A 72,089-nucleotide genomic window follows, 5' to 3' on the forward strand; every position below is an offset into this window, starting at 1 on the left:
CCGCCCAGATACCCAAGTAAGTAACCCAGAAACCAAAAACTTTGTTTATATTTATCATAATATTATTTTGAAAACTGTCCGCGGCCAGGAATGGCTCAGCAAGGCGGAGAGAATCAGGTGTCCGGCACCACTTCCCGAAGGCTCACCTAGTCCTGCCATAGCCAGGATGCTTAGTCGTGTGCTAAGTCAAGTGCCCTCAGGGAAAGACGAAGGGAAGAACAGAGAAGCAGAGCTTCATACATTGCACATCCAAACCAGGGGAATTACTACCTCCGCAAAGGTGGATAGTCGGGGAGGGGAATCTGCGGTCTCCTCCCCCCGCGGGAAGAAGAGGGCCGCCTCCGAAGACTTGGAGACGGAGGTGCCTAGACAAGGGAAGAAAACTTCACCAGGGGGCCCTGCCCCGAAGGGCGTCCTCACCGTGCCATGCCCGCAAACGGGCCATCCCTCAGCTGAGCTGTAAGTTAATCGTAAATACAAAGCTACGGCTTCCTCCTCTGAGAACAATAACCAGGATCCATTCTTTGCAGTTCGGCTAGCAGCTCTTCTCGACAGAGTTCGTCTTCGGGGGATCTTCTTCCGGAGATGATGGAGAGTGAAACCCCACCTGCCTCTCCGCCTCATGGGGCGGGCGACCCCGAGGTGTCGTCATGGAGGAATCCAGATTTGCCGAGGCCAGAAGCTAATACTTCAGCCGCCCTGAGCCCGGAGCGTTCGGCTCCCACGGGGAGCGATAAGAATGGTCCAGCACAGTTTTGCGACCGGCCGGACACGCTGACGGGCCTTCTGGAGCAAGCTGCTCTCTCGGAGGATCACCGTTCATTAATGAGCATGGTGCTTGAGAAGATTTCATCCGCCACAAGCGGGTTGAACGAAGCTTTTACGAGCCTGCTCAAAGGCTTTGAGGTATGTAATAAAATTCATAATTTTTGGTTGTGGCGCATGCTCTAGGTGTGCTCCGTATAGATAGTAGCCCCTGAGACTCTGGTTGCCAGCCCTAGGCAGCAAACGGAGGATCACATTGTTAAGTAATGATCACACTAAATTCATGCGCAGGTGGCTAAGGGTCCGGTAGCCGACCGAACCGTTGAAGTCGCCGAACTGAGGTGAAAGATTGAAGTTGTAGATGTCGACATCACCCTTGTGAACGAGCGGCTTAACGAGTCACAGAGTATGTGCTCTGTTTTCCTTGTTTTTATCGGAAATATTAAGAGGAGCATAATGTTAATATGATATGCTTTGACTGCAGGCGGAGCTGCTGTCGTGGAGGCCCTGAGGGCGGAGCTTGCCCTAGCCAAGGAACAAGCCCGGGCTAGCAATGTGGCTGCCCTAAAGGCAGCCAAAGAGTTGAGAGCCGAACAGGCTGCTCATCGTCGAAGTGAAGATAAAATAGCCGAGATGGCTGTGGAGCTGAAAAACACCGCCAGCCGGTATGAGATCCTTGAGAAAGAGAATCAGGGGAAGTCTGTTGACCTGAAGAAGGCCCTTGATGCGGCCAAGGAGACGCGTTTCGAAATTAGGGATGCGCGGGAGGAGCTTCGACAGGCCGGAGAAATCACGGCTGGAAACCTCTATTTGTGGCGGATAAAGTTTTTAGATCCAAAGTACGCTCCTATGGATCCGCGCTGGAGCCCTGCAGACGCGTAGGCGGATCTGACGAAGAGTACGGCTGATGCAGCCAAGTTTTTCGAGGATCAAAAAGATAATGAAGTGGAAAGGCTGTTCTGGTCGCAATTCAGTGCTTCGACGCGCCCGCTGCCATTGAGTGAAAGGATGGCTGCTATGGCCGAGCTCCATAGGTTGTCCGGTCTTGCAATGAGGTCTGTAATAGACCATCTATGGCCGAAGGGGCCGAAGCCGGACAGTTATTTTGGTTTAGTGCAACAATTCCTTGGTGTCGTATCATGAATCGATGCCATGAAGAGGTCGGCGTGCATAGAGGGTGCACGGATGTCTCTTGCCCGTGTTAAAGCATATTGGACAGATATGGAGGCCACCATCATTGCAACCCAGAATCCGACGGGAAGCTAGGATCCAGCTGAGCACTACTTGGAGCAGGTAACAGAAGGTGCTTGTTTAATAGAGGCTCAATGCTCGAAGAGTGTCATGTTTGAGTGACAAATCGTTCCATTGTAAAAACAATTGTCTTTTAATTATAGATTCTATGTTTATACTTTCGCCCGAAAGTGTTATTTTGCCTCCTGTGCGGCCGTATGATGTATATATATATCCTGAAAGTTAGCAGTCGTTGGCTTCAGCCCCCCCGCATACAATGCGGTGGTGTTCGCAAAAGGATGCATAATCACACTTGATCCAACGTCTTGGTCCGTTAAGGAGGCCATCGAGCCTTGCAGCGACGACACAGAGGAACTCTCAATGAAAGCACCAATGTCGGTGTTAAAACCAGCGGATCTCGGGTAGGGGGTCAAGATCTGTGCGTCTAAGGCTAATGGTAACAGGAGGCAGGGGACACGATGTTTTACCCAGGTTTGGGCCCTCTCGATGGAGGTAAAACGCTACTTCCTGCTTGATTGATCTTGATGATATGAGTATTACAAGAGTTGATCTACCACGAGATCGTAGAGGCTAAACCCTAGAAGCTAGCCTATGATGCTTATGATTGATTTTCTACGGACTAAATCCTCCAGTTTATATAGACAACGGAGGAGGCTAGGGTTACACAGAGTTGGTTACAAAGAAGGAGATCTAATATCCGAAACGCCAAGCTTGTCTTCCACGCAAAGGAAAGTCTCATCCAGACACGGGACGAAGTCTTGAGTCTTGTATTTTCACGGTCCAACAGTCCGGCCAATGCATATAGTCCGGCTGTCCGGATACCCCCTTATCCATGACTCTCTCAGTAGCGTCGCCGTGCTGATGTAATTCCTGGTTATATCGGAACCCTTGTATCCCCGAGTATTTGTGATAAAGAAAAGAGCTGATTTGTTCTATGCCAGCAGTGCCGTATACCAGAAGACTTGTCTCTGGTCTGGAATACGGGGCGTTTCGGTTTCCTTTGAGCCGGGGTGCCACAGTAGCGATCAAACTCAAACCGTTGATGCATCTTCATGTTATTCCTGGGCGATCGTAGGGTGCCTTTTTTTGTTTTCTACTTTGTTTCCCAATAGTTACCGCTGCCATATGGAAACAGGGTGGCGGCAGCAAAACAGTCAAGGACAAGGGGGAGTGCGGCGCGGCTCACAGAGGAAGATGGACATCAAATACATCAGTAGTTCAGTACACGTAGTCTAGAACTTTCTTTTAACACAAAAAGAATATAAGTTAGGATGGACATGAGAGGGAAAAAAGTAGTGTACAATGTCTTCTAAAGTACTTCCTCCATCCCAAAATAAGTGACTCAACTTTACACTAACTTTGTACTAAAGTTAGTACAAAGTTGACTCACTTATTCTGAGACGGAGGGAGTATTAATCTATTCAATAATAATATTGCTACATGTGGTTTTGATGAAGTATCACAGTAGAGTCAGACGAGTAGCGTTAGCAGGTTGCTAGCATCATCAGGTTCATGTAGCCCCTGCACTGTCCTAGTCAGATCACTGTGCTAGCTTTATGTGTGTGAGTAAGTGAAGAATGGTAATGCTAAGCACTGTGTGGGTGACAGTCCAAGAAGAATGGTACCGGCTGCCTCCATTTAAAAGTACAATTGCTAACTACTCCCTCCGTATCAAAATATAAGATGTTTACTAAAATCTTCAAAGTGCACCGTTCGATCGCGCCCCTGATCGTCCCAAAAGTCACATGCGCTACCCAAAAAACACCTGATGGGGGTCCACCCTGGCAAATCCCAACACAACCATCACTCCAACCCACCCGCCAGCCATACACACACCGGAGGCGCGGACGCGCGTGTCCACTACTTCCTCGGGTCCGGCGACCACTGTTAACCGGCCACCGGAGTGCACCGCCGAGCACGCACGCGAGCACAGTCTCAGCAGGATACGGCTGGGAGAGCAGTGGCGTGCCCAATCCGAACATTGACGAGCAGCGCCGCGCCGTCACGCACCCAGGCCTCCATGCAGGCCGACGAGCAGTGCCTTGACCCTGCCGAAGGCGATGAGTAGCTGCCCTGGGCGGGATCTGTGTCTGCGAGTTGAAATGGCCGTCGCGTCACCGCGCGCCCAGACCAAGCTACTACTGCTGCGGGCGGGATCGAGCTACGAGTTGAAGTCGCCGTGCACGGCTGCTGCTACTTCTTCGCATGATTCGGCTGGATCTGGCTGCTGCTGCCGCCGCTCTTGATTTGGTTCTTCCGTTGATTTTCATTTCAGGTCTGCAGCTGATTTGCTGCATCTCGCTTTGCAGCCGATTTGATGCTCTACAGTTACTGTACTAGTGGATTCAACACGATTTGGTGCTCTGTAATTTCTGAGCATGTGCAGTACAAGTGCATGGTTCCAATTTAAGTGCTCAGAACATGCTAGCCCCCCTTTTGTAATTCATCTACAAGTTTTCAGAAAATTCAGACTTTTATTGTTCTATCTTATGAAGAAACTACGTAGTCGCATATACGTGACCGTGGAGTTGCACATTCTCATCAACATAGTCGCACATGCATGGTCGCGGGGTTACACACTCTCGCTCGCATAGTCACACATGTATGGCCGCGGGGTTGCACACTCTCGCCCACATAGTCGCACACACACGTCTGTGGGATGTGCTCACGTATAACCGCGGAGTTGCACACTCTTGTCGGCATTGTGAAGATAGTGTGTAATTCACCAACCGTAACAAGTCAATTGAAGCCTATTCACTCTAAAACATGTTAGGTTGCTTAGAGAATTGGGATCTGGGTGTAAGTTAATCTATTGTTTACTATTTTTTGTTTACATCGATAGTAGTTGTAGTTACACACATAGTAGTCCTAGTTGGCACATGCATGATCACAAAGTTGCACAATCTGGTCCGCATAGTCGCATATGAATTGTCGTGGGAGGTGCTCACGCCCCGTCACGAAGTTGCACACTTTCATCGGCGCAGTCGCACATGCATGGCAACAGAGTTGCACAATCTGGTCCACATAGTCGCACATGAATTATTGTGGGAGGTTCTCACGCTGGCCGCGGAGTTGCACACTCTCACCGGCATAGCCGCATACACATGGACACAGAGTTGCACAATCTCGTTCGCATGGTTGCACATGAATTATCGTGGGAGGTGCTCACGCATGGTCGTGAAGTTGCACACTTTTGTCGGCATAGTCACATATGCATGGCCATAGAGTTCCACGATCTCATCTGCATAGTCGCACATGAATTGTCGTGGGAGGTGCTCACGCCCGGCCACGGAGTTGCACACTCTCGTCGGTATAGTTGCACATGCATGGCCACAGAGTTGCACAATCTCGTTCGCATAATCGCACATAAATTGTCGTGGGAGGTGATCACGCATAGTCATGGAGTTGCACACTCTCATCGGCGCAGTCGCACATGTATTTTAATTTTTGAAGTTTTTATCATTTTCTTTTGGTTTCTTTTAAAACAGAAAAGGCGATATGCGGGGGGTAGAGTTTGAAAATTGCCCTATAGTGCCGTTTGTGTCTCCAACCGGGACTAAACGTTATTAGACCCCTTTTGTCCCGGTTTGTGGCACAAACCGGCACCATAGATTAGACCTTTAGTCCCAGTTCGTGTCACAAACCGGGACTAAAGGAGCTCGTGGAGCCCCAGCCTGACCCCAGGCTGCCACCATCCCTTTAGTACCGGTTCGTGCCATGCACCGGTACTAAAGGTTCAATACGAACCGGGACTAATGCATAGCCGTTCGAACCGGGACTAATGGTGCCATTAATGCCAATTCATTTACAAACCGGGACTAAAGAGCTAAACATTAGGTTGTTTTTCTACTAGTGCTTGTGTGCATAGTCGCTCATGCGTGGCCGTGGAGTTGGGACATTCTTATAGGATAGTCCCTTCAATGCGGTTGTGGGGCTGCACACGCGCGGCGACTACCAGGCAGTTGGACAGGGCACCGGGACAGCAGATGAAATTGCAATTTTTCACTGTTAGAGAGTAGGGTGGTGCCACTATTGAAAACTGCATGGCTTGGGCAACAAACGAAGTTGCACATTCCTATCAGGTAGTTGCACATCGACTAGTCAGTTGCACAAAGGCGGGACAAAATTGCAAAAAAAAGTTTGTCAAAACATATCCATGCGGGATCTAGTTTCGAAGAGCACATCGCGATGATTTCAGCAGTGAAAGTGGATCTTAATTTCGATGTTTGGTTCAAAAAATATGGCTTTTTTAAGAAACAAAAATTGAAAAGCAAACAAGGTTGTCAACTTCCTTTTGTGTACTTTCCTTTTCCACCGGCCGCTCCGAAGCTCTACTTGGCGTTTGAGCGCCCACTGGACGGGTCCAAGATGTTTTTACATGATAGTTTAGCCAACAAAACATCATATATTTTGATACGAAAGTAGTAGTATAGCACAGAGATCATTTCAAGCATAAACATAAGGATAAATGGTTCTCAAATACAGGGCAGTAGCACCCTGATCACGTGATGATTCAGTTGTCCCTACTATTAAAATCTACTATTAAAGGCGAATGGGTGCATCATTGTATATATCTAGATCTGAAAACACGCATAATCATATGCCTGCCAACGTCACATGTAAAATGCATAATCTTAAACCTGTATAAGCGATGGCATGCTCCAGCAAATTCTATTATACAACATCCTGAAAGCACAATATAGAAAATCTGATAGAGTATGCCTCGACCCATCCACAAGAACACAAAGTCAGCACTGTTCCCCACCAGGCTCATCTGCAACCGAGCAATCTGACACCCTCAACTCAGCAAACATCTCACTTGCTAAACAATCTGGACTGCCGATCACTAATTACATAACATTCTCACTAATCCACAATGAGATATGACAAAAACAGTTAGAACTACTACTCAGGAAATGCATGCAGCTCCCTGTTCTTCTTGATGACGCCCTTGTCGCTGGCCATCCAAAAGCTTCCTCATACCCTCCTTCACATGGCCCTGGTTCAAGGAAACATAGGAAGGATTCAGCATCAGAATATTTTATTATCATTGGTCACTCAAATGTTATGTGTGTAAATCAAAAGAATCAACTTTGATCCATCAATATAGTTTCTTTTATCGAAAGCTCCAGCTAGTACAGCTTAAATGTCCTCATATTGGAGACTAGCATGTCTTCATTTCATAGTTGCATTCCATTATAAAAACTGATCATACAAGAAGAAATGCGTGCCTGATGAAAACTTCCATGGTTCATGCACAAGCTCAGTCATGTAAAATGGACAATCCACTTGTGTTCAAGAAAAAATCTGATCCACTAAGCAACATTCTTTTTAAAAAACAAGTATTAACAAACTCAAGCATAAGTTTAAGAAAACAAATGATATTGTGCATAAGTATATGAAAAGAAAATTGCATATACATAACTTCAGCAAAAGCAATCTCATAAGCTTGGGGTTCACAGCTCAAAGGTAGGCAGTGAAAAATTACCCAAATTTAAGAAACAGTAAGCTAAAAATCCAGGTTTTGTAATAATATTAAAGGACAATGAAGTGGTCAACATGGTAACAAGGCTAGACACTTTCAGCTCTTATACACGTTTTATAGTTTTGTAGGTATTAAACACCATGTAATATTAGTCCACTAAATTGGTTACACAAGTGATTGCAAGACATCTTAAGGAAAGTAGTATTATCTAGTCACTTAACAAGTACTCCTTCCGTAAAGAAATATAAGAGCGTTTAGATCACTGATCTAAACACTCTTATATTTCTTTAGGAGGGAGTAATATACTATACTGTTAAAAAGCCTAAAGAATCAATCTTATTATACTAATTAACACAATCCCATGGTTATACAAAACAGTGCAATGAATCATGCATATAGCGAAACTATGTAACCTCAACAAAAGCAATATACAAATCATCTAAAGGACAAAAGGCAAACCTTGCAAGGTTGTTAGTGAGATCAGGGAATATGGGCGGCCAAATCATTGTAAGAGGATGGATATCACCCAAATCCAGTTCTTCTTCTGCCATATCATACACTTTACGCAACTGCCTACACTTGACATCTAAGTGAAGTGCGCATCGGCCCATCTCCAAGAACACAAACTCAGCATAGGACCCCACATGGTTTATCCAGAGAGGAGCAGTGGGCTCATCCTCAACCTCGCAACCTGGAATCCTCAAATTAGCAACCATGTCACGCAAAGAAATGGTTTCCACCAGCAACCAGTTGTCCCCCTTGTGGAGCCAGATGTCAAGCTGAAGATTCTTAGCATGGATGAGATACACATCAGAAGCATCATCAGACGGTGCTAACATGGTATCTCTATCGCCATACTCCACCCCATGTGGGAGCTGAACCGTGGAGATGCTTGAGGTAGTCAAATCAAAGAAATCAATGCTGTTATGTGTGCTCGCTATGTAGATTTTATTGTTGGCGAGCACAGCTTTTGGTTCCCATTCCGGATCAAGAAGTTGGTCTCTGTCGAAGGTAAGACACGTGCGCCACACACCATCACCATGTCGCAACATATTTACGTGCACCGTATATTTTGTTCTCTGCATGTTAACCACAAGCAACACATGAAAGTAGGACACATCGTCGGCTTCTTCCACCAAGAGGAGATCATTCATACTATAGTAATAGTCGTCCTGGATTTGGATGTGTGGTAATGGTGGGATGACAGTCAGGCCTCTCTTAGGACATAATGGACTGTGCACCCGACTTGTGAAGTTGTTGTCGTTGACCAGGTTGTACAAGCTGACGAGGAATCTGCCTTTCCGGGAGCAGCGGAAGTTGGCCGGGGCGCCATGGTAGAAGCCCCAACCGTAGCTCTGCATAGTGCGGATGACGGTGGAAAGCTCTGGGGGCTGAGGTAGCATCGGGATGAAGCGAATAGAAGCCATGTTATAATCCTTCCTGTTCTCGATGTAGAAGCCGAGGAGGCGGGGCGGGTGGCGCTCGTGGAAAAGGCGGAGGAAGGCGGGTTCAGAGGCATGCTGGTACCAGCGCTTGCAAACGAGGGCGGCATGGACGAGGGTGGTGGGGAAGCCGACGCGGATGATGATCTCCCTGAGGAGGTTGTCGTCGTCGAGCACCTTGGATACCTTTTCAGCACATGCAGACATCACATAAGAATCATTCTTGGAGACCAACAAATGTTGATAACCTTCTCCAAACGTCCATGATGAGAAGTACTAACAAACAATCAAGAATAATGGCACGAACCTTGCTGGCGTGGTCAGTTTCTAGCATTGTATCAACACGAAATTGCTGAACCTCCTTCAGCTCCCAAGGTTTCGCTTTATCAGACTTTTCTTCTGAAATTCTTTGCTTTTTATCTACGCTTACAAATGCTGGATCACTGCCATTCTATCATCATCATGATAAAGTTAGATGATGCTTATATTGTTGTTGATAAGGTAAGCATGGAGGCATTAGAACATATGAAACTTGTCAAAGTATTTTTTTTCTTCTGGATCAGCATACCACTTGAGATGGCTTTGCAGGATATTTTGTGTGTAAGTGATCAGTTTGGCCAATGTTAGGAGAGATGCCCGCGACAATAGGAGGACCTGAGACCTATTAATTTAAATTATTCAGTGTTAGAAACTTTCTCAAAACTATACCCGCAACCTGTCCTGACAATAGAAGGCCAAAAAATATGTGCTTGCCTTCATCTCAGAAGCTTCATATGGCGATCTGAATACTTCGGAAGGCACATTACCAAAAGCCGGTAAAGATCTGAGCCCATCAGTATTTGCAAGTATCTTAAAACCACAATCTACTGTATTAACAGCAGGAAGATTGCCTTCTTTATTAAACCTTAACCGTGGAAAGCTCTGTTAAAATGTACAGGAGGTTAGATTACCAAACGGAGAAAAAAGGTTGAAAAATAAAATAGGGAACATAAACTCACTGGCAAGCCTCCACCAGCTTCAATGCAGGTAAGCATGTTGGTGTTGTCGGCATCCCAAAACATAATTTTGTTATCTTCGCCAGCAGCTAAAATGTGATTCCGAGCTGTATCAAACTGCACGACACCCTGCACTACACCAGATGGTTTTTTACGGAATCCAGAATATGACCTCTCGACAGATCCTTCAATTTGGTTCCACTCAACCAAATGTGTGTCACCCTCTTTGCTTGTTCCGCAAGAGAACAACCTTCAAATCGACAACAAGTAAATATTACATCAATGATAACTCGAAACACTTCTAGCGAGCAAAATAACACATCTATGTTTACCTAGTTCCATCGGTACTATTGAGAATTGCACCACACCATTTTCCTGGAACATCAAAGTCCAGCTTAGTTCCCAGATACTCATAAAGCCAGGTCTTCATTTTCCCATCAAGGGAAATTGAGAAAATAAACTGCAGGGTACACAATAAAATTATGTATCAGTACACCAGATAAAGGCTGATGTGCTTGAAAAAACTATGCATTCATAAATCTCTCTCAGAGCACAAAATACAAGCATCGTCCTCATGATGGCTCATACTGCCTCACTCCGATTATAATTGAGTAAACTTTTGAAGCATGCACTAAGGAGCAACCATCTATATCCGTTGCATTCTGAGATCTTAATGCGTAAATATTGTGTTCAGACGACACACACCTTAACCTGGTCTATGTGATGGGGGCAAATAGAATATACAGGTGCCTCATGCCCTTCAAACGAATATATTTTCTGCCCATGCATGTCCCAGACCTATAAAATGGGAAGGAAGTTACAGCAGACCAGGCTGGGCGAAAAGGAAATAGATGATAACCATTTAAGTCATGTCAGATACCTTTATCAGCTTGTCATCTCCGCAAGTGACAACATAAAGTTGCTTACGTGACCGAGAGAAAACTATGTCATTAACTCTTCCAGAATGAGCCTCAATCTGACATGGAGAACGAATGGGTTAGTAACAACAGTCATTTTATCCTTTTCTAAAAAACAACAGTCATTTTATATAATGACATGTAACATCTATATAATTGAAGTTCAAAGGCAATTAGAAGAACAAACCTCTACAAATTGATATGTTTCATTTGGATGCCGGTATGCATGCAGATGGATCAAATGCTTTGTAAACGCAACACCTAAAAGCCAAAAAAAACTATGCTTAAACAACAATGGAGCACAATATGAACAACTTATGAATGCAATATAGAGTTGCTGGGTGAAGACTGAAATATTAACACTAACCAATCAATTCTCCATCAGGGCTCCATGTAACTTGATTAACGGCCATGGAAGAGTCTTTAGCCATGACACCCTTCTCTCAGAACATGTAGGTTTGCAAACAAAGTACATGACTACAAGTAAAAGAAAAGAGGAGCAGATTACATACAGAAGTTTAACTTGTGCTCAGTTACCTGAAATTGTGTTGAACATGCTTGCATGTCCCAAATTTCGAAGGGCTTTGTGACCAGCCTCTCATGCATACTGATCTCCCATAGTGTAAATTCACCATTAGCAGATCCAACTATTTGAGCAGTAAACATGACAAGAAAATCAATAAGGTGTTGAATCCGAACATTCACCCAAATCACATGAAATACCTTTTGTACTTGCAAAGTTGCAGCTGCATTTATTTTTTCTGATATAGTAAATTAGCAACCTTGATCATACCTAGTAGTAGCGTATGACGAGAAGGATGAAAGTCCATGCTAGTTACATTAGATCCCTGTGATAGCGTGCAAGCTACTTTCATAGGAAGGTCATCCAATGACCGTGAAGGTTGAGGAATATGTCCGGTGGGACTCAGTTTCTCCATCAGATGATCCGATTCTGCAATTTGATAGTCTATTATAGTTGGGCATTTTCATCAGCGAAACCGATTGATAAATAATGCAATATAACTATATGAGTATAGAACTGAGGTCACAAATCACATTGACACATATTAGGCTCCCTTTGGTTCATAGGATAGAAAAAATGCAGGAATAGGAAAACACAGGAATAAAATAGGAATCCAGTGGAGAACAGAGGAGTGAAAAACACATGAATTATTCCAAGTTGGTCATTAGGTTTGCAGTAAAGGTAAAAAATTAACGAGTCTAACTAAAGTGAATAAATTGGCTTAACAAATTTGTGTATCGATAGACAAACTTGCCTAACAACATAATAAGAACACGTCTTATTTGCTCAATAAATGGACCCATCTAATTCATGTTAACCATAAATGGAAGTGGATTGAACCGAAAGAACCAACTCATGAACCCTTTGACAAAAAAAGAAAAATAACATAAAATAAAATAAAGAACTCGTTTAGGCACCCAGACAAACAGTCAAACTAGTGCACAAGCTGGTTGTCCAAATGAGCCTCCTGTAATCGCGGTGTGGAGAAGCCTTTGTATTTGTAACCATCTGTTGGTGTTTGGAATGGCTTCTAGCAACTGAGATATTGTAATTGGTACATGGTGTATATAAAGTCTCAAAAACGCCCATAACATCAACAAAGCGAAGGCATAATGCTCTTGCATATATCCACACAACGATACATCAGCGAAGAGATAGCCAAAATTCATTTTGGCACTGCAGTCTAAAGAAAATTTTGTAACCACGGCTCTTGCATATGACTCAACCTGGGATTGGGGCGGGTTCGCGTGGGTCCAAATGGTTGTTTTTTCGTGTGGTTCTCTAATGGCAAGGGTTCAAACGGGTTCAGCTAGAAAGTCATCTGGACTGGAGAGGGTTCAGTAGATTACTGACTACGTTGCGTAGATACTTTAGGAAGCACACATATCCAGCCAGATACTGCCCCGATACGTGTCCTGTAAGTATCCTTCAATTTATTGATTTGAAAAAAAGAAACAAATGTTTGATATGTGTGGGCATACTGGTGCCATACATTTTGGATACTGATATGCGTGTGAGTGCGATGTGAGAATTATGAATGTGATTACCTTGTTTGTTAAGCAATTTTATTGATACATCATCCATCGAAGGAAAATGAATGAATCATTGAATGAAGAACTACAATATTTTTTGAACACACCATTGGTTACATTGTAAGCATGATGTATCTAACCATTTCATTTGTTATTAGTATTTACTGCTGTACTAAATTACTACGTTTTGAAATCATGTTTCCATTTGGAAGGTCAGATGATCTAAAGGAAACCTGGAATATTTGCTGGAAGACTTCATCAATTCAACAAAAAGGTACACTTCCTATCAAAACTCCTTATTGTTATAATTTTTAATAATTAAAATCTATATACAAACTTATCCCTGTATCCTAGTTTTTTTTAAAAAAAATTGATGTATCGGGTGTGTCCGTTTATCACATATCCGATACGTATCCAAGTATCCAGGCAACATAGATTAACGATCTGGTGTGCTGCGGCCTGATCCCAAACCACACATGTGGAGATACTAAAGCTCATTTTGAGGTCATCTTGTATCAGCCTGCCGATACTATGCTAAAATGACAAGTAGTGTGATGTTGCTACCATGCTGAAATGCATTCTTTCACTTTGTATGGTGCTGCTATCTTGTACGGGTAACTAGTGATTCTGTTGTACCTAGGAAAATAATGAAATTGCTGCTGGATTAAATTCTGATGCGCCCCATCATGTGCTATTAGTTTCATGAGTTTTTAACCATGTTTTTTTTCTTCTAACCACCTTAAGAGACTTCCTTCCTTGCTGGCACATGTTGGAATGCTGATATGTGTAGGAATAAAAGATAATTCTGTTTTCCATGTCAAGAAATAATTGTTCTTCTATGCTGAACATTTATTTTCAGCAGGTTTGTTGATTGTCAACAGTTCTATGCTTACCATCATGTAGTACTATTTGATTGTGGGCATGGCTAATTTGAAGATACCTTTCGCCGTCACCGTCACTCTCTACTGCAGTGCCTTAAATCAGATTTTTATTATCGCTATATTTTGTATTATTAATGCATGGAGATACTCCAGAACACTTTCATTATATTTTTCCTTTTGTTGTGAAAATATTGTGCTGCATTGGGAAATACCATGTGTCCATGTGAGGAAAATTTAGTATATTGCACCTTATTTTAGATTCTTTTTTTATGCGCCGTACTGTACTCACTGAAAGGTATCTTCTATGCCGAACATTTATTTTCGGCAGGTTTGTCGATTGTTAACAGATCTATGCTTACCATCATGTACTACTATTGGTTGTGGGCATGGCTAATTTGAAGATACCTTTCGCCGTCGCCGTCACTCTCTATTGCAGTGCCTTAAATCAGATTTTTATTATCACCATATTTTGTATTATTAACACATGGAGATGCTCCAGAACACTTTCATTATATTATATTTTTCCTTTTGTCGTGAAAATATTGTGCTGCATCGGGAAATACCATGTGAGGAAAATTTAGTATATTGCACCTTATTTTAGATTCTTTTTTTATCCGCCGTACTGCACTCAGTGAAGGTTTCATGTAGAATTATATGGAAGGGAAATGTCCATTGTATGGACACCCATACTCATGACTCAGTTATGGAAATTATCATATGAGTCAGTTAGCTGACCAGTGTCAGTCTGAGCTCTACTGTTTGGCGGGAGTCGTGTATACAGCTTTGCTGGGCATCCAAGGTTTCTAAATGGAGAATAGATTGAGTTGAAATCACAAATGTGAAATGGATTAGGCGGCTTGGAGCCTAGACGCTTATCAGTGGATTGAGTTGGTATAGTATGGGAGTGAGATGATTTTACATGGGTGTGGTTTGGCTTCGGTGCAGTGCAGGCTTGTCCCCATTCCCAGGCTGACATACAATGAAATTTAGATGATATATTTTTCTAAAAGAAGCACAAGCATGCCGATCATATGTACATAGGAGAAAGGGTGAAGAGACCCATACACAGCAGACTTGATGTATAAATTGATGATCCCATTGCAGCTATGGAAGCTTCAGGGAAGGTGGGACAACGACGGCTAGGGAGCCCCTCGTCTTGCTGCCCATGTATCTCCAGAGGTGGTAGTCGTCCAGCGCGATGTGTCACGGCTTTGGGTCATGCTTGACCTTGTATCAAACCCATCCTAGCCTTTTATTCGTGTTTGCTCGCTTTAGTACCTTTTCAGACTTTGCCGGACCTGTAAGGGCCTCAGTTTAAGACCGGACATGTGCCTCCGCTCTAAAAGAAAACCATCCACCTTCTACAATGGTGGCATGAAGCCAAAAAGAAAACGACTACTCCCGGTAAGCCCACCTGAACAACCTATATAGGGAAGAACAGCTAGAATGGTGACAAGTCGGCCCTAAACAACCTGTTAGCTACTCCCTCCGTCCGAAAATACTTGTCATCAAATGGATAAAAAGGGATGTATCTAGAACTAAAATACGTCTAGATACATCTCCTTTTATTCGTTTTGATGACAAGTATTTCCGGATGGAGGGAGTAGTTGCCAGTTGCCACACCCTCCCCTCGTGCTCGTGGTAGACTCTCCTCAAGACAGCAGCAATGGACGAAGATGCATTGTCGAAGACGATATCATTTCTATGCTTCCATACTTACTAACAGAGATGGTGTGAAGATCCTTCCTCTCTCCTGGAACGACGAAGCGGACCAAGGAAGCAGGCAATCCATCCCCAGCGCGCGGAGCCCAATCCTCGCGGCCCCAAGCGGTCAAAACCGGATGCCGATTGCCGAATTGCGCGCGTGAAAACGAAAGCCACCGGCCGATGATCGATGGTCTCCGGGGCCTGAGAAGTGAGAACAGAGTGGAACCTGCGCCGCAGCGGCGCTCGACTGTCCCACACAATCTTCGCTGCCAGATCGTGATCTCTTCGGAAGAATCGGCTCGCGTACGCAGAACGGAGATGAGAAATTATGAGGCGGGAAACTGAGAAGGGAATCGTGAAAAGAAAATAAAATAAAAGAAAAAGGCGACCGGTTGCTGGAGGAGAGACCTTGGTCGGCGACCAGCGCCTGGGCGGGAGTGAGGAGGGCCGGTGACCCGGTGTAGAGTAGAGGGATCGGAGGTGGGGTCAAGAGATGGCCAGAAAAGAGAAGAAATCAGTAGGTAGGAGATGGGGAGATGGAGAGGAAGGGGTGGACTCACCTCGAATCATGCGTGGCCGCCAGGTCGGAGACGGGGCGGGTCGAAGTCGCCGGCGGCGCCTCTCCTCGTTTCTGTCGCTGGCTCGGCTCCGACCGCCGCCGTTATTTGCGGTGGAGACAGACTGCGGGATGACCTTTTTTTGAGCGAAAAACTGCGGGAGCTTACATTTTATAGAGAGAAAAGTTCACGGGTGCAGCGGCCTACTAACCCAGCCCAGCCCACCACCTATCGGCTTTCCCGAGTCCCGAATTCAAAGCCCATTTATGCGGAAATAAAAACTTACTGCGTGTGACTTTTATTCTCAAAGAGGAAAAAATACATACATTTCGAAAAAGAACGAAAAAGGAAATTGTACTGTACCTGTTAAAGCCAAATGGATGGAATACAATCGCTTAGTTGACAAGGACGGCAAAGTAGTCAACGAATTTATTCGTCCACTCAGTTGATGCAATATCATTTAGCCGATTGTGAAAACCCTAGCGACTTCCCGCCGTCTTCCCATCTTACCGCCGTCAGGGTGCGTCGTCGGGCAAAGCCCTCACGGTGCCGGCAGCGAAGAGGTCCGGTTCGGGGGCAGCTTGTTGGGGGAGTCTTCAAGGTCTTGGAGAGCTACTACGGTTGGAGAAGGACACGAGAGCCTCCATGTCATACTAGGAGTAGGGGTGCAGGTCCACTGGCCTAGCGACAACGTCGATGGCAACGAACAGGTCCATGGACGGGAACTGCTGCCACAACCGCCGCCGGAGTGCTGGTTGTAGAGGCTCCTCCCCACCCGGAATGCTACTGGATGTACATTCAGGTCGAGTTGGTGAGGTTATTCATAAGCACATTGGCTACATGGTGACGCCCTTGAATTCGTCGGCCACCTCCTGGCCATCATGGTGGCCGATCGAGCAAAAAGTTGTGGCCTTCCGGCGAGCTCGCAACACTTAGGTACGTTAGCACCTCCACGTAGTAGGCGTCGCTCGAGTGGCGTGGCCTGCCTCCACTTCACAGTAGAAGTAGGGGTGCAGGTCCGCAATATATATGGCGACGAACGGGTTGATGAATGGGACGTGCCGTTCCAGCCACCGCCAGAGGTGCTGGTTGTAGAGGCTCTTCCCCACCCAGAAGGCCAGAATGCCACTGGAGGTATAGAAGGGTGGTCCTGGTATTTGAAAGGCCCCAGGAAAAAAAATCAAATTAGGGGCCATGAAGTCTAGGCTTGTGTCTCGCTTATTGTTGTGAGAATGAATCTGACGGTAGTAAGTAGGGGTACGAATCGAGGCTAGACCTAGCTACGGCACAAGTATGAAAAAAGTTTTACAAGTTTGGGTCCCTCGAGGTGGAGGTAAAACCCTACGTCTCAAGCTCTGGAATTCTTCTTCTTCTTCTTCTGTTTGAGGATTAGAAGTTATTGTGAACCCTAGTCCTAGAGTTAGGGGGTGACTTATATAGAGAGCGCCTGATCCTTGGGTTCCTCTATTAAGGGGGGGGGGGGGTACTTCTGAATGAATACATTGATGATAATCACTACAATTGGTAACTGACGGATGTTATGATGGTAATGCTCGAGGTTGCACGTCTTCTATCACTCTGGATTCTGTCGACGACCGTCTGTCTTCCCTCATCCGAGCTAAGTGCATACATGTCCAAATGATCATGGAGCGTTCGAGTGACCGAGGGTCTGAATGTCGTCCAAGTGACCGAAGCCTTGAAGGTTTGTCCGAGTAGATCGAACGTTCCGAGGTTTTTGTTCCTGCTTTCTGGGCCCTGCTCTCTTGTATAGTGAGCTCGTTTCGTGGGCCTACCTATTATGGTTGTCCCCAACATTAGCCCCCAAATCGGTTAGGATTTCGTAGAACGAGGTTGTGAAAGACTCGATTTGGTCCGAGTGATTACAGTACCCAACAACCGTCATCAAGCTCCCGAACAACCAAGATACGGAATATCAATGGATTCCGGTACTGGTGCTTCCCGAAAGACCAGGGATCGTCGACTGTAAAGAGAAATTTGGTGGCACTCGACCATCTCCCCGAGGAGGCTGACTAGAGATCCGAGTATGGATGTGCCAATAAAACTGAGCGGCAAGATAAGCGCATGGACTAACTCTCCGGAAAGATGCCATTCTTTACCCGGGGGAACGCCGATACAAGCCGTCTTCAGGTCCAAGTTTATGAGTTTTACGTTTTGGGTCCTAGACAAAGGACCAAATAGACCTGCAGAGGAACGTTAAACTCACCCTTACGCAATTTGGAAAGAAGTGACTTTCCACTAGTAGATGGTTGGTCGTCCGAGTGGATGTCTTTGTGCTCTCACGTTTTGACTTGCCAGTACGTCATGTCTGACAGTTGCCTTAGCGGCATCAATGGATGATTTGAGTTTTAACTCAAACGGCAAAATTTCGCGCGCACGTCCTCGCCTAATAACGGTGGGGGTTGTGGGCGCCTCGATTCCTGGCCCAGAAGCTGCCACATGTCCCACTTTCCTTGTGTCGCGAAGCTGACAGGAACCGTCGGATTGAAAGATCAACGGTTGAAGATAGGTTCCGCGGATTCACCCGCGGTTATAAACTGGAAAAGATGGGGTTAAAATCCGGATCCCCTTTCACTTTGCTCTCGAGCTCGTCGACATCTTCTTCCTCTCGTTCGATCGCCTTTGCCCGCCCGCTCACTGTCAGTGACAGAACCGGCAGACCTCAGGGTAGGGGGTCCCGAACTGTGGATCTAGAATCGATGGGGAACAAAGGACGACGAACACAGTGTTTACCCAGGTTCGGGCCCTCTCCAAGAGGTAATACCCTACGTCCTGCTTGATTATATTAGATGTATAGTATGGTTTAAAGAGTAAATCTACCTCGAGATCAGCATGAGCTAAACCCTATGGCGATGATGTGGTGAATATAGCCCTACCTCTAAAGACTACAACCCTCGGCTTATATAGACACCGATAGGGTTAGGGTTACCGGAAATAGATTACAATAAGGGGGAAAAGATATTATGTCTATTCTTGACTTGGAGGACACACCACGGCTTCATAGATCTTCCGTTGCTACGCGGCTTCATCAGTTCGGCCCATATTGATGGGCCAGCACCTTGAGGGCCCCTTAATCCGTAACTCCCTCAGTAGCCCCCGAACTTGACTCCAACGCTGGGGATTGTCTTCTAGAATCTTCATATCATCGGTTTGCGAGACGAGTTCTCCCATTCCTCCATTAAGTTTGAAGCTGTATTAATCTCACTGGACCCTATCCGGAACCCGAACCATTGTGTTCGGACCCGGGCAGTTTCAAGATTCTGTGCTCCGAAGACGTCTCGAGATCGTGGTGGGACCATCAGAGTTTAATGCCATTCGGGGCAAGAGCGTCGCGCATCTTTTTAGAAGGCGGGCGGCCCAACGCTGACTTTCCATGAGCCCATCCTTCCAGATTCAGGGCAAGACGCCCATTTTTAGATCCAAAGGCGTAGGGGACAATTTACTTCCCCCCTCTTACAAGGAACAACACCGAAGAAATTTCCCAGCACCATGGCTGACCTCCCAGGTTCATCCTCGCGTCCGCACGGACCACTCCCAAGCGATTGGTCGAGCTGTTCAATTTCACATCTCCATCTGAGGCGCTTGCAGACGCAATGTTTACTCCCTCCAACAGATTTGGTTCCCGTCCGTGCCGGTCTCATCTCCATCGATGGTTGTGCCCTTGCCAAGAACTCCCCCGCTCCGAGTAAGGAGGAGAGGGTATGTCTCGTGCCCTTCCTTCTAAGAGGTCTGGGTTTTCCTATTCATCCATTTTTACGGGGTCTGTTGGAGTTTTACGGGATCTAGCTCCACAACCCCACCCTGGGGTCCATATTGCACATCTTTGGCTTTGTAGCCCTGTGCAAGATATTTTTGAGGTGCGAGGCCCACTTTGACTTGTGGAGGAAGTATTTATGTCTTGTCCCTCGCCCCGAGAGGGATCCATATTCGAGGTGGGCGGCGCCGAAGTATGGCGGATAGCTGGGACCGGACCCCAAAGAAAGATCCCGAAGGATGGACCTCGGAATGGTTTTATATTGAAGATGTTAACCTCACCGATCCAATCCGGCAAGGGTTGTCCGAGTACTCGAACGACCCGCCTATAAAGTGGTTCAATTGGTAGCCCAGAGGCCCTTCCCAACAGGACAGTGAAAAGGTGCGTGCGTTGGCAGCCAAGATCAGGCTGTTAACTAGCAGGAAACTGACCATGATTGAATTAATGGCCATCGCCATCACCCGCTGCATGCAACCCCTGCAGCAAAGGGGCCATCATTTATGGTGCTACAACGGGACCAACGACGTAACCCGCTACCAGCGACAAGGGCCAGACAATAAGGCGGCTCTGGACAAGATACTGGCCGATCTCTTCAAGGGCGAGGAGGCGGACTTTGCTCGAATGAGTATCCGGGAAGGTTGCGCCAGATACAATCCGGCAGACTGGGTAAGCTATGATCTATTGTCTTGAGCTCACGGATTGTCCCATACTTTGACTAGTTGTATTTGAACAGGGTTGGAGGCGTCAAGTTGCATCCGTTAATGGCCCTCCTCAACCAGAGAATTATTCCCGTGACGATGATCCGGGGTTTCATGACGACCTAGAGACGTCGATTGATTTTGAAGATGGTATGATTTATCAAGAGAGCCTTGACAGCATCAAGGTCGCTGTGACAGCCGATCACCCCGGGGCACTTCCCTCTTCCACAGTAAGTGAAAAGAATACCTTCTCCCGAACAGGGCGCTCGTCTCGCACTATTCCCCACGTGCTGACTTCTGCTCCCAAGGGTTGCCGCACCACGCGTCAGACCATCTTGGGAGGAATGCGGACCACGCCAGCCTCGGCCCCCAACAGGAGATCAAAGCGGAAGGCCTCCACCGAAGCGGAAGCACCTGCCTCCTTGGTGACGTATTTTGGAATTTTGGTGAGGGTTGTTTTTAGCACCCTTTTACTAAAGTTTGCTCAATTTTGTAGGAGTATGCCTCTTCACCAATTGGAAGGTTCCCCGGGTGCGTCGAATCGCAGCTCCGTCCCAAGTCTTTGGCACAAGCCAGAGCTTCCTCCGAACACACAGCGGCCGGTGCGCCTCCAGTGGACTCCGACGATGTTTCGGTCACCAACTCCGAAGTCGAGAGCGTAATGAATCACCGCTGCCGGAGGAAGACTTTACATCATACTGCCTTTGCCGAACAGGAATTTAGCATAGATTAAAATCGCGGGAGAAACGATTTTGCGGCGGCCTCTCCCAGTAGCTCTAGCGGCCGCCATAGCGGGTAATCGTGGCAAATAGCAAAAAAAAAATCTGGTGGAAGAGATGATTTCTAGAGGGTTTCGCTCATTGTTGAGCCATTTAGAGGGATTTGTGGAGGATTTAGCGGCAGCAGCCATAGCGTAGCGGCGAGGCTCCCGGACGGCTATAGTGCAGCTATTGCGGCTATTTCGCAGGCTATTTTAATCTATGGAATTTAGTGCTTTTAATTTGGTGGATGCGTACCTTGGAGCGGCCCGGACAGGTCTTGAAGGGATCGCCGGTCTTTTTGCCTCCAAAGCGCGGGTATATAACCAGAATTGCTTGAAAGCAGATCATGTTTCCTAACCAACTACGGCTGAGTTAAGGGTGTCTAATGATATTATTTTTGTAGGACACAAGAGAACAGAGCAAAAAGTTGTCCGAGGACCTTGAGGTCAGCAGGACACAGTTGGTCGAAACCAAGGCTAAACTGGATGCAGCTCGAAAAGCCAGCAGCGGGTTGTTCGGTAAGTAGAAAAAACTGTTTCACGGGTATACGGTGTATTCTATGCATTAACACGATTTTCACCATATAGCCGGGGCGGCTGTAAGCGAGTTGCGTAGGGAGCTAGAAGCTGGAAAACGAGTGCTGACGCGAAGTCAGGAGGAGAAGAATGAGCTCAAGGCAGAGAATCAGCGAAAGGTCGAGGAAATTAAGAGTTTGAAAACTCAGCTCGCACAAGCTTTGGAGGAAAACCAGTTGCTGAAAGGTGGCATATTTTGGCGAGTACTAATCTTATAGTTTCGTTCGCAAGTATCATTGATGTGTTAATGATGATGTGCGACACCTGCTTGTTAGGTCTTCTAACTGGGCGGCCCGTGGAAGAAGCAAGTACTTATGACATGAACCCTTTAAAGGAGCTGTCGAAGACTTACGAGAGGGCCCGGAAAGCCATGAAGAGCATGGCGAAGGCATTATGGCCATTAGATGTGCTGCCAGAAGGTATGGCAGAACTGGCTAGTCGCTTTAAGGGAGCTCGGCGAAGGTTGGAATTATGGAAGATTTCGTCCTATCGAGAAGGAGCACGTGAGGCACGGGCTATGGTAAAGACCCGCTTCACCAAGCTAGACTAGGAGCATATAGCCCGGGTTGGTCCTGTGGATGACCCGGTCTTAATAATCACAGAGGTGCTCCCTTTACTCCCTAGACGAACAATCAGGAATGTAGGGCTAAACACAGGAGCCAGACAACCCAGCTTGGCAAAGATTTTAAGTCAAATAAGTGCACGTGTTGGCTTAACATGTTTGAGAAGGATGCAATCGGTATGAATGCGGTTTATACGTTATTCGGCTCTTCTGAGCGAGCCCCTAGGAGAAGCTGGGTGTTACATTTAATGATGTATACAATACGAGCTTGGTATGGTTCGGTTTAACCGAACTCTCACCATGTTGAAAAGAAAGAAAGGAAAATAAAAAGAGGAAAAAGGTAGGGATGTATGTCGAACTCAGGCGTAAAAACGCCACGGCCGGACTGCGTTCCACGGGTTCGGCTCGAGGCAGTCATCGGACGGACGGCGAAGGCGGTATGCTCCTCCTATGAGTACTTCATCGATGATGTACTGTCCCTCCCATTTGGGTGATAGTTTGTTCTTCTGTTTTTTGGGGAGTCAGAGGACCAGGTCTCCCATGTTGTATGTCTTTGCCCTGACTTCACGGTTGTGGTAACGTCGTGCTTGCTGTTGATAGAACGCGGATCGAGCTCGAGCTATATATATCCCGTTCTTCTTCCAGAGCATCCAGATTATCCTGCCAATCCAACTCGGCTTCCTTTTCTTCGTACATGCGCACTCTAGGCGCGTCATGGATAAGGTCGCATGGGAGGATAGCTTTCACACTGTACACCATAAAAATGGTGTGTATCCGGTTAGGAGTAGTGCGCATCCCCCATAGTACAGAATCGAGTTCCTCGACCCAGTGGCAATATGATTGTTTATGGGATCATACTAGGCGGGGCTTAATGCCGCTCATAATGAGCATGTTGGCCCGTTCGACCTGTCTATTGGTTCGTGGGTGGTACACTGAGGCGTAATCGAGCTTAATGCCCATTCTACCGCACCAGTCTTTAACTTCCTGGGTGGTAAAGTTGGTACCATTATCGTGGGGGACACCATAACGGTGTATGACCTCGGATAAGAAGTCAACGACCGGTCGAGATTCTACCGAGGTGATGGGCCTTGCCTCGATCCACTTGGTGAATTTATCGACCATGACCAATAGGTACTTCTTTTTGTTCATCCCCCCTTTGATTTGCCCGACTATGCCGAGACCCCAGAACGCGAAGGGCCAAGTTATCGGTATCGTCCGAAGAGCTGTGGTGGGCATGTGGCTTTGATTTGCAAACGGCTGGCATCCGACGCAATGTTGGACTAATGTCCGGGCATCTTCGTGGGCGGTAGGCCAGAAGAAACCTTCTCGGAAAGACTTGTTGACCAAGGCCCGAGCTGCTGCGTGGTGTCCGCCAATGCCGGCGTGTACCTCTACCAAGAGCTGCCGCCCCTCTTCTTCAGAGATGCACCTTTGCAAGACCCCTATGGTACTCTTCTTATAGAGTTCACCCTCATGGACCTTGTATGCCTTAGAGCGCGGAACTATACGTCGTGCTTCGGTTTGATCCTCCGGAAGCTGATGTTGTGTGAGGTACGCTAGCAGGGGCTTTGTCTAGGGTGGGATTACTTCCATGACTTCATGAGCGAAAGGCGTTTCCTCGAGTGCGGAGCCGCCGATGACATGATCGTCCTTTTCATTTTTGGGTGAGACATTGTGAGCGGGCTCATTGGATGGTGCACCGGTGATGTCGTCCTGCCACACCATGGAGGGTTTAAAGAGCCACTCGAGGAAGATGTTTTAGGGAACCAAGTCGCGCTTGGTGCCCATGCGGGCGAGGACGTCTGCTACTTGATTGTTGTCTCTAGCGACATGGTGAAATTCTAGGCCCTTGAATCAGGCCGATATCAGGAGGACCACATTTATGTATGCCGCCATCTTGGGGTCCTTGGCCCCGAATTTGCCGTTGACTTGAGAGATCGCTAGGTTGGAATCTCCTCTTACTTCAAGGTGCTGCACACCCATTGATGTGGCGATACAAAGACCATGTAGCAGTGCTTCGTACTCGGCTGCATTGTTGGAGTCCGTGTACATTATTTGGAGGACATACCAAACAGTGTTACCTGTTGGGGAGATTAGGATGACCCCAGCCCCCAGTCCGTCTAACATTTCTGAACCGTCGAAATACATTGTCCAATGTGAATATGTATTGTACTCCTAGGGTAGTTCGGCCTCGGTACATTCGACTATGAAGTCGGCCAGCACTTGAGATTTAATGGCTCGGCATCGATTGTATGTTATCTCGAAGGGGAGGAGCTCGATGGCCCATTTGGTGATGCAACCCATGGCATCCCTATTATTGATTATATCATTCGGGGGGACCTCTTATGCCACTGTGACCCATCATTCTTGAAAGTAGTGTCGTAGCTTTCGAGATGCCATAAAAATCATGTAGGTTATCTTTTGATAGTGCGGGTATTGTGATTTGCATGGCGTAAGTACCTCAGACACATAATAGACCAGCTTCTGGAATTGGAACTTGTGGCCCTCAGACTCCCGCTCAACGACGAGCACCGCGCTGACCACCTGATTGGTGGTTGAGATGTATAGTAGCATGGGCTCGCCAACATTGGGTGCGGCCAGGATAGGGTTGCCAGCGAGAAGTGTTTTAATCTCCTCGAGAGCCGCAGTTGCTTCATCTGTCCACTGGAAGTTCTTGGTCTTTTTGAGCAGCTTGTAGAGTAGCAATGCCTTTTCTCCGAGGTGGGATATGAAGCGGCTCAAGGCTGCCATGCATCCTGCTAGCTTCTGGACATGTTTGAGTTCTGTTGGTATTGCAAGCTGAGACAACACTCTAGTTTTAGCCAGATTGGCCTCGATTCTTCTATGGGAAATGATGAATCCGAGTAGCTTTCCGGTAGGGACCCTGAAGACGCATTTCTCTGGGTTGAGCCGTATGTCGTAAGCCCACGGGTTGTCAAAAGTTTGGCGTAGATCATCTACCAGTTGGTCTATGTGCTTGGTTTTGACAATCACGCCATCCACGTATGCATGCCTCGACCGTTCTGCCAATTTGGTTTTCGAGGCATGTTTGAATCATGCGCTGCTGGTATGTGGCTCCTGCGTTTTTAGCATGAACGGCATGGTGTTGAAGCCGGAAGGCCCATAAGGGGTGATGAATGTGGTTGCTGCGTGGTCGGACTTCTTTATCTTAATCTGGTGGTATCCAGAGTATGCGTCAAGGAATCATAACGAGTCGTGTTCGGCGGTGGTGTCGATGATCTGGTCTATTCTTGGTAGAGGGAAAGGATCCTTAGGGAAGGCCATGTTAAGGTCTTTAAAGTCGACACAGAGCCACCAGGACTTATTCTTCTTGGGTACCATAACCAAATTTGCTAACCATTCGGGGTGCTTGATCCCGCGGATGAATCTGGCCTCTAGTAGTTTCGCGAGCTCTTCGCCCATGGCTTTCTCGTTTGGGTTCGGAAAATCGGCGTAGAGTATGTTTCACTAGCTTGAAGCCTTTTAAAATGTTGAGATTGTGCTCTGCTAGCCTGCGTGGGATTCCTGGCATATCTGAGGGGTGCCAGGTGAATATTTCCCAGTTTTCATGCAGGAATGTCGTTAGCGCCTCGTCGACTGCGGGGTCCAGCTATGCACCTGTGGATGCCGTTTTATTAGGGTCTGTTGGGTGCACTTGAATTTTTACTATTTCATCTGCTGGCTTAAATGATGTGGATTTTGGTCTTTTACTGAGGACCACATCATCCCTGTCGACTGTAGTGCGTAGCACTGTCAACTCTTCGGTTGCGAGGGCTTCCGATAGTGCCTCTAGGGCGAGGGATGCCATCTTGTTTTCGGCTCGCAAGGCTTTGCTCAGGTCGCTTTTAAGTGATATTACCCTGTTGGGCCCTGGCATCTTGAGTTTCATATACCCGTAATGTGGTATGGCCTGAAATCTTGAGAATGCCTCACGTCCTAGAAGGTTGTGGTATCCACTACGGAAGGGAACAATGTGAAATAGCAAGGGTTCGGATCTGTAGTTATCGGGTGTGCCGAACACAACGTCTATGGTTACGTGTCCCGAGCAGTGTGCCTCCCTACCGGATATAATACCTCGGAATGTGGTATGACTGCGTCCGATGCGAGACCTGTTGAACTGCTTCTTGTCGAGAGTATCCACATAAATGAGGTTGAGGCCACTGCCCCCGTCCATCAGCACTTTGGTCAACCGGAAACCGTCGACAATGGGGTCGAGGACCAATGCAGCTGGTGTGTGGTTGTTACGGGGGATTGGCTCGTCCTTGTCGTCGAAGGTGATAAGCGTGGCTGCCCATGGCTGTGCGGCCGTCACTTGATATATCTGGTTGAGCTCTCGAACAGCCTTTGTCCTTTTATTGTTTGAGGCGAATGTCTTGTATACCGTAAGGACGTTGTGGTCCTGTAGTGAAGCCACAGACTGCTTATCTGGGGGGTGTAAGGCCCAAGATTGGCTCGCCATATTTGGCCACTTGTCTTACCACCCAACAGGCTCGAAGTCTGTGGTTTGGGTTCGCGTCTAGCAAGACCGAGTGTATTGGGCATGGTTTATCTAGCAACTCGTCTAGCACTGATCTAGGCCTAGTTTTCTTTTCGTTAGGATCACGCTCCGGTGACCGATTTGTGTAAGCCCGTTCAAAGCGAGACTTTTCGTGATGCGCAGCAGGCGGTGGCCCCATGTTCATCTGTTGCGCCCTCCATGTGTTCTCCATGGCGCAATACTTGCGCACCATGTACGGTAGTTTGGTGAAGTTATGAATTCGGCGACGAGCGAGGGCATTCACGAGGCCCTCGTCCTTGAAGTTGAACTGGAAGGCTTTAATTATCTATTTGTCACAACAAGGCACCATCATGTTCTTCACAAGGAGAAACCTAGCCCAATAACGATGGACTATCTTGTTTGGTAGCTGTGTGACATACATGAGATCCCATATGTCCGGGTTCCCCGAATCCAGGGAGTATTCAGTATGGTGGGTGGGTAGGAAAAATTCGAGGATTGCCTCCCGTATCGGACTCGGACTGTCCTTAATGGGCGGTCGAGTCATGTCCGGCTCTGATCATGCAGGGCTTGGATCCGGACTGGTATGCCGCTGGATCGACTCAAGGCCGGATCTTGCCTTGGGGATCAAGTCCAGACGTACATCAGGGCCGGTGTCTGATTCTGAGATGGAGACTCGAGTGTACACCATTTTTAGATTGTAAGTCCTTGGACCCTCCTGGGCCTCTTCGACGGTGGCGACGAGGTGCGTGACCAGAGTGGTGTTGATTTCTCGGTTGTCGGGTTTAAGCCTGATCCGATAATAGGGCATGGGCCTGATAACAAAAATTCCCATTACGCGGAATAGACTTACCAAGTGGTTTATCGGCTGGGCACTTGGGGGTGCCGGACACTCCAGCGACTCAATGGGAGATCTTGTGGGCAGTCTATCAAAGTCGGGCTTCAAGGCCAGACTCTGAGTGATACCTTATTATTGTGAGTCAGCTAGTCCCGGGGTCGATGCCCCTGAACCCGTGAGTCCCTCTATGGGGGTGAAGCCTTCAATCTGGTCGAGGCGATCAGTGGGATCGGCGTGTGCTAATATGCCACCGAAGATGAGGAGATTACCAGGGGCGGGGAAGCCATCGGCATGGGTGAGCCATCAATTCTTCTTGTGACCCAATCAGCGGAACTCTCAATGAAAGCACTAATGTCGGTGTCAGAACCGGCAGACCTCGGGGTAGGGGGTCCCGAGTTGTGGATCTAAGATCGATGGGGAACTAGGAATGACGAACACAGTGTTTACCCAGGTTCGGGCCCTTTCGAAGAGGTAATACCCTACGTACTGCTTGATTATATTAGATGTATAGTATGGTTTACAGAGTAGATCTGCCTTGAGATCAACATGAGCTAAACCCTAAGGCGATGAGGTGATGAATGTAGCCCTATCTCTAAAGACTACGACCCTCGGCTTATATAGACACCGATAGGGTTAGGGTTGCCGGAGATAGATTAAAATAAGGGGGAAAGATATCCTGTCTATTCTTGACTTGGAGGACACATCACGGCTTCATAGATCTTCTGTTGCTATGCGGCTTCATCAGTCCGGACTATCAATATGGGCCGGCGCCTTGTGGACCCCTTAATCCGTAACTCCCTCACTCACCATGGGCGAGGACAAGACCTCGGCGCTGGAGAAGAAGAAAAGAGTGAGGAAGAGCTCATCTGCCAGTTTCGCGCTGCCGCCCAGCTGGAATCATGGGGATTGGCTCCTGATAACCCACAAGTATAGGGGATTGCAATAGCTTTCGAGGGTAGAGTATTCAACCCAAATTTATTGATTCGACACAAGGGGAGCCAAAGAATATTCTTGAGTATTAGCAGTTGAGTGGTCAATTCAACCACACCTGGATAACTTCGTATCTGCAGCAAAGTGTTTAGTAGCAAAAGTGGTATGATAATAATAGTAGCGGTAGCAAAAGTAAAGATAAATGTTTTTGGGTTTTTGTAGTAGTTGTAACAGTAGCAATAGAAAAGTAAATAAGCGAAGAACAATATGTGAAAAGCTCGTAGGCAATGGATCAATGATGGATAATTATGTCGGATAAGATTCCTCATGCAATAGTTATAACATAGGGTGATATAGAACTAGCTCCAATTCATCAATATAATGTAGGCATGTATTTCGTAAATAGTCATACATGCTTATGGAAAAGAACTTGCATGACATCTTTTTTCCTACCCTCCCGTGTTCAGCGGGGTCCTTACGGAAACTAAGGGATATTTAGGCCTCCTTTTAATAGAGAACCGGAAGAAAGCATTAGCACATAGTGAATACATGAACTCCTCAAACTATGGTCATCACCGAGAAGTATCCCGATTATTGTCACTTCGGGGTTGTCGGATCATAACACATAATAGGTGACTATAGACTTGCAAGATAGGATCAAGAACACACATATATTCATGAAGACATAATAGGTTCAGATCTAAAATCATGGCACTCGGGCCCTAGTGACAAGCATTAAGCATAGCAAAGTCATAGCAACATCAATCTCAGAACATAGTGGATACTAGGGATCAAACCCTAACAAAACTAACTTGATTACATGGTAAATCTCATCCAACCCATCACTGTCCAGCAAGCCTACGATGGAATTACTCACGCACGGCGGTGAGCATCATGACATTCGTGGTGGAGGATGGTTGATGATGATGACAGCGATGAATCCCCCTCTCCAGAGCCCCAAACGGACTCCAGATCAGCCCTCCCGGGACAAATTAGGGCTTGGCGGCGGCTTCGTGTCTTAAAACGCAATGAAACTTTCTCTCTTATTTTTTTCTCCCCGAGACAGTATATATGGAGTTGGAGTTGAGGTCGGGAGGTGTCCAGGGGGCCCACGAGATAAGAGGGCACGCCCTAGGGGGGCACCCCCTTGTCTCGTGGACAGCCCGTGGGCCCCCTGGCCTTCATTCATTCGCTAAAAATTCTTATTAATTCTGAAAAGTGCCTCCGTGGATTTCCAGGACATTCCGAGAACTTTTCTTTTCTACACATAAAACAAAATCATGGCAGTTCTGCTGAAAATAGCGTCAGTCCGGGTTAGTTTCATTCAAATCATGCAAGTTAATGTCCAAAACAAGGGCAAAAGTGTTTGGAAAAGTAGATACGTTGGAGACGTATCAACTCCCCCAAGCTTAAACCTTTGCTTGTCCTCAAGCAATTTAGTTGATAAACTGAAAGTGATAAAGAAAATCTTTTACAAACTCTGTTTGCTCTGGTTGTTGTAAACAGGAAAAGCCAGCATTCAATTTTCAGCAAATATTATGAACTAACCATACTAACAATAACACATAGGTCTCACAATTACTCATATCAATAACATAATCAGCTAGAGAGCCATAATAATAAAACTCGTATGACAACACTTTCTCAAAATAATCATAACATGATATAACAAAATGGTATCTCGCTAGCCCTTTCTGAGACCACAGAACATAAATGCAGAGCACCTTTAAAGATCAAGGACTGACTAAACATTGTAATTCATGGTAAAAGAGATCTAGTCAAGTCATACCCAATATAAATCAATAATAATGAATGCAAACGATAGTGTGCTCTCCAGCGGGTGCTTTTAATAAGAAGGGTGATGACTCACCATAAAAGTAAATAGATATGCCCTTCGCAGAGGGAAGCAGGGATTTGTAGAGGTGCCAGAGCTCGATTTTAAAATAGAGGTTGAATAACATTTTGAGCAGCATACTTTTGCTGTCAACGCAACAACTATGAGATGGCTGTATCTTCCATACTACATGCATTATAGGCAGTTCCCAAACAGAATGGTAAAGGTTTATACTCCCCCAACCACCAACAAGCATCAATCCATGGCTTGCTCGAAACAACGAGTGCCTCCAACATACAACAGCCCTGGGGGAGTTTTGTTTAATTATTTTGATTTGCTTTGATCTTTTTGGATCATGGGACTGGCCATCCCGGTTACCGGCCCTTTCTTGTGAATGAGGAGCGGAGTCCACTCCTCTTGAGAATAACCCACCTAGCATGGAAGATATAGGCAGCCCTAGTTGAAACATGAGCTGCTCGAGCATACAAAACAGAATTTCATTTGAAGGTTTGGAGTTTGGCACATACAAATTTACTTGGAACGGCAGGTAAATACCGCATATAGGTAGGTATGGTGGACTCATATGGAACAACTTTGGGGTTTAAGGAGTTTGGATGCACAAGCAGTATTCCCGCTTAGTACAGGTGAAGGCTAGCAAAAGACTGGGAAGCGACCAACTGAGAGAGCGACAACAGTCGTAAACATGCATTAAAATTAATTTACACCGAGTACAAGCATGAGTAGGATATAATCTACCATGAACATAAATATCATGAAGGCTATGTTGATTTGATTCAACTACATGCGTGAACATGTGCCAAGTCGAGTCACTTAATACATTCAAAGTAGGATACCATCCCATCATACCACATCATAATAATTCTAATAGCATGTTGGCACGCAAGGTAAACCATTATGACTCATAGCTAATCAAGCATGGCACAAGCAACTATAATCTCTAAATGTCATTGCAAATATGTTTACTTCATAATAGCTGACTCAGGAACGATGAATCATCATATTTACAAAAACAAAAGAGGTCGAGTTCATACCAGCTTTTCTCATCCCAATAAGTCCATCATATATCATCATTATTGCCTTTCACTTGCACGACCGAACGATGTGTATAATAATAAGAGTGCACGTGCATTGGACTAAGCCGGAATCTGCAAGCATTCGACTCAAGATAGAAGACAAGTAATATGGGATCTAAGTTAAATAAACAATCATGCATATAAGAGCCACTAAGCATTTTCAATATAGTCTTCTCGACCCCCAAAAAAAAGAAAAGAAAATAAAACTATTTACACGGGAAAGCTCCCAACAAGTAGAAGAAGAACGAGAAATCTTTTTGGGTTTTCATTTTAATTTCTACTACAAGCAAGGAAATTAAGCTAACTAATTTTTTTGGTTTTTCTTAAAGTTTATCAAACACACAAGAAGAAAACTAGAAAAAGAAATTAAACTAATCATGGATAATACAATGAAAGAGTATGGGCACCGACGACTAGTGTGTGAACATGAATGTAAAGTCGGTGAGAAATACGTACTCCCCCAAGCGTAGGCTTTTGGCCTAAGTTGGTCTAATGCCAATGACCACCTGCCTGATATCCATAAGAGTAGCCGGGGTAGTACTGAGATGCAGAGGCAACCGCCTCCCGAGAAGCAGTGTGTTGGCGAGCTGCCTCCATTTCCCTCTCATATTCAGTTGCTTCTTCCCTGGTGACAACATATCTTCCTTTTGCCTGATAATCAAAAAGGTAGGGGGCAGGAAGAGTAAAAGGGACGATGTTGCATTTGTCATAGGTTAGTCGATAATGGAGGAATTGTTCATTCCTCTCAAGAAAATTATGATCAAACATAGCTTCTTTATCCAAATAAACAGGAGGTACAAGCATGTCCCCCTCTCGTGGAGCTATATTAAGAAAATTAGCCACACAGGTTGCATAAATTCCTCCAAAGAAATCTCCCTTTTTATTTTTATTATGCAACCTACGTGCAACTATTGCCCCCAAGTTATAACCTCTATAACCTGACACAGTACTCTTGAGGATGCAAAGATCAGGGGCACACATGTGACATACTTTGTCCTTACCATTAATGCATCTACCAATAAAGAGAGCAAAGTAATGTATAGCAGGAAAATGGATGCTCCCTATGGTAGCTTGTGTTACGTCCCTAGATTCTCCCACAGTAATACTAGCAAGAAATCTCTAACTTCAGATTTGGGAGGATTATTAATATTACCCCACTGCAGGAGTTTGCAAGCAGTTGTGAAATCCTCTAAATCCATGGTATAAGATGTATCATAAATATCAAACACAACACTAGGAGAATTACGCAAAGAAATATATTCGAACCTCCGCACAAAAGAATCAGTCAATTGATAATATTGGGGACACTTATCTTGTAAGAAGTCCTCAAGCTCAGGATTACGCACATACGCGTCAAATTCCCCCTTGAAGCCTGCTTCAACCATAAAATCATCGGATGGCCACTCGCAAGCCCGTACATTTGCGTCCCTCGGCAAATTAACATCTTGTTCACGTATAGCAATCCTTGGCCCTTTCTTTGCCGAGGAACCACCTTGGTACATTCTTCTAAGCATATTTCTTTTTCTGAAAATTTCTGAAATTTTAGTAACTTCAAAATAAAAGTGAATAAAACTAAACAAGATTGATAGCAACTACTCCTACAAGTGCCTAGAGCCTATATCATGCATTGGAATTGCTTGGGACCTCAAAAATTTAACATGCAAGCTCAAGAACATGGTCACCTATGCAGCAAAAATTTGCAATGAATAAAGCACTAGAACAAAAACTATTTGCACCAATGGAGGAGTCACATACCAAGCAAAAATCTCCCAAAGCAGTTTTGCCAATGGAGCTTTGAGCTAAGAGATCGAAAATCGCAGCAAAACGAGCTAGAACTCGGGCTTGAGCTGGATGGGGATTTTTTTTGGGTAGAAGATGAAGTGTGTGGGTGCTCGCATAAGTGGAGGGGAGCCACCAGGGGCCCACGAGACAGGGGGGCGCCCTCCTCTCTTGTGGCCTGGTGCTTGCCCCTTTTGCAGTGTTTTCAGTGCCTAAAATCCTCAAATATTCCAGAAAAAATCATACTAAATTTGCAGGGCATTTGGAGCACTTTTATTTTCGGACTATTTTCTAATGCACGGATAATTCAGAAAACAGACGGATAATACTATTTTTGCTTTATTTAATCTAAATAACAGAAAGTAAAAAGAGGGTACAGAAGGTTGTGCCTTCTAGTTTCATCCATCTCGTGATCATCAAAATGAATCCACTAACAAGGTTGATCAAGTCTTGTTAACAAACTCATTCCGAATAACACGGAACCGGAGAAATTTCGAATAACACTAAGTTACCTCAACGGGGATATGAAAATCCCCAACAATAAGAATATAATACTTTTTCTTGACAGTAGGGAGAGGAAATTCAAAACCTCCAAAAATGATAGTTGGAACTTTTTCAATAGAATTGATGCTATGAACTTGAGATTGTTTCCTCGGAAAGTGTACCGTATGCTCATTACCATTAACATGAAAAGTGACATTGCCCTTCTTACAATCAATAACAGCCCCTACAGTACTAAGAAAATGTCTACCAAGGATAATAGACATACTATCGTCCTCAGGAATATCAAGAATAACAAAGTCCGTTAAGATGGTGACATTTGGAACCACAACAGGCACATCCTCACAAATACCGACAGGTATAGCAGTTGATTTATCAGCCATTTGCAAAGATATTTCAGTAGGTGTCAACTTATTCAATTCAAGTCTACGATATAAAGAGAGAGGCATAACACTAACACCGGCTCCAAGATCACATAAAGCAGTTCTAACATAATTTCTTTTAATAGAGCATGGTATAGTTGGTACACCCGGATCTCCAAGTTTCTTTGGTATTCCACCCTTAAAAGTGTAATTAGCAAGCATGGTGGAAATTTTAGCTTCCAGTATCTTTCTTTTATTTGTGATGATATCCTTCATATACTTAGCATAAGGATTTACTTTAAGCATATCAGTTAAGCGCATACGTAAGAAAATAGGTCTAATCATTTCAGCAAAGCGCTCAAAATCCTCATCATCCTTTGACTTAGATGGTTTAGGAGGAAAGGGCATGGGTTTTTGAACCCATGGTTCTCTTTCTTTACCGTGCTTCCTAGCAACAAAATCTCTCTTATCATAACATTGATTCTTTGATTGTGGGTTATCAAGATCAACAGCATGTTCAATTTCTATATCATTGTCTTTGCTAGGTTGAGCATCAACATGAACATTATCATTAACATTATCACTAGGTTCATGCTCATCACCTGATTGTGTTTCAGCATCAGAAATAGAAATATCATTGGGATTCTCAGGTGTGTCTACAGTAGGTTCACTAGAAGCATGCAAAGTTCTATCATTTTTCTTCTTCTTCTTCTTTTCAGAAGAACTAGGTGCCTCTAAATTATTTCTCTGAGAATCTTGCTCGATTCTCTTAGGGTGGCCTTCAGGATACAAAGGTTCCTGATTCATTCTACCAGTTCTAGTAACCACTCTAACAGCAAAGTCATTTTTATTATTCAATTCATCAAGCAAATCATTTTGAGCTTTGAGTACTTGCTCAGCTTGAGTAGCAACCATAGAAGCATATTTGCTAACGCGGTGAAGTTCATCTTTAACTCTAGCTAGATTATCACCTACGCGTCCTGTCTCGAAAGCATTATTCTTTGACTCTCTACCAACATAAGCATTAAAACTTTCTTGTCTAGCCATAAAGTCATCAAATTCATCTAAGCATGGGCTATGAAATTTAGTAGAGGGTATTTCAACTTTATCATATCTATAGAGAGAATTTACCTTTACTACCTATGTCGGGTTATCAAGACAATATGGTTCTTCAGGCGGTAAATTAAGACCATCTATTTCTTCAATAGGAGGTAATTTCTTAACATCTTCAGCTTTAATACCTTTTTCTTTCATTGATTTCTTTGCCTCTTGCATATCTTCAGGACTGAGAAATAAAACACCTCTCTTCTTTGGAGTGGGTTTAGGAATAGCCTCAGGAGTTGGCTCAATTGGTTCAGAAATTACTTCAAGAACTGGCTCAGGAAGAGTGCAATTATTTTCATTAGTGAACATATTATTCAATAGTATTTCAGCTTTGTCGACTGTTCTTTCCCTGAAAACACAACCAACACAACTATCCAAGTAGTCCTTGGAAGAATTGGTTAGTCCATTATAAAAGATATCAAGTATTTCATTTTTCTTAAGAGGATGATCAGGCACATCATTAAGTAACCGGAGAAGCCTCCCCCAAGCTTTTGGGAGACTCTCTTCTTTGATTTGCACAAAATTATATATTTCCCACAAGGCAGCTTGTTTCTTATGAGCAGGGAAATATTTAGCAGAAAAGAAATAAATCATATCCTGGGGACTACGCACACAATCAGGAGCAAGAGAATTATACCAAGTCTTAGCATCACCCTTTAATGAGAACGGAAATATCTTAAGGATATACAAATAGCAAGACTTCTCATCATTAGTAAACAGGGTAGCTATATCATTCAACTTGGTAAGATGTGCCACAACAGTTTCAGATTCAAGGCCATAAAAAGGATCTGATTCAACTAAAGTAATAATATCAGGATCAACAGAGAATTCATAATCCTTATCAGTAACACAGATAGGTGAAGTAGCAAAAGCAGGATCGCGTTTCATTCTAGCATTAAGAGACTGCTGCTTCCATTTAGCTAATAATTTCTTAAGATCATTTCTATCATTTCAAGCAAGAATTTCCATAGCAGCTGTTTCATGCATACATAACCCTTAGGAACAACAGGTAAAACATAATCATTGGGGGGACCTTCATCATCACTATCATCAATAATAGGTTCTTCAATATTTTCATTCCCCCTAAATCTAGCAAGTTGTTCATCTAGAAATTCACCTAATGGCACAGTACTAGTTTCATCATGCATAGCAGAAGTGGCATCATCAATAACATGCGACATATCAGAATTCATAGCAGTAGCAGGTTTAGGTGTCGCAAGCTTACTTATAACAGAAGGAGAATCTAGTGCAGAGCTAGATGGCAGTTCCTTACCTCCTCTCGTAGTTGAGGGCAAAATATTGGTTTTAGCGTCTTTCAAGTTCTTCATAGTGATCAACAGATATAAATCCCAAGTGACTCAGAGAATAGATCTATGCTCCCCGGCAACGGCGCCAGAAATTAGTCTTGATAACCAACAAGTATAGGGGATCACAACAGCTTTCGAGGGTAGAGTATTCAACCCAAATTTATTGATTCGACACAAGGGGAGCCAAAGAATATTCTTGAGTATTAACAGTTGAGGTGTCAATTCAACCACACCTCGATAACTTAGTATCTACAGCAAAGTGTTTAGTAGCAAAAGTGGTATGATAATAATAGTAGCAGTAGCAAAAGTAAAGATAAATGTTTTTGGGCTTTTGTAGTAATTGTAACAGTAGCAACGGAAAAGTAAATAAGCAAAGAACAATATGTGAAAAGCTCGTAGGCAATGGACCAATGATGGATAATTATGTCGGATGTGATTCCTCATGCAATAGTTATAACATAGGGTGATATAGAACTAGCTCCAATTCATCAATATAATGTAGGCATGTATTTCGTAAATAGTCATACGTGCTTATGGAAAAGAACTTGCATGACATCTTTTGTCCTACCCTCCCGTGTTCAGCGGGGTCCTTACGGAAACTAAGGGATATTAAGGCCTCCTTTTAATAGAGAACCGGAACAAAGCATTATCACATAGTGAATACATGAACTCCTCAAACTACGGTCATCACCGAGAAGTATCCCGATTATTGTCACTTCGGGGTTGTCGGATCATAACACATAATAGGTGTCTATAGACTTGCAAGATAGGATCAAGAACACACATATATTCATGAAAACATAATAGGTTCAGATCTGAAATCATGGCACTCGGGCCCTAGTGACAAGCATTAAGCATAGCAAAGTCATAACAACATCAATCTCAGAACATAGTGGATACTAGGGATCAAACCCTAACAAAACTAATTTGATTACATTGTAAATCTCATCCAACCCATCACCGTCCAGCAAGTGAGCATCATGAAATTGGTGATGGAGGATGGTAGATGATGACGACGGCGGCGAATCCCCCTCTCTGGAGCCCCGAACGGACTCCAGATCAGCCCTCCCGAGAGAGATTAGGGCTTGGCGGCGGCTCCATGTCGTAAAACGCGATGAAACTTCCTCTCTTATTTTTTACTCCCCGAGACGGTATATATGGAGTTGGAGTTGAGGTTGGGAGGTGTCCAGGGGGTCCACGAGATAGGAGGGCGTGCCCTAGGGGGGCGCCCCCATGTCTCGTGGACAGCCCGTGGGCCCCCTGGCCTTCATTCTTTCGCCAAAAATTCTTATTAATTCTGAAAAGTGCCTCCGTGGATTTCCAGGACATTCCGAGAACTTTTCTTTTCTACACATAAAACAACATCATGGCAGTTCTGCTGAAAATAGCGTCAGTCCCGGTTAGTTTCATTCAAATCATGCAAGTTAGAGTCCAAAACAAGGGCAAAAGTGTTTGGAAAAGTAGATACCACTACTAGGAAAAGGGCTATAGATAGGATTGACACTAATGGCACACCAGGGAAGTAGTGCGCCACTACTATATACTAATGGCGCACCAGTTGATGATGCGCCATTAGTGTGGAAGACACTAATGGCGCACCACACAAAAGGTGCGCCACTAGTGATAATTTGTTTTTCATTTTTACATACATACTAATGGCGCATCCGACCGAAGTGCGCCATTACTAGTTCTAACTAGTAATGGCGCACTAGACAAGGAGTGCGCCAGTACTGAATTTTTTTTAATTCTTTTTTTTGCAAAACTACTAATGGCGCACCGTGTCGCAGTGCGCCATTACTAGTTTAAACTAGTAATGGCGCACTACTACGCGGTGTGCCATTAGTATATATATATATTGCACTACTACATGACTATCTCGATTACGGATATCTCGCGGGGCAGGTAGTCCACGGATTTTCTGGATGCGTAAGGTGCATGGATGACACAACGTATCGCCAGCTAGATAGAGATCCCGGGTCTTCGAAAACCATGTTCATGGGACATCGACGTCCCCCTCACCGACGATCAACCACACCCTCCCCCGCTCCACCACCGCCGATGATCAACCGCACCCTCCCCCGCTCCACCGGCCGCCGCCGCCGACCCCCGGCCCGCACCCTCCCCCACTCCACCGTCGCCGATGACCCACCGCACCCTCCACTCCACCTTTTTCATATTCATAAATATTTTCAAATAACAAATTTGAACATATTTTTAAAAAAAAATATTACTATTTTTATAAAAAAATATTACTGTTATGATTTAAACAAGTTTGAACATATTTAAACACAAATAAATATCAAATAGCATTTTATACAATCGAGAAATGATCCGGTCCCCCACTCCACCGTCCGCGATCACCCACCGCACCCTCCCCCGCTCCACCGGCTGCCGCCGCCGACCCCTGGCCCGCACCCTCCCCCACTCAACCGCCGCCGACGATCAACCGCACCCTCCCCCGCTCCACCGGCCGCCGCCACCGACCCCCGGCCCGCACCCTCCCCCACTCCACCGTCACCGATGACCCACCGCACCCTCCACTCCACCTTTTTCATATTCATAAATATTTTCAAATAACGAATTTGAACATATTTTTTAAAAAAAATATTACTGTATTTATAAAAAAATATTACTGTTATGATTTAAACAAGTTTGAACATATTTAAACACAAATAAATATCAAACAACATTTTATACAATCGAGAAATGATCCGGTCCCCCACCCCACCGTCGCCGATGACCATCCGCACCCTCCCCCCTCCGCCGGCCGCCGCCGCCGACCCCCGGCCCGCACCCTTCCCCACTCCACCACCGCCGACGATCAACCGCACCCTTCCCGCTCCACCGGCCGCCGCCGCCAACCCCCGGCCCGCACCCTCCCCCACTCCACCGTCGCCGATGACCCACCGCACCCTCCACTCCACCTTTTTCATATTCATAAATATTTTCAAATAACAATTTTGAACATATTTTTTAAAACAATTATTACTGTTTTTATAAAAAAATATTACTGTTATGATTTAAACAAGTTTGAACATATTTAAACACAAATAAATATCAAACAGCACCCTCCCCCCCTCCACCGGCCGCCGCCGCCGACCCCCGGCCCGCACCCTCCCCCACTCCACCGCCGCCGACGATCAACCACACCCTCCCCGCTCCACCGGCCGCCGCCGCCGACCCCCGGCCCGCACCCTCCCCCACTCCACCGTCGCCGATGACTCGCCGCACCCTCCACTCCACCTTTTTCATATTCATAAATATTTTCAAATAACAAATTTGAACATATTTTTAAAAAAACATATTACTGTTTTTATAAAAAAAATATTACTGTTATGATTTAAACAAGTTTGAACATATTTAAACACAAATAAATATCAAACAGCATTTTAAATGCATAAAAATAAAAATTGGGGAGCCTGGGAATCAAACCCAGGACCTCCTAGTGTGTGTGCTGCGTGCTGACCAGTCAAGCTAGTGGGCGAGTTCTGATGTAGATTGGGTTAGGTGGAATATAACCTGAGGGCTCGAACTGTAATAAAAAAACATTCTAATGGCGCACCGCTGCTGGGTGCGCCATTAGTAAGCTTCCCCCCCCACTCCACCTATTCCCCTGCCTCCCTTCCTCCCCACTCGACCTAATTTGCCCCCTCCGCCCCAACCGTATGCCGCCGCCGCGCCTGCACACCCCCTCCGTCCCCTCCGTCCCCTGCCGCCGCTGCCCCGACCGCCGCCGGAATCCACCCCCGCCACCTCCCCGTGTCGGCCCCTGCCCTGCGCCGCCGCCGACCCCGAACCCTCCGGCGACCGGCCGCACCCGCCCAGGTACCTCTCCTCCTTCCTCCTTCCTCCCTCTCCACCCTTCCTTCCCATTCCCTCCCTCCCTCCCCTTCCGCCGCTCCCTCCACCTCCCCTCCGCCCTCCTGCCCGTCGTCAGCCCCGCCCCCAAGTCCGAAGCTCCCCGCCTCCGCATTTTCCGCCTCGCCGCCACCCGCCGCGCTCCCCCTCCAAAGCCCGCGCCTTCCACGCCGCCCCCCACCACTAGCCCTAATCATTGATCTTTCCCTCTTCGTTCTGCATAGGAGTAGATTTTTCCCTCTTTGTTCTGCATAGGACCATGGTGCATCATGATCTTTCCCTCTTTGTTCTTCATAGGAGTAGATTTTTTGAGATAGTGTATGGGGTTCAGAAGAAATTTAGTTTGCAGTCAGGGTTGTACATTGGTTTTCAACATTTTGTTACAGTAGAGTCTTGCTTCCTATTAACTATAGCTTAGGCCGGCAGCTTGGTCCACTTGTTGTATTTGTAATCATTGATTATGCCTTTGAGGCAGTTAGTTAACCTCTCACCTATGTTCATGCCGGGATATTATTCTTGGAAAAGACACTGTTGGTGACGGAATAGAAAGATAAGCAGGTACCTATCTTTAGTCCCAATCTAACAGGGTAGTCCATGGATTCAAACTAGCTAAAGGAGATTCAAAATGCCGAACCTTTAGGTTAACAACTCAACAAAAACCAATCCCTGAAAGCAAAAACTCAACACAAGCCAAGTGCATTATTTTTGTGACTGTTTCCATGTTTACAGAACCAATATTTTTGTGCCAACAATCAGTTTACTCCCTCATGCCAACAACCACTCATTTTTCAGTTAACTCCTTACAGTTCAGATCATATTTTGATTGTCAACAATAGTGGACTTTTAAGGCTTTCTTAGAGGCAATACTAGTGGATATTAGGCTTTTTTACAGGCAATAATAGTGGAATTTTAGGCTTTTTTTGGAGGACTGTGTTTCATGCTGGCCTATAGTGATGAATTAGTCAGAATTGTGTATGATTGTGCCTAAAGTAGATAATCTAAAGATACAGATAAAATAATTAGGGGAGCATGTGTGAATCTAAAGTATATTGTCAACTTCCAACATTTGCTCTGTTGTCCATGTGGTTGAAGCAATGAAGTTGAGTGTGACATTCTTGCTATGGTCATGTAAGAGAAATGCTCTGCCTTGCTAATTTTACCATGAGATTTGGGGTAATCAGCTAGTTCTGGTCAAAGCAAGTGGTTTTCCTGAGCTATGCCTTGGTTAGAAAAGGATGCATGATGGTTTGTTCACAAGAGGAATAATCCCAGGATAGCATGTATCATGGGGTCAAACCTGGGACCCCTATTGTAATTTGATTTTGGTTATTAATTTTTCTGTGAGTAGATGAATTACAGTGTTTGTGTTGTAATGAAACTTGATCTGAAATAGAACTTGACAGCCTGTACAGTGAATATATGCAGTGAATAGAAATTGACAGGTTTTCTTGACTGAATTCAGTCCTGTACAGTGAATATATGCAGTCAATATACAGTCATTGTAATTTTTGGGAGTAATTTTTGGTGTCAAATCACTCAAGCAGTAACTGAATTTTCAAACTGAACTTGACACAATACTATTCAGTTAATTTGCTTGGACAGTAGTATGTATGCTCATCACTTTATGTATGGTGTTATGCCCTGTTATCTCTGTTTAGTTGACTAATGAAGCACTAGGCTCATCCATGGTACAAGTTCACCTGTGAACACTTGAAATTAGTCAGGACATCCCGTACTGATAGATGTAAATTGTGTCCAGTAGGCTTTGAAGCACCGGTTTTTCCTGTTTCTAACTCTGAATCTGATATAAACCATACGGTTGGCATAAGTGGTCATTTGTATATGTGTTGATGCTTTGTTAATATAAAGCTATAGATGATGTTGTACTTGTGATGATGCTACTTGTGATCTTCTGAAATGACCCATTGGCGACTTCATTACGCGGGGATAATGATATTGCAGGTACCCCGAGAGGCCCTTGAGTTTGCCGGAATGTCGATTAACTTCCGTTCCGGCAAATTCGGGTACTCCATATGTCCTATTTTCAGCAAAGGTCATGCTGAAATTTTCCGTGAATTTTAGCATGACTTTGCTAAAATAGGACATATGGGGTACTTGCGACTAATGCCTGTTATCATGCATGTTTTATGATCTGTTGTAAGGGTACTAATTGGTCTCTTCTGCTGCTTATCAGAGATGGCGGGAAGCAGCCACCGCCGCTCTGCGACACCGCAGTACGAGTTGGATGCTTCCGAGTTCTTCACTATCATACTTGAGACTTCAGTATCATCCATGACGCAGGTATATAAAATGAGAGATCTCCCCTTCACCCATCTCATTATGATATCTGTTGTTTGCTACATCACTCATTGTCCCAAACTGGAGAGGCTGCCTGACAGTTTTATGAACATGCTGATGGGTGAAGATCCGCCAAATAATGTGAAGCAGCGACAGGCCGGCAGCGGGTTTCAAAGGCAGTGCGATGTGGAGTTGGTGATCAAGGACGGCCACATGTACTTGTCTCATGGGTGGGAGAAGTTCTACCGTGCCTACGACCTGCGGCTGGGGTACTTCCTTCTCTTCAGGTACGACGACGACGCCACCATGCTCATCGTGAAGGTGTTCAACGCGACTATGTGTCGCATGCGCTACGCTGACGATGATGATGCCGGTACGTTCTGCCTCTTCTTATTCCTCTACATTTGGCTTGTCTCACATCGATTGTTAACGGTCATTGTTGCATTTGAACAGGTAATGGGAGCAGCAGCAGCGACACTGGCTACAGCCAAAGCAGCAGCGACTATGGCTGTAGCGAAAGCAGCAGCGATTCTGGCTGTAGCGAAAGCAGCAGCGATTCTGGCAGCAGCATAGACAACAAGAAGGATGATCCGGACTGGAGTGCGGGAGAAGAGGAGCAGAGTGGGGATGAGGAGCTGCAGGATGACGATGGGCATCAGGCTGAGGATGACCTAGCGCTGGTGGTGGCTGACCAAGGGCAAGAGATGGTGGTGGCTGACCATGGGCAAGAGATGGTGGTGGCTGACCATGGGCAAGAGATGGAGGTGGCTGAGGATGACCTAGCGATGGTCGTGCCTGAAGGTGGCCTCGCGATGGTGGTGGTGCCTGACAATGACCACGCACCGGTGGTGGCGCCGGCGATCCCACAGCTGGGCGACATGACCACGCCAATTGTGGTAGAAGACTACATCCCACTGCCTCCACTGCCTCCACCGCCTCGCCGCTCTTGGCGCATCAGGCTGAGGAAGGAGAAGGAGAAGAACAATGCATGAGAACTGAACTTTGTCAGGTATGTCAGATCTCCAAAATGATATATATATATATATATATATATATATATATACTTAGTTACCTATGTTATCTCTAATATGCTTAGTTTCCTATAGATTAGCTTCATTTTACCTAAGTTGGCTCTAATATGCTAACTTGGAGCTTATATGCTTAGTTTCCTATAGGTTAGCTCCAAAATAACTTATGTTAGCACAAAATGATCAAGTTTACGTAATAAACTTATAGTCTTTTTCTTATTCTTCTTATTTTCCAAAATGACATAGGTTAGCTTCATTTTACCTAAGTTGGCTCTAATATACTAACTTAGAGCTTATATGCTTAGTTTCCTATAGGTTAGCTCCAAAATAACTTATGTTAGCACAAAATGATCAAGTTTAGAAAATAAGCTTATAGTCTTCTTCTTATTCTTCTTCTTTTCCAAAATTCTTCTTATTCTTCTTCTAGTGTTCTTCTTCTTCTAGTATTCTTCTAGTCTTCTTCTTTTTCTTCTTCTAACTTCTTGTTTATCATTTTGTAGATTTGATTTAATTCACGGAAGCTTGCATGGATGGAGTGCTTCTTTTCCATTTGTGTTTTTATTTTGTATCAATGTGAAACTTTTGTGAATTGATGGATAACGGTGTTGGATGAACAATGTGAAACTTTTGTAATATGTAACGATGGAACTATGTGTTGGCTATGTATGTATATATGATGGAACTTGTGTGTTGACTATGTACGTATTATGATGGAACTTGTGTGTTGGCTATGATTGTTATATGGATGCTTGTTGTATATATATGTGTTGGATATCTCATAGGTGAAATAGTGACCTGAGATTAAGAAAATAAAAATTAAAAAAATTGTTAGTAATGGCGCACTACTATGTCGTGCGTCATTAGTATAGCAGACACTAGTAGCGCACTGTGGGCAAAACTAATGGCGCACTGCCTGGTGCGCCATTAGCATGATACTAATGGTGCACCAGTGGTGCGCCATTAGTAAAAAATTCTAGTGGCGTGATACTAATGGCACACCGGTAGTGCGCCATTAGTAGGCAAAACCGGTGCGCCATTAGTAGGCCTTTTCCTAGTAGTGTAGGTTGGAGACGTATCAGCTCCCCGCGGGAGTGACGGAGAAGGAAGTTCTCGACCTTGTGGCCAACGCCTCATTCCAAAGCGCAGATGGTGGCTCCTAAAGTCTGGCGAATTTGAGCCCGCGCCCCACCCCAACAAACGGGTACTCCTCAGTTCCCATATAGATAGAGGCTTTTCCATGCCCCCCATTAATTTTTTCATGGGCTCTTGAACCATTTCGGAGCTCAACTCCACCATCTTCCTCCCAATGCCATGGTGTATCTGTCTTTCATACATTTTTCATTGCGAGAATTTCATGGGGTGTCAGCCACATTGCAGCCTTATTAAGCACATCTTCTCTTGCCGCCCTCAAAACATCAAGAGTTCCTCTTCCAGAGTAGCAGTAAGACGAAGATTGTTCATTTGTGTGATGGGCTAGGTGTTCAAGTCAAGAATGCCAGTACGTTCCCCACCACAATGTTACCTAATACTATCAAGTTTTGGCAAAGCACTTGGTTTTATTGCAAAGATATCCCTGCTGCCAATTCTTCACTCGGCTTCCCAGTCTATATGTCCGAGAGAGTTGAACCTCCCCCACCGAATTCCCTTAGAGTCTCCAATGCAGAGAAAACCTAGTAGAAAACCTGATGTCTGACTGGTCGGGAGGAAGAGAGCCGGTCTGGAAAGAATCGATCTGTTGGAAGCTTTTATAAGTAGGCGCATCCTCGTTTTGTTGGTGTGCTTATCACCGCGAAGGGCGTGTGATTTGATGTCTCATGGCCACACCGCCACCGCGGCCTGAGCTCTACCTCTCGCACGTAGGCACATCACCACTATTTCTTTTCCTAGGTGCCCACAGGGTGAGATGGAGGGGTCAGCAGGCGCCTTGCGGCTCCCGCATATTGACATGTCAATTGAGTTTTAGCCTAAAGAAGTGCCGAATCTAGCTGCATAGTATGCATAGTAGTTAAAAAGAAAGGAAAGATTTAGTATTAAGAGGAGATGAGAAGTATGCCCAAAAGGATAAAAATAATTGATGGCAGTCTAATGGGCATTGCACGTGAATGCTTACTAGTGGATGCAAAAGGAAAGAAAATAAAAGGTAAGAAGAGATCTCCAACAAACAAACTATGCAAGATCATTTCTTCGGTGCCAAGGTGCGTGCCCGTGATTTGGTTGGATCTTGTATAATGCTAAGATGGGATTTGTACATCTTGTATAGCAAGTTAAGTTACCGTTATAGCGTATCAAAACGGAGGAAAGAGAGTTGCCTCGTTTCGACGTCAGAATGATGCTCGACGGCTCGTCAATTACGAAGAATAAAATCATTACTGATGATGAAAACTTAGAGCAAGAGAAAGTTAACGTTGCATCTGAATGGAAAACCACTCAAGCCAGCAGAACGAGATTTTATGATAAGTATATAAAATTGCGCATCATCATAAGATGAAACCACATATAAACTCAAGCTAGCAGCATGGCATTTTTCTTTTTCCGAACACACGTCCATTCATTCAAGGCTTTGATAAATACTTCCTCCGTTCCTAAATACTTGTCTTTCTAGAGATTTCAACAATTGACTACATACGACGCAAAGTGAGTGAATCTACACTTTAAAATATGTCTACATGCATCCGTATATAGAGTCCATTTAGAATGCCTAGAAAGACAAGTATTTGGAATGGAGGGAGTATTTGGGTGAAGGCTACAACAATCAGTAGCCTCCTTACACAAGACTGCCACCAAACGGATGCAATCAAAATCACCACACATGTTTGCTTTTTATTAAGACTGACACACGCACGAACTAAACTTAACTCATCCCTAATAACATAAAAACAGAGCTAAACTTTCCTAAGATTCAACCCGGACGGACGGCGCGACACCGAGACGAGCTAGTTAGTGCCCTTGCCGATGAGCTCGAGGGCAGTGGCGGTGGTGGGCAGTGCCGGGATGGCTCCCTTCTTGGTGGTGCAGATGGCCCCGCAAGCGTTGGAGAACTCGAGCACCTCCCTCAGCTTGGCATGGTTCTGACCAATCAGAAAGAAAACAACATCATTAGCAATTAGCAACTACTCACAAGTCATAATGGAATTGAATTCATCAATCAGCTGATAATAATTTAGTTCCTGCTTACGTAGAAGATGGAGTCGTCCTTGGCGACGTTGAGGAGGAGGGATCCAACGAAGGCATCGCCGGCGCCGGTGGTGTCGACGGTGTTAACGGAGTACCCTGGCAGGGAGCCCTTGAAGTCCTTGGTGAAGTACCTGCATCCCTTCTCGCCGTCGGTGACGACGAGCAGCTTGAGGCCGTCGAACCAGAGCGTGAGGACGTTCTTCTCGTCATGGGCGTCGCCCTGGGTGAGGAAGGCCACCTCCTCGTCACTCACCTTGATGAAGTCGGCCTCCTTCCAGATGCTCATGATGCCGTCGCGTGCGGCCTGGGCAGAGGGCCAGAGCGGGAGGCGCACGTTGGGGTCATAGGAGCAGAGGATGCCGGCAGACTTGGCGGCATGCATGGCGGCGACGTGGGCGGAGCGGCAGGGCTCGGTGATGAGCGAGATGGAGCCGTAGTGGAAGATGCGCGCGCGGCGGATGAGGTCCAGGTTGAGCTCGGCTTCGGTGAGGAGCATGTCGGCCGACGGGTTGCGGTAGAACATGAACTCACGCTCTCCGTTTGACTTGAGGGTGACGAAGGCCAGGGCGGTGCGCGCGTGCTGGTCGAAGAGGCAACCCTCAGCGTTCACGCCGTTTTGCTTGAGGATCTCCACCAGCATGTGGCCGAACTCGTCATCGCCAAACTGCAAAACAAACCATCATCGTTCGATTAGAATTTCAGATGCCAAACGGGGACAGGCGACGCCCACCTATGGCGGCAGCACCAGCCTTCCGGACGAGAGCACACCATCTCCGATCCTACCAAACACCAGATCTAATGCGCGGCCAGATGGTAAAAGGATAGGGAGAATCATCGTATGTTACAAGGGACGGCGATTGATTCGTGCTTACCTTGCCGACGAAGGCGGAGGAGCCGCCGAGCTTCGAGATGGCACATGCGACGTTAGCAGGCGCGCCTCCAGGCGCCTTGACGAAGCCTCCGGACTCGGCAAGCGAGACGCCGGCCACGTCCGGCACGAAGTCGATCAGCATCTCACCGAAGGAGACCACAAGGCTGGACGCCGTCACGGCAGCCGCCGGAACAACAGTATCACCGAGAGGCGCCATCGGAACTGGTGCGGAAGGAATAGATCAAACTCAGGAGGATAGGTGCTGTTGGGTGGATTGGAAGTTGGGAGTCGAGAGGAGGACGGGCTTATAAAGGGTTGCGAGCAGGGTTTTGGCTTGCCGTAGGGGCCGATTATTATCGTCGTGCTAGTAGTTATCTTATCCTAGTCCGGTTACAATCCACTAGTAATCGGTTCCGTTTTGGATAACTCCTCTCTTGTTTTTCTTTTAAAAATAAGGGTTTGGACAATTATGGCAACCATGAGTAACTGTTCGGTTCAAGAACGACTATATAATTATTACTACGTCCTTTAGACTGGCCGACCAATATGATATTACCTTGCTCATCTAACGATTGAATTCCATCTTTATGGAGTCCTCGGCGACTCTGTTGTTGAGCACAACATTTTTATCTTCACATGTATCTTGCATTCTTGCAATTCGGCACATGTTTTGAAGCTTACTTCCGTAGTTCATTTTCTAAGCCCATGTTTGTTTGGACTTTTGCTTTTGCTTTTGCAGCTTTTTCACTTTCGTCAAAAAGCCACAAAAACTTCTAAATAGGTGCTTTTGGAGCTAAATATTGTTATATTGGTTCATCAAAAGCCATAAAAGCCCCAAAAGCACCTATTTAGGAGCTTTTATGGCTTTTTGGCCAAAATGGAAAAGTTGCAAAAGCAGAAGCAAAAGCCGAAACAAACAGGGCCTAAGAATATAGCAACATTTTCTCATCGAAATATGTTGCAAACTTTCTTCTTCTTTATCGGTGAACTTTCAATCTACTTATCTTCGATCATGGCAGTACAACGAACACAAGAAATAATAAAATTACATGCAGATTCGTAGACCACCTAGTGACGACTACAAGCACTGAAGCAAGCCGAAGGCGCACCACCATTATCGCCTCTCCCTCGCCAGGGCCGGGCACAACTTGTTGCAGTAGATAATCGGAAAGTCGTCGTGCTAAGGCCCCATAGGACCAACGCACCAGAACAATCGCCGCTGATGAAGAGAAGTTTAGATCGGAAGGATATAACCTGAAGACACATGAAGAAAGATGAACAAAGACCGGGTCCGAGCGGATCCACCCAAGACAACGACCGACCAAATCCCGCGAGATCCGCCAGAGACACACGTCCACATGTCTCCAACGATGCTAGACGCACCACCGAGACGGGGGCTAGGTGGGTAGAACCTTACTCCATCTTCAAGAAGCCGCCACCGTCTCTTCTTCCCGAGCAGGACCCAAAGTCTAACAAAACTTGAAGAAGCACCTAAGAATGGACCCCTCCCACCGGCAAGGGCTGGGATCCACCGCACACCCATGGACCTAAGGCCACAGGAGACATGGCAGATCGGCGACGCCGCCGACAGGAGGCAGAAACCCTGACCGCCTTGTCTTGAATTGCAACTTTCTTTTTGGACAAGCTGAATCTGAAGTTTCATATCCCTAATTAGATTTGAATTTCAAGCGGATATGATAGTTGAAATATTTCCTCAAGATTTATAATACTGGTATGAGCTCCTCCCAAGGTCAAATTTTTCCCTTGGTTGGCCATCCAAGATAGAATTCAGATCGCTGGCGGATAGGCCAAGGATGGTTGTCCTAATTCCGGTCTTTGCCCTCTATGCAAACAGATGCATGAATCCAGCCCTAGCCATTTCTACAAAATGCCGCTTCACCATTCGCCACTGGAATTTGGTGAATGATTGGCTACACTTGCTGAGCTTTGACATTTCTGACTGGTACCTTGAGAGATCCATCAATGACTCGTGGGTCAAGCAGTCAAACAACAACACGCCCAACATGAAGGCCATGTCATCTCTTACCATGCTCATGAGTTGGACTATTTGTAACGAGCGGAACACCCGTGTCTTCCATCACAAAAGTGCACCGACGTTAGTCTTGCTCAACAACATCAAGACCGAGGCCAAGCTTTGGACTGCCAAGAGGGAACCATTGTAGCGGGAGAGTGATTCACTTTGTACCCGGGTCCTGTAACGCATTATTCTATCTCTTATTAAATAATATACAAGGCAAATCTTTTGCCTCTGTTTCAAAAATATAAATAAAATAAATACTAGTCTTTCTATGTTACCCGTAAAGTGATATGTCGTGGCCAACACACTATTGGTAGACATATTGTCAGAGGGAGAGGGCTGGGAGGGAGAGAGGGATGGAAGGAGAGGGTCGATCGAGGGAGCAGGGAGGGAGATGGGAGGGATGGATGTTAGGGTTAGAACTAGGTTTTACAAATTTTTAGGGTTAGAACTAGGTTTAGACAAATGGATGGATAGATGGGCAGTACAGATTTTTAGGGTTAGAACTAGGTTTTTTAAAATTTTAGTAAATGTAGGTCTTTTGAATCAGCATAATAAGGTTTAGTCGATAGCTTATATGGTTTCACTAAGTCCTAAGATGAGGATAATTATGTTTTTGTTTATATTTTGTTTTTGCAGAAAACAAGGAACCCCTACATCATCCTCGTCGTCGTCCCCGTCACAGACCCCCTCCGACCTCGAGGTGAGACCAGCCAAGCTTGCCCAAGTGGCCTATGTTTGCAGGGAACACCTCAGAGTGACCTATGTTTTGCCGGTGTTGATTAATTTCCATTCTGGAAAATTTCAGGCGCTCGATATATGTCCTTTTTAGCAAAGGTCATGCCGGATTTTTCCATGAATTTTGGCATGACTTGTGCTAGAATATGTAGGAAATATCGAGTGGTCCGGATTTTCTATAAAGATAATTAAATGATATTTCGGGTTGACTTTAAGTCTGTTAGGACTCCACCATATATGAGGGAAGAAGAATGGCGACTGTTGTCGTGGGGGTCATTCTTCCTCTTCTTTCTCGTGATAGACCTTTTGGTATGCACGGGAAGGAAGAGAAGAACGAGCATCACCGACGGTCGCAAATGTCAGAGAGGAATCAGTGAGGGAGAGACTCCACCATATATCAGAAGACGAAGAACCCCGACTGTTGTCGTGTGGGTCGCTTCTCCTTCATTCCCATGTGCTAGACATTTTGGTGTAATTGCACTCGGGGATGAAGGAGCGACCATCACCGACGGTCAAATATATACACCGTGTGAGCTGAGAGTTTTCAAGAGAAGACTCGACATACCGATAGTCAACCCGGGATGAATAATAATGATCTAATTTAGTTTTAGTACATATATTGAATTTTAGTACATAGGAAATGTCTGACGACGACGATAGGATCCCGGAGTGCGACTACTGCGGCGACTGAGGGAGTCCTGGATTAGGGGGTATCCGGATAGCCGGACTATATACTCTGGCCGGACTGTTGGACCGTGAAGATACAAGACTCAAGACTTTGTTCCATGTCCGGATGGGACTCTCCTTTGCGTGGAAGACAAGCTTGGCGATCCGGATGTTAGATCTCCTTCTTTGTAACCGACTCTATATAACCCTAGCCCTCTCCGGTGTCTATATAAACTGGAGGGTTTAGTCCGTAGGACAAGGACAATCATAATCATCATAGGCTAGCTTCTCGGGTTTAGCCTCTACGATCTCGTGGTAGATCAACTCTTGTAATACTCATATCATCAAGATCAATCAAGCAGGAAGTAGGGCTTTACATCCATCGAGAGGGCTCGAACCTGGGTAAAACATCGTGTCCCCTGCCTCCTGTTACCGTTAGCCTTAGACGCACAGATCGGGACCCCCTACCCGAGATCCGCCGGTTTTGACACCGACATTGGTCCTTTCATTGAGAGTTCCTCTGTGTCGTCGCGGCAAGGCTCGATGGCTCCTTCAATCATCAACAACAACGCGGGCCAGGGTGAGACTTTTCTCCCCGGACAGATCTTCGTGTTCGGCGGCTTCGCACTGCGGGCCGATTCGCTTGGCCATCTGGAGCAGATCGACAGCTATGCCCCTGGCCATCAGGTCAGGTTCGGAAACCTGAACTACACGGCCGATATCCGTGGAGACTTGATCTTCGACGGATTCGGGCCTACGCCAGGAGCGCCGAACAGTCACAACGAGCACGGCTTAGACCTGCTGTCAGACAATATTCGGGATATCACACCTGTAATAGCTCCGGACCTAAATTCGGGGCAGATTGCGTCGTCCGAGGACGGGTGGATGGACCCCGCCCCAGAGGCCGCATACTCATCGGCGGTAGAGCCGAACACAGACTCCACCCCCAAGGAAGTCTGTGTCACCGGACCCCCGGACTTGTGTCCGGCTATAGGTTCCAGACCGCGCGCCCCCGAGCCCGCCGAATCTGGTTGGGCTCCGGTAATGGAGTTCACCGCTGCGGATATTTTCTAGCACTCGCCCTTTGGCGACATGCTGAATTCATTAAAGTCTCTCTCTTTGTCAGGAGACTTTTCAGCGAATTATGTCCGGCTCGAGTGGGAAGCAGGCGACGAGGAAATTCGTTGCCCACCCACCACCCACTTCATTGCCACTGTCGACGATTTGACCGACGTGCTTGACTTCGACTCTGAAGACATCGACGGTTTGGACGACGATGCAGGAGAAGAACAGGAACCACCGCCCACCGGGCGCTGGACAGCCACCTCCTCGTATGATATATATATATATATATATATATATATATATATATGTATATATATATATATGTATATATATATATATATATATATATATATATATATATATATATATGGCAACATATCTCGTGAATCCGGGCTATTTCCTGTGTCCGTGTATCCCTTCTTTCTCAGCCCCACGATCTTAATCTCGCACCTCACATGCAGTCAAGCGTCTTTTTACATTTACCTGCCCGCTCTCTAACTTAAAACCATTATTATTTGCAAAAGAGCCCCTTAAGCATTTGACGCAAGATCCCTAGTTGTGCGCCTCAAAATCCTCTTTGCCCAATCAGCCGCATCTCCTCCAAAATCAAATTCCAATCGGAAGGCCTCCTACAGCGGCAAGCCTGCAACCACGGCCCGGTCGATTCCCTAGAAGTCCTCTGGCGATGGAATCAAGTGGCGACGACGATGGCAACCCCACGGCCACCAGCGACGTCGACGATGGGCCGGACGGTCGTCTCGACGGCGAAGTCATCACGAACTGGCGTTGTTCCGCGCTGGTGACGAAGCATCTCTGATGAGGCGCCATCCCCTGGATGGCCTTCCCCGGCCGCTTTGATTCCTTCAGAGGAAGCTGTAGACGAGAACTACAGAAAGTAGGTCGTATGCTGTAGCAGATGTACTAGTGGAAATACTGAGTTGATGTACTCGGTCGAGGGACATGCACATTACTAATGCAAGTGCTTGTATCAGTAAACTGTTGAATATTTACAGCATAATGAATGGCAATGGCTTGTTCAGATCAGAGGCATTAGTTAAGCTTTTCCTTGTTACTGTAGTTTGCTTGGCACTTGGCCAAAATTATCCTCTTTGCTGTTGCCAAAAAATTAAGTGACTAATTCAGTTATGTGTTAAAAAAATAAGTGACCTTCTGAGTCATATAGTCGAAGCATATATTTCAGTAAATCTGTTGAAGTACATAAGTGGTCAGGGATGGCTACGTACAGTTTTGAGATCAAACTGTAAGGCAAAATCACTATGTAAAGTTTTCTGAATATCTACTAACTCCATTGTGTCCTCCTGGATGATGCATGTCTGACCAAAAATAAAGAAGCAACAGATATGCATGTATTGACACTGAACATCATCACAAGTTATAGAGAAACCAGAAATTTAATCATGCTTGCATAGTTTCTTGAAACGTCTCAAGTGGATAATTATTTTCTAGATTCTGTAGCCATTTGACAAGCATTAAACTTGTCATAAATCAAGATTTTTTTTTTGACATAACACAAATTCTGATCCATTACATGAATTCAGTACACCAAAGTGTACATGATAACATAGATAAATTTATTCTTTGCTTGGACAACTTGTTGTATCAGGAAGCACTATTTGGCTGCATATCTTGCACAATCACACTCCCTTTCCCTTTTTTGCTTGGACAATTACGACTATCATGAAACACCATTTGCTTGCACGTCTTGCACAAGCGTGCGACCTTTACCTTCCCTTCTTTGTCCTTATTTTTCCGATCCCCCTCCTTAATCTCCTTTCCTTGCTTTATTCTTTTGCATCTTCCCACGGCACGAACATCCGTTGGCGGATGTATATGAACTTCGGTTGGAATATTGCAACCAATAAAAGCCTCATATTCCTCTTGCCTAGTGCTTTGGGTAGCTGCAGGGACCATTTGGTCCAAAGGCGCCTCAATGTTCAAAACACTTGATGTTAAGAAGTCCATGCCTTCATCTGAATGCTTCGCCTTTTGAATAAGTTCTTCCATCTTATTGCGTACAGTTGAAATCTTCTTTCTCGTGGCCGCATCCAGTGCATCCGTGGGTTTTTCTTCTAGTAGGTTTCCTTGTTCATCATAAACATTCTCCCTGCAAAATAAAAGAATGTTGTTAGTCATATGATTTCGGAATAACAATAAGAAATCAGTTCACATGTATTACTTTTTCTTACCTTTTGCACCTCTTCTGCCATCTTTTCATAATGTAGTGGCTGGGAAGCTCATTTTGGTTTTCAATCCTCAACACTTGGATAATATGGCGACATGGAAAACCGACTGACTCAAACAACTTGCACGAACAGTTTGCTGTCATGCTTGTAGTGTCATAGCAAACCTCCCTAACTTTACCAGACCGACCTCTCAGGGTCACATTTTTTACCCCCACACCTTGTGTAATACTCTGAACAAAACAATGGTCTCTAGCAGCAATAATCTGTAGCTGAAGTTTCTCGAACACCTCATATGTGAATACCTCACTACCTTGTTTCTCCATTGTCCATGGTGTAAATAGTTGAGGGGTGGTATGTATGCTTCTGTTGTCTGCCATTAATTCTTCCTCACGTTGGCATTCTAAAGCTGTGTCAAACCTCAGCCAAAACTCAACAAAAGCGAGCCTTCGATGAATGAAGCGGTTAAAAAAAGAATTTGCACTTTCTGATCTTGAAGTGGTTCGAAGAATGCCTGCTAGAGATATATCCATAAAGTACGCTGGTATCCATGTGTCTCGAATGCTAAACCTCTTGGCCAACCACTCATTTTCCTCCAACCCAAAATCAGTAATGATGGAATTCCATTGTGACTCAAACTCAGTTGAAGTTTCCGAACCCCAAACACACGAGTTCAATCTTGTCCAAAAATCAGAATCTTCTCTAATCGAAGGTCCAACCTTTTCAGGAACCTTTTCCATTATATGCCACATGCACAACCTATGCACAGTTGTTGGAAGAACTTTATCAATACCATTCTTGATGCTAGTGGCTTCATCGGTTATGATGAGTCTAGGTGCTGCCCCTCCCATTGCTGTTAGGAAGGTCTGAAATAACCAAATGTATGACTCATCCTTCTCATTTGATAAGAATGCAGCACCAAAAAAGACACTTTGTAAGTGATGATTAACCCCTGTAAATGGTGCAAATATCATGTTATACTGATTAGTGGTGTATGTAGAATCGAAGGATATCACATCACCAAAGTGACTATAGTTCTTCCTGCTGGTGGCATCCGCCCAGAACACACGCACCAACTCCCCCTCATCATTCACCTCAAAATCATAGAAAAATGCTGAATTCACTTCCTGCTTTCTAGCTAATTGGGCCACAAACATTTGAGCATCTGCATCTCTGATTTTATACCTGAGTCCGCGGTAGTAATTCTGCAAGTCCCTCTTTGTGCACCCAGCATTCGGAATTCCACCCTCACTAACTTGCAGGAGCCTGTATGCCTGCGACGTTCCAATACTTGCCTTATGACATGTGTATAAAGTATTTTTTGCCCTCTCACTAACTCTACGATTTGATCTGATCAAATGACGCTTATTAGGCGATACAAGGCCATGAACATGGTGCTCAATCAGTGAGTCTATCTTGTAGGTGTTCTCCCCACAAAGTCTAACAAAGATATGGGCATCACAACCGCATCGCATATCTGTCTGCTTACGCCTTTTCCTCAAGGGGTCATTAGTCTCTTTACTATCTTTTGCCTTGAATCCTTCCTTATTACACATGAAACGCTTAGTACGGACCACCTTATCATCAATCTTTTTTTGTTGTCCAATGCGAACACCAAAACCTGATTGATGCGCATATTCCTTGTAGAACTTCTCCACAGCCTCGAGTCCTTCAAATGTCATACCCACTTTAGGCTTCAGATGCTCATCACATTCAGGTATAAAAGACGAAGACTGCAATATCAAGAATAAACCAAAATAAGCATCTTCATGCATAGTTTCTGTTCTTAGTGCAAAGTGGACTTACGAAGAGAGGTATGTTTGTGTTCTTTTTGGGCGTACTAAATCCTCCCTGGCTCGTATGCATTTGAACATTATTCATAGGATCCATACTGCTGCACACAGGATTATAATATTAGCCTTCAAACTACACTTATGGATGTACACAAGGATCGAATTTGTTTTTACCTCAAACTTTTGGTGCCCTCGTGTCTCTGATTGCAAGTGGTATGACCTGCTAGTTGTTCATTTGTAGTCGCCACTGCATCAAAGCATCACCGGTTATAGTCTTATAAAGGAGATGGGTCTAGATCGGAGAAGTACATGCATGGATGGCTTGCTGGTGCTTGTCAGGTTCGTAGTGGAGCATATACAGGATAGGGATGCTACCTGTATGGGCTTCCTGCCGGTGGACGTCGGGATCAACTCAACGGAAATCAGAGACGCCTGGCGTTTGACGGCGGCGGCGCACGAGGCACACGCGCGGTCAGGGTATCCTTGCAAAACTAAATTGCAGGTTTTAGTTGGAGGGTGGGCGTATTAGTGTAAAATTACCACTAAGGCTGCTAATTCTCGGGATTAAGATCGTGGGGCTGAGAAAGACGGGATACACGGACACAGGAAATAGCCCGGATTCACGAGATATGTTGCCTATATGGTGGACACTCCCTAAGAAACCAATGGCGATGAGGCGATGGAGGATAACCCCTCCAGTAGGAAATCAAAGCATGGGCGTCATCGGCGCCGCTCTAAGCCCCGCCACAGCAGTACCGGCACAGGAGACGAAAACAATCTAGATGGTGCCGAAGACGAATACAATCCCGATCAGCCTGCCTTCGAGCAGGCCGGAGAGGAAGACGGGAAAATTAGCCCAGATGAACAGGCGACGAACGGATACTCAAAGGAGGACAACCACATGCCTCCCTCCGAAGACGAGGTGAGCCTCGGCGATGATGAATTCGGCGTGCCTGAGGATCCCGTACAGCAGGTTCGCTTCCAGCGACGGCTTATGGACACTGCAAGAAGCCTGAAAAGGAAGCAGCAGCAGCTCCAAGCTGACCAAGATCTGCTCACAGACAGATGGACTAAGGTCCTGGCAGCCGAGGAATACAGACTCGACTGCCCCACCAAAGGGTACCCAAAGCACAATTTGCTACCTCAGCCCAAGAACGAGGTCCTAAAGCCCACACCCCAATGCCAATACATCACGGTCCGGGGCAATACACAGGAAATGCGAGGCAGCATCCATAAACCTTGACGCAACAGACATAACGTCACAAAAATAATGATGACGCCCAAGACAAGGCAGTTGGTGCCGGATTCCGCGGCTCCCAGTCCGGTCAGCAGAAAGAGAACAACTCAGGCCCATCCGGCCCGGGCAGCATACTCGACCAACCATGTCAAATTCATGGTACCCCTAGAATTGCGGCCAATCATACCAATAGAGAATGCCATATCTTCAAAACAAAACGGCCGGTCATGCACCGGAAACAATGAAAAGAGGTCTCAAACAACGAGGAGTCCAGACCACCAAACATTGCGAGGTAAAAGGAAAATCCTCCGCAAACCAACAAAGGAATGAATGTGTAATCCTCGGGATTCCGACTCAACAATACAAGTCACCCCACGGTACAAAAATACAGCCGATCATCTTCGATCACATAGACCGTCCAGACAATATCAACCATGGCAATTTAATTGCACTTACCATCGACCCAATAGTTGGTGGGTTCCAGCTCACACGAGCCCCTATGGGCATAAACAGCAGCCCAAACTTGCTGCACCAGGACACAATTCACCACATAGGTATTGACCGCTCGAGGATAAAACCCACTAAAAACATCTTCTAAAAGATGTCGTTCCAGGTGCAAAGGCCAAGTTTTATAGGCCCACCACCCTCGAGGTTGTCATCGGATCACCAAAAAAACACCATACCGAAGAGTAACTCTTCGGCATTATTCCCTTATACAGTAACTATTATATACTACCGGGACGAACCGCGGTGCCCCAACACTGGAAAGTACACTATCGCTGAGGTAGCGAGTTGTGCCTTTCTATCGAACATCGATTCAACAGCCCAACCCTCGGACACCAATAAAGGAGTCCGAGCTACTTTACGGCATGATAGCCCGGCTCGACCAGGCTCCGATCAAGCACTCTGGCATAATCTGGGGAAGAGCCCCGCGGTTCAACCACCCTATAACACGCAAATGCCTCTAAGCATTTTTCTTTACAAGCTCACTTTTGCGCAGAACAGGACTGGCGACATGGAATCAGCTCGAACACACAAGGCGGGAATACACAAGTATTCCCCAAGAAGACAGTCCGGATACACTTCGGATCCGAACACAACTTCCTCCCGTCCGACCGCGACAGGTTCCGCCAGCATACCTCTTTTCATAGCATAAACCGTACTCATACACATAGACGTGTCACTCCACTACAACGCGCAGAACTAAATGACACTTACGGGCCGTCGTTCCTCATTGACGCCTTTTTCGTCATAACGGCACCCGCACAGTGTCATGCCCCATTATGCCAGGGGCTTCATTGTACTCATAATATGGCAACAAAGTCCGGCCACCTTCTCGGTCACTCGGCACCCCAAACTTATAGCACTATATGCATCATCTCCGAATCATGTCTTGGGTCATTAGTTGGGTTTGACCGGCTCCCGTGTTTTGGTACCTTAAGTTCCGCTCCATCGGCTAAGGTAGCGCTGGGAGAACTACTGCGATTGTGTCTCGGTTCTTCCGGACGAGCACCTCAATAGAGAAAGCCGAAAACTGACTGTCATGATACGGCAAGAGCTGGTCAGCTGTTCGAGAGGTTGTAAAATCTTGAAGGATTTATTCCGCATAACGCCATACCAAATGCAGAGTGCGACGGATCGGTCCTCCAATCAGGCGCTTTTAGAGCCCCTCGTACGGTCTTCCGAACACCAGGGGCTGCGCCTACCATTCTAGAATTCCTATGGCTAAGTGAGAGTGATAAAGCCCTATAGTCTGATTGCCTGGTTCGCTGTGATGAACACCTCCTTCGAGGACCCAAAAATGGGATAAAGAGTGTTCAGGTATGTCCCAACACCCCCGTACTTCCTACGTGGGGGCAGAAGCCGACGACTGGCCAACTCTCAGGATTCATATATATTAAACGACCGCACAGGAAGGAAAAACTTTCATATAACAGGCAATAAAAAATAACAATGTCAGTGTCCCGCATTACAAATGACAGCATGACTGTCTTCAGGGAAATATAATGTCTTTGGTACATTGCTCCGCCACAAGGCGGGCTCCTTTCAGGACACCATCATAATACAATTTGGGCTTGCGGTGCTCCTTACCCGCGGGTGGTCCCTCAGTCATCAGCTTTTCCGCATCAAGCTTTCCTAGTGCACTTGCGCACGGGTAAATGCCATGCGTGCACCTTCTATACAGACTGACCGCTTAATGACTTCGAGGCGAGGGAAAGCACCAACAATCCGCTTCATGAGCCTTAAGTAACTACTTGGAATTGGCTCAGCGGGCCATAGCCAGACAACTAAGTCCTTCATGGCTAGTTCGGCCGCCTGGTGGAGTTCGATCAGCTGCTTCAGCTGATCGACAAAGGGCACCGGATAATTCGGCGCCAAATACTGCGACCAGAAATCCTTTTACACAGACTTCTTATTCTCAGCCTGGTAGAATTGAGCAGCATCAGATATGCTGCGTGGCAAGTCCACGAACGCCCCTGGAGAAACAAGAATTCACTTTGTCACTTTGAATTTCTCCTGTTACAATATAAAAATCGCTTTGCGTATAAAAGCTTTACCAGCCACAATCCTCCTCGCCTCCTGAATGTCCTTCAGAGTGCCTCGGGCTTCCTCCTGAGCATCATTTGCGGCTTGGAGAGCTTGGGCGAGTTCGGATTCTTTCCCTGCTAGACTCTGCTCCAAGGTCTCGCTTTTCTTCACGTCCTCCAGGAGCTCTCGTTCAGCTTCAATGACCCTGGCCTCGTGCTTCTCGCGAAGAGCCTGCTCCGCGGCGGCCTTCTTGTCGACTTCGGCCACAGCCTTCTTTAGTGCCTCAATTTCGGCATTTGCTCCTAGAGCACACAATACAAATAATTTCATCAGGCACAACTACTCATTTGTGCTTAATTTATCAAAGGTTTCAACATACCTTGCTTGTCCTCCAACTGCTTCCTCACGCGGCCAAGTTCTTCTTCGACCCACTCCAGACTCTGCTTTAGTCCGGACACTTCTGCAGTATGAGAGCCGGTCATCGCTACAGACGCCTATTTTCAAACAAAGAGATATATGTCATTAACTGAGTCTCCTGCGAAGCGGAAATTTGATCCCCTGTCCGGCTCTCTCTCTTTCACCGGACAGTGCATCAGGGGCTACCGTTCATACTAGGTTTATAAAAACATACCCCAAAGCCTTTTATAAGGCTAATGCAGGATTCATTCAGTCCGCTCTCAGCGAACTGAATCTTTTCAATCACCGCTCCCATAAGGGCGCGATGTTCATCAACGATGGACGCATTCTTTAGCGCTGTCGATAGGCCGCCATGTAGCTCTGCTTGGACAGAGGTTGCTGGTGACCCAAAAGTATAGGGGACCTATCGTAGTCCTTTCGATAAGTAAGAGTGTCGAACCCAACGAGGAGCAGAAGGAAATGATAAGCGGTTTTCGGTAAGGTTTTCTCTGCAAGCACTGAAATAGTAAGTAGTAGTAGTTTTGTGATAAGATAAATAGTAACGAGAAAAAAGTAAATAAAGTAAATAAAGTGCAGCAAGGTGGACCAATCCTTTATGTAGCAAAGGATAAGCCTGGACAAATTCTAATAATGAAGAAGGAGCTCCCGAGGACACATTGGGAATTATCGTCAAGCTAGTTTTCATCACGTTCGTAAGATTCGCGTTCGGTACTTTGATAATTTGATATGTGGGTGGACCGGCACTTGGGTACTGCCCTAACATGGACAAGCATCCCACTTATGATTAACCCCTATTGCAAGCATCCGCAACTACAAAAAGGAGTATTAAGGTAAACCTAACCACAACATTAAACATATGGGTCCATATCAACCCCTAACGAAGCAACGCATAAACTAGGGTTTAAGCTTCTGTCACTCTAGCAACCCATCATCTACTTATTACTTCCCTATGCCTTCCTCTAGGCCCAAATAATGGTGAACTGTCATGTAGTCGACGTTCACATAACACCACTAGAGGAGAGACAACATACATCTCATCAAAATATCGAACGAATACCAAATTCACATGACTACTAATAGCAAGACTTCACCCATGTCCTCAGGAACAAACGTAACTACTCACTGATACGTCTCCAACGTATCTATAATTTTTGATTGCTCCATGCTACTTTATCTACTGTTTTGGACTATAATGGGCTTTATTTTCCACTTTTATATTATTTTTGGGACTAACCTATTAACCGGAGGCCCAGCCCAGAATTGTTGTTCTTTGCCTTTTTTAGTATTTCGAAGAAACAGAATATCAAACGGAGTCCAAACGGAATGAAACCTTCGGGAACATGATTTACTCATCAGATAAGACCCAGGAGACTTGGACCCTCTGTCAAGAAAGCCACGAGGCGGTCACGAGGGTGGAGGGCGCGCCCTCCCTCCTGGGCGCGCCCTACCCCCTGGGCGCGCCCCCTGCCTCGTGGGCCCCTCGGAGCTCCACCGACGTACTCCTTCCGCCTATATATACCTACGTATCCCTGTATGATCAGAACAGGATCCAAAAACCTAATTCCACCTCCGCAACCTTCTGTATCCACGAGATCCCATCTTGGGGCCTGTTCCGGAGCTCCGTCGGAGGGGGCATCCACCATGGAGGGCTTCTACATCATCACCATAGCCCCTCCGATGAAGTGTGAGTAGTTTACTTCAGACCTTCGGGTCCATATCTAGTAGCTAGATGGCTTCTTCTCTCTTTTTGGATCTCAATAGAATGTTCTCCCCCTCTCTCGTGGAGATCTATTCGATGTAATCTTCTTTTTGCGGTGTGTTTGTTGAGACCGATGAATTGTGGGTTTATGATACAGTATTATCTATGGAAAATATTTGATTCTTCTCTGAATTCTTTTATGTATGATTGAGTTATCTTTGCAAGTCTCTTCAAATTATCCGTTTGATTTGGCCAACTAGATTGGTAGTTCTTGCAATGGGAGAAGTGCATGGCTTTGGGTTCAATCTTGCGGTGTCCTTACTCAGTGACAGAAAGAGTTGCAAGGCACGTATTCTATTGTTGCCATCGAGGATAACAAGATGGGGGTTTTATCATATTGCATGAATTTATCCCTCTACATCATGTCATCTTGCTTAAAGCGTTACTCTATTTTTAACTTAATACTCTAGATACATGCTGGATAGCGGTCGATGAGTGGAGTAATAGTAGTAGATGCAGAATCATTTCGATCTACTTGTCGCGGAAGTGATGCCTATATACATGATCATTGCCTAGATATACTCATAACTATGCTCAATTCTGTCAATTGCTCAACAGTAATTTGTTCACCCACCGTATAATACGTATGCTCTTGAGAGAAGCCACTAGTGAAACCTATGCCCCCTGGGTCTATTCTCATCATATCAATCTATATCACTTTATTTACTTGCTTTGTTTTTACTTTGCCTTTACTTTTTACTTTGCATCTATCTATCAAAAACACCAAAAATATTATCTCTATCAGATCTCACTCTCGTAAGTGACCGTGAAGGGATTGACAACCCCTAAGCGTTGGTTGCGAGTTGCTATCGTGTTGTGCATGTACGAGGGACTTGCGCGTGACCTCCTACTAGATTTATACCTTGGTTCTCAAAAACTAAGGGAAATACTTACGCTACTGTGCTGCATCATCCCTTCCTCTTCCGGGAAAACCAATGCAAGCTCGATACGTAGCAAGAAGGATTTCTGGCGCTGTTGCCGGGGAGGCTTACGCAAAAGTCAACATACCAGGTACCCATCACAATCCCTATCTCTCGCATTACATTATTTGCCATTTGCCTCTCGTTTTCCTCTCCCACTTCACCCTTTTATTCGCCCTCTCTTTCCCGTTTGCCTTCTTCCCGTATGTATCTTTGTTTGTGTTTCCTTGTGCCTTCTATATGCTTGCATCTTCGCTTACTGAAAATCTATTGATATGGATCCACTTAAAGTGTTCTACTTGGATCATCTTTGATCCTTATGTGCTCGTGCTGAAACCCCAACTAGCCAAGTTGATGGGAAATCTTTAGATGGTCATTTTTATTTTGTGCGTCATCGTTTGTCTGAAAAGGGCAGACTCTAACGGTATCATATAAATAGGTTGCTATGCTATGATTTGAATCTTTGTGAAATGTGTGATTTTACTTGTTGCTCTAAGAACCCTAAAAAACACCTTCCCTACCTATGTGAGTTCAATGATAATGAAATCTTATCTTCTTATGCAAAGGGTGTTTATAGTTACTATGATATCGAACAAATTGAAGAATTTTTGTCGTTTTTAAGGGTGCTCATGAAGTTGCTTCTTTGATTGAAAAGTATGATTTTACTCTCAACAAATCTGAAAATTTTGTCATACTTAAATATTGCAATGAAAACCTTGCTCATAATGTCTATGTTCAAGAGTTTATTGAAAGAATGACCGTTGCTTTGGAAGAAAATAATGATATGCATGAATCTATAGATAATTGTGATTCCGATGATTTGATTGAAATATCCCTTGATGAACATGATGCTTGCTATTCTTGTGGCCATGATGCCAATATTTATGAAGATGAATTTGCTATAGTTCCGTGTGTTAAACATGTGATTGTTGCTATTGCACCCATACTTGAAGGTTCCTTCGATGAAAAGCATGATTGCAATGATTTTACTATAAATCCTCTTGATGTCAATTATGCTAATAATATGCAAAACCCTAAGCTTGGGGATGCTAGTTTTTTTGTGTCCACTATTTGGGGCAATGATCATGATTGGGGTGATTTTTCTTATGATCTTGAAAATTTATTTAATCCCCATGATGAATATGAGATTGGTAATAGTGTTTGCAATAATATTGAAAGTGGGTTTGGAAGAGTGTCAACTTTAGAACCCGCATATTTGGAGAATGTTCAATCTTATGGTATTTTTTATAAAAGTGGGTTTGGAGAGGTCATGACTTTAGTTAATGTTAATCCCACTATTTTGGAAGAGTTTCAACTTTGCATACATGTGGATCGTGTTAAGAATATGTTTTGTGATAGCTATATTGTTGAATGTGCTTATGATCCTACATGTAATTATTATGAGAGAGGAAAATATGGTTGTAGAAATTTTCATGATAATATTTCACCTCTCGTTATGTTGAGATTGCTATCGTCTCTTTCCTTGCATATGCTAGTTTTTGTTTGCCTTGCAAATTTGTTTGCTTATAATATGCCTATGCATAGGAAGTATGTTAGACTTAGATGTGTTTTTCACGTGTTTCATGATGCTCTCTTTGCGCTTTAATTCTTATCTTTCTTGTGAGCATCATTAAAACTATCAATGCCTAGCTAGGGGCGTTAAACGATAGCGCTTGTTGGGGCGCAACCCAATTTTATTTTGTGTTTTTTGTTTTTTCTTCTGTTTAGCAATAAATAATCCATGTACCTTCTGTTTGGATGTGGTTTTATGTTTTAATTAGTGTTTGTGCCAAGTAGGACCTATAGGATAACCTACGATGATAGTTGATTTGATTCTGCTAAAAAATAGAAACTTTAGCGCTCACGAGATTAGCTGCCATTTTTTACTGGAGAGTGGTTTTGCGTTGATTGTTTTTTCTGATGATCAATAAACAAATTGTCCAGGACTTCCTATTTTGGTAGAATTTTTAGAGTTCCAGAAGTTTGCGTTAGTTACAGATTACTACAGACTGTTCTGTTTTTGACAGATTCTGTTTTTCGTGTGTTGTTTGCTTATTTTGATGAATCTATGGCTAGTAAAATAGTTTATGATCCATAGAGAAGTTGGAATACAGTAGGTTTAACACCAATATACATAAATAATGAGTTCATTACAGTACCTTGAAGTAGTCTTTTGTTTTCTTTCTCTAACGGAGCTTACGAGATTTCTGTTGAGTTTTGTGTCGTGAAGTTTTCAAGATTTGGGTGAATTCTTTTGATGGATTATGGAACAAGGAGTGGCAAGAGCCTAAGATTGGGGATGCCCATGGCACCCACAAGATAATCCAAGGACACAAAAAAGTCAAAGCTTGGGGATGCCCCGAAAGGCATCCCCTCTTTCGTCCACTTCCATCGGTAATTTACTTGGAGCTATATTTTTATTCACCAACATGATATGTGTTTTGCTTGGAGCGTCTTGTATTATTTGTGTCTTTGCTTCTTAGTTTACCACAATCATCTTTGCTGTACACACCTTTTGAGAGAGCCATACATGAATTGGAATTTGTTAGAATACTCTATGTTCTTCACTTATATCTTTTGAGCTTGATAGTTTTGCTCATAGTGCTTTACTTATATCTTTTGAGCGTGATAATTTTTGCTCTAGTGCTTCACTTAGATCTTTTTGAGCACGGTGGTGGATTTTTTTAAAGAAACTTGATCTCTCATGCTTCAATTAGATTATTTTGAGAGTCGTTAATAGCATGGTAAATTGCTTAATGTTAATATACTTGGTATTCAAGATATGTGAAACTTTCTTTTGAGTGCGTTGAATACTAAGATAAGTTTGATGCTTGATAATTGTTTTGAGATATGGAGGTGATAATATCAAAGTCATGCTAGTTGGGTGATTATGAATTTGATAAATGCTTGTGTTGAAGTTAGCAAATCCTGTAGCATGCACGTATGGTTAAAGTTGTGTAACAAATTTGAAACATGAAGTGTACCTGGCTTGTGCATCCTTATGAGTGGCGGTCGGGGACGAGCGATGGTCTTTTACTACCAATCTATCCCCTTGGAGCATGCGCGTAGTACTTGATTTTTGATGACTTCTCAATTTTTGCAATAAGTATATGAGTTCTTTTGACTAATGTTGAGTCCATGTTTATACGCACTTTTACCTTTCCGCCTTTGCTAGCCTCTTCGGTACCGTGCATTGCCCTTTCTCACCTTGAGAGTTGGTGCAAACTTTGTCGGTGCATCCAAACCCCGTGATACGATACGCTCTATCACACATAAACCTCCTATTATCTTCCTCAAAACAGCCATCATACCTAACTATCATGGCATTTCCATAGCCATTCCGAGATATATTGCCATGCAACTTCCACCATCATCATCGTGACATGCATTACTTTTGTCATATTGCCATTGCATGATCTTGTAGTTGACATTGTATTTGTGGCAAAGCCACCATGCATTATTTTTCATACATGTCACTCTTGATTCATTGCACCATCCCGGTATACCACCGGAGGCATTCATATAGAGTCATATCTTGTTCTAGTATCAAGTTGTAATTCATATGTTGTAATGAAAGTGTGATGATCATCATTAGAGCATTGCGCAAATAAAAAAAAGAAAGGCCAAAAAAAGGAAAGGAAAGGCCCAAAAAAAAGAAAAGAAAAGGGCAATGCTACTATCTCTTTTTCCACACTTGTGCTTCAAAGTAGCACCTTGTTCTTCATGTAGTTTGTCTCATATATTGTGCTTCAAAGTAGCACCAAGTTTTTTCATGTAGTGAGTCTCATAAGTTGTCTTTTTATACTAGTGGGAATTTTTCATTATAGAACTTGGCTTGTATATTCCTACAATGGGCTTCCTCAAATGCCCTAGGTCTTCATGAGCAAGCAAGTTGGATGCACACCCACTAGTTTTCTTTTGTTGAGCATTCATAGCTCTAGTGCATCCGTTGCATGGCAATCCCTACTCCTTGCATTAACATCAATCGATGGGCATCTCCAGAGCTCATTGATTAGCATCGTTGATGTGAGACTTTCTCCTTTTTTGTCTTCTCCACACAATCCCCATCATCATATTCTATTCCACCCATAGTGCTATATCCATGGCTCATGCTCATGTATTGCGTGAAGGTTGAAAAAGTTTGAGATTATTTAAGTATGAAACAATTGCTTGGCTTGTCATCGGGGGTATAGAAGTTGGGAACATTTTTGTGTGACGAAAATGAAGCATAGCATAACTATATGATTTTGTAGGGATGAACTTTCTTTTGCCATGTTATTTTGAGAAGACATGATTGCTTTGATTAGTATGCTTGAAGTATTATTATTTTTGTGTCAATATGAACTATTGTCTTGAATCTTTCGGATCTGAATATTCATACCATGATTAAGAAGATTTACATTGAAATTATGCCAAAGTATCACTCCGCATCAAAAGTTCTTTTTTATCATTTACCTACTGGAGGACGAGCAGGAATTAAGCTTGGGGATGCTTGATACGTCTCCAAGCTATCTATAATTTTTGATTGCTCCATGCTACTTTATCTACTGTTTTGGACTATAATTGGATTTATTTTCCACTTTTATATTATTTTTGGGACTAACCTATTAACCGGAGGCCCAACCCAGAATTGCTGTTTTTTGCCTTTTTTAGTGTTTCGAAGAAACAGAATATCAAACGGAGTCCAAACGGAATGAAACCTTCGGGAACGTGATTTACTCATCAAATAAGAACCAGGAGACTTGGACCCTCCGTCAAGAAAGCCACGAGGCGGTCACGAGTGTGGAGGGTGCGCCCTCCCCTGGGCACGCCCCCTGCCTCGTGGGCCCCTCGGAGCTCCACCGACGTACTCCTTCCTCCTATATATACCTACGTATCCCCGTATGATCAGAACAGGAACCAAAAACCTAATTCCACCTCCGCAACCTTCTGTATCCACGAGATCCCATCTTGGGGCCTGTTCCGGAGCTCCGCCGGAGGGGGCATCCACCATGGAGGGCTTCTACATCATCACCATAGCCCCTCCGATGAAGTGTGAGTAGTTTACTTCAGACCTTCGGGTCCATAGCTAGTAGCTAGATGGCTTCTTCACTCTTTTTGGATCTCAATACAAGGTTCTCCCCCTCTCTCGTGGAGATCTATTCGATGTAATCTTCTTTTTGCGGTGTGTTTGTTCAGACCGATGAATTGTGGGTTTATTATCCAGTATTATCTATGGAAAATATTTGATTCTTCTCTGAATTCTTTTATGTATGATTGAGTTATCTTTGCAAGTCTCTTCGAATTATCCGTTTGGTTTGGCCAACTAGATTGGTAGTTCTTGCAATGGGAGAAGTGCATGGCTTTGGGTTCAATCTTGCGGTGTCCTTACTCAGTGACAGAAAGAGTTGCAAGGCACGTATTGTATTGTTGCCATCGAGGATAACAAGATGGGGTTTTATCATATTGCATGAATTTATCCCTCTACATCATGTCATCTTGCTTAAAGCGTTACCCTGTTTTTAACTTAATACTCTAGATGCATGATGGATAGCGGTCGATGAGTGGAGTAATAGTAGTAGATGCAGAATCGTTTTGATCTACTTGTCACGGACGTGATGCCTATATACATGATCATTGCCTAGATATACTCATAACTATGCTCAATTCTGTCAATTTCTCAACAGTAATTTGTTCACCCACCATAGAATACTTATGCTCTTGAGAGAAGCCACTAGTGAAACCTATGCCCCCCGGGTCTATTCTCATCATATCAATCTATATCACTTTATTTACTTGCTTTGTTTTTACTTTGCCTTTACTTTTTACTTTGCATCTATCTATCAAAAACACCAAAAATATTATCTCTATCAGATCTCACTCTTGTAAGTGACCGTGAAGGGATTGACAACCCCTAAGCGTTGGTTGCGAGTTGCTATCGTGTTGTGCAGGTACAAGGGACTTGCGCGTGACCTCCTACTGGATTGATACCTTGGTTCTCAAAAACTGAGGGAAATACTTATGCTATTGTGCTGCATCATCCCTTCCTCTTCGGGGAAAATCAACACAAGCTCGAGACGTAGCACTCACAAAGCATATTCATGTTCATAATCAGAGGAGTAATAATATGCATAAAGGATCTGAACATATGATCTTCCACCAAGTAAACCAAATAGCATCAACTACAAGGAGTAATCAACACTACTAGCAACCCACAGGTACCAATTTGTGGTTTTGATACAAGATTGGATATAAGAGATGAACTAGGGTTTTGAGATGAGATGGTGCTGGTGAAGATGTTGATGGAGATCGACCCCCTCTCGATGAGAGGATCGTTGGTGATGACATTGGTGATGATTTCCCCCTCCCGAAGGGAAGTGTCCCCGGTAGAACAGCTCCACCAGAGCCCTAGATTGATTCCGCCAAGGTTCCGCCTCGTGGCGGCGGAGTTTCGTCCCATAAGATTGCCCACGATTTATTCCAGGGGCAAAGTGATGATATAGCATAAGATGGACGCCGGAGGCCCACCAGGGGGCCCAGGAGATAGGGGGCCACGCCCTGGGGGGGCGCCCCCCTGTCTCCTGGACAGGGTGTGGGCCCCCAGCCTATTTCTTTTCCCCATAAATTATTATTAATTCCAAAAAGTTGTTTCGTGGAGTCTCGGGTCTTTTGGAGTTGTGCAGAATAGGTTTCCAACGTTTGCTCCTTTTCCAGCCAGAATTCCAACTACCGGCATTCCCCCTCTTCATGGTAAACCTTGTAAAATAAGAGAGAATAGCCATAAGTATTGAGATATAATGTGTAATAACAGCCCATAATGCAATAAATATTGATATAAAAGCATGATGCAAAATGGACGTATCAACTCCCCCAAGCTTAGACCTCGCTTATCCTCAAGCGGAAGCCGAAATCGAAAAATATGTCCACATGTTTAGAGATAGAGGTGTCGATAAAAATAAAATACAGACATGAGGGCATCATGATCATTCTAATAACAGCAACATAAATGGATTTTGTCATATGATTTCCTATGTTCAAGTAATAAGCAAATCACAATGTCAAGTATGGTTCAAAAACATCATTGGGAACTACCAAACTATAATCTCAGTCATTGAAGCAATTGAAATTTGTCGTAACATCAGAAAGAGTCAATAATAGAGCTTTTCAGCAAGCTCACATACTCAACTATCTCGTAGTCTCCTATAATTGTTAACACTCACGCAATACTTGTGGTTATAGAGTTTCAGCCGGACACTGAGAAAGATAGGGGCTTATTGTGTTGCCTCCCAACGTATTCACCTTTAGGTGATGTCAACAATAATAGTCTATGCAAACTTACATCCAATTGTATATATGTATCATGATCTTTCAAACACAAAGAGCTTGCCAAAGGATAAAAAATGAAAAGGGAAAGGTGAGAATCACCTTGACTCAAGCATAAAGTAAAAAACATAAAGTAAAAGATAGGCCCTTCGCAGAGGGAAGCAGAGGTTGTCATGCGCGTTTAGGGTTGATGCATAAAATCTTAGTGCAAAAGAACGTCACCTTATATTGCCCCTTGTATGTGGACCTTTATTATGCAGTCCGTCGCTTTTATTACTTCCACAACAAGTTCATACAAAGTTTATTTTCGCTGCACTAATAAGTCATACATATTTAGATAGCAATTTTTATTGCTTGCACCGATGACAACTTACTTGAAGGATCTTACTCAATCCATAGGTAGGTATGGTGGACTCTCATGGCATAACTGGGTTTAAGGATATTTGGAAGCACAAGTAGTATCTCTACTTGGTGTAAGAAATTTGGCTAGCATGAGGGGGAAAGGCAAGGTCAACATGTTTGGAAGGTCAATGACAATATACTTTAACTGAGATGTCAGAAAACATAAACCATTATGTTGTCTTCCTTGTCCAACGTCAACTCTTTTAGCATGTCATACTTAATGAGTGCTTCACAATCATAAAAGATGTCCAAGATAATATATTTATATGTGAACCCCTCTTTCCTTATCACTTCCTATTAATTGCAACGATGACGAAGGCTATGTTCATCAACTCTCAACAATTTTTATGCTTCATACTTTCTATGTGTGAAGTTATCACTATCCATAAGATCAATATGAACTCTTTTGTTCTTTCTACTTTCTCAAGATCATAGCAACATAGCAAAGCCCTTGACTCAACACTAATCTTTATTATAGATAGCACATGGACTCGATTACATAAAGGGATCACAATGAAAAACTCAAAACTACTTGATATCAAAACTTCAAACTACTAGATCAAGATACTACTAAAAGGATCGAACTAAATAAAGCGGTAAAAATAGGAGTGTGAAGGTGATACGATACCAGGGCACCTCCCCCAAGCTTGGCAGTTGCCAAGGGGAGTGCCCATACCCATGTGATTAGTTCTTCGGAGGTGATGGAGGTGGTGATGATGACGGTGGATAATCGCACATCGAGCGTAAAACCTCCTCCAGCTTGCGGATAATGCCCTTGAGCCCAGCAATATGATCCGTTAACAAAATATTCTCCTGTGTGAGATACTTGTTCTGTATGCGGGCTAACTCAATCATCTTGAAAGCTTCAATCTCTGTTGGAGTGAAAAGGTTAGGTAAAGGTTGAGGGATGTCTTCTTCTTTCATCACCGGAGCTTGAACCCCCATGGCCTTGTTGATCTCTTCTGGTTCCTCTCTTTTCAACTCTATCTTCAATAGCCAAGCATCCTTGTCTTCGTTGTTGGAGGAGGGAGAAGTCATGGTACTCTAAATCTGCAACTAAAACAGCTCGAAACGAAAACAGAGGATATTTGCATGATACGGTGGTCAAAACCTTCGGGAGTATATA

The 72,089-nt window shown here is 44.8% G+C and overlaps 3 protein-coding genes and 1 long non-coding RNA gene across 5 annotated transcripts; all 4 read right to left on the reverse strand.

Moving 5' to 3' along the window:
• Positions 1-7,905: 7,905 nt before the first annotated feature.
• Positions 7,906-11,829, reverse strand: LOC123115215 (protein TPR1-like; the record flags this gene model as incomplete). The annotated part of the gene is made up of 12 exons (XM_044536440.1): positions 7,906-9,129; positions 9,251-9,394; positions 9,512-9,604; positions 9,697-9,864; positions 9,942-10,188; positions 10,271-10,398; positions 10,644-10,736; positions 10,819-10,914; positions 11,043-11,116; positions 11,223-11,292; positions 11,393-11,502; positions 11,649-11,829. Coding segments are annotated over 12 exons (2,628 nt in total), but the record flags the coding sequence as incomplete, so codon positions are not given.
• A 34,822-nt stretch (positions 11,830-46,651) lies between these two features.
• Positions 46,652-48,209, reverse strand: LOC123117517 (fructokinase-2-like). Its single transcript, XM_044538255.1, has 3 exons — positions 47,898-48,209; positions 47,027-47,689; positions 46,652-46,919 (listed from the first exon to the last, which is right to left on the reverse strand). The coding sequence occupies exons 1-3, from the start codon at positions 48,111-48,113 to the stop codon at positions 46,785-46,787; spliced, it is 1,014 nt and encodes a 337-aa protein (XP_044394190.1). The 5' UTR covers positions 48,114-48,209; the 3' UTR covers positions 46,652-46,784.
• A 5,690-nt stretch (positions 48,210-53,899) lies between these two features.
• Positions 53,900-56,160, reverse strand: LOC123115216 (protein FAR1-RELATED SEQUENCE 5-like). The gene is made up of 2 exons (XM_044536441.1): positions 54,611-56,160; positions 53,900-54,528 (listed from the first exon to the last, which is right to left on the reverse strand). The coding sequence occupies exons 1-2, from the start codon at positions 56,158-56,160 to the stop codon at positions 54,024-54,026; spliced, it is 2,055 nt and encodes a 684-aa protein (XP_044392376.1). The 3' UTR covers positions 53,900-54,023.
• Positions 56,161-56,204: 44 nt separating this feature from the next.
• On the reverse strand, positions 56,205-56,619 carry LOC123117518 (uncharacterized). 2 transcript variants are annotated; one of them, XR_006457399.1, is made up of 3 exons: positions 56,572-56,619; positions 56,411-56,495; positions 56,205-56,337 (listed from the first exon to the last, which is right to left on the reverse strand). It is a non-coding gene; the product is annotated as an uncharacterized lncRNA (long non-coding RNA). The 2 variants fall into 2 exon arrangements; XR_006457398.1 differs by having other exon boundaries at positions 56,411-56,498; positions 56,572-56,606.
• Positions 56,620-72,089: the final 15,470 nt, after the last annotated feature.

Source organism: Triticum aestivum, chromosome 5B (genome assembly GCF_018294505.1).
Source record: "Triticum aestivum cultivar Chinese Spring chromosome 5B, IWGSC CS RefSeq v2.1, whole genome shotgun sequence".
Lineage (NCBI taxonomy): Eukaryota > Viridiplantae > Streptophyta > Magnoliopsida > Poales > Poaceae > Triticum > Triticum aestivum.

What these genes read in the sequence shown, in the direction of transcription:
- LOC123117517 (XM_044538255.1), bottom strand. Translation starts at nt 48,113, where the DNA reads ATGGCGCCTCTCGGTGATACTGTTGTTCCGGCGGCTGCCGTGACGGCG. An exon ending in CCTCCGCCTTCGTCGGCAAG is followed by an intron (nt 47,690 to 47,897) that starts GTAAGCACGAAT and finishes TTTGTTTTGCAG; the next exon opens with TTTGGCGATGACGAGTTCGG. An exon ending in AGGACGACTCCATCTTCTAC is followed by an intron (nt 46,920 to 47,026) that starts GTAAGCAGGAAC and finishes CTGATTGGTCAG; the next exon opens with AACCATGCCAAGCTGAGGGA.
- LOC123115216 (XM_044536441.1), bottom strand. Translation starts at nt 56,160, where the DNA reads ATGTGTAATAAGGAAGGATTCAAGGCAAAAGATAGTAAAGAGACTAAT. An exon ending in TGGCAGAAGAGGTGCAAAAG is followed by an intron (nt 54,529 to 54,610) that starts GTAAGAAAAAGT and finishes TTTATTTTGCAG; the next exon opens with GGAGAATGTTTATGATGAAC.